The sequence below is a fragment of the Pygocentrus nattereri genome, chromosome 25, assembly GCF_015220715.1.
Source record: "Pygocentrus nattereri isolate fPygNat1 chromosome 25, fPygNat1.pri, whole genome shotgun sequence".
Lineage (NCBI taxonomy): Eukaryota > Metazoa > Chordata > Actinopteri > Characiformes > Serrasalmidae > Pygocentrus > Pygocentrus nattereri.
This window is the reverse complement of record NC_051235.1, coordinates 7,332,670-7,404,758: the sequence shown is the minus strand read 5'-3', so window position 1 is coordinate 7,404,758 and position 72,089 is coordinate 7,332,670. Positions and strand designations below refer to the sequence as shown.

The 72,089-nt window shown below is 40.7% G+C and overlaps 2 protein-coding genes across 12 annotated transcripts in view; both read left to right on the top strand.

Moving 5' to 3' along the window:
* Positions 1 to 7,228, top strand: part of senp7b (SUMO specific peptidase 7b) — a 67,702-nt gene extending 60,474 nt beyond the window's left edge. For 4 of the 8 annotated variants that reach the window (XR_005129645.1, XR_005129643.1, XR_005129639.1 and 1 more), the window contains exons 20-23: positions 330 to 398; positions 4,115 to 4,265; positions 5,341 to 7,093; positions 7,192 to 7,228. Coding sequence is in view for 1 of the 8 variants with exons in the window: in XM_037534525.1 (XP_037390422.1) it covers positions 330 to 398; positions 4,115 to 4,265; positions 5,341 to 5,487 (367 nt within the window). In the remaining 7 variants the exon portion in view is untranslated. The other 4 variants (XR_005129641.1, XR_005129642.1, XR_005129640.1 and 1 more) reach the window with 4 other exon arrangements.
* An 8,104-nt stretch (positions 7,229 to 15,332) lies between these two features.
* impg2b (interphotoreceptor matrix proteoglycan 2b) lies at positions 15,333 to 57,104 on the top strand. Of its 4 annotated transcripts, none has more exons than XR_001858540.2 (22): positions 15,333 to 15,588; positions 16,208 to 16,453; positions 19,345 to 19,511; positions 19,668 to 19,690; positions 20,003 to 20,035; positions 20,616 to 20,674; positions 22,035 to 25,597; positions 26,007 to 26,168; positions 27,416 to 27,474; positions 27,587 to 27,607; positions 31,596 to 31,864; positions 32,104 to 32,162; positions 34,132 to 34,402; positions 34,592 to 36,411; positions 37,065 to 37,284; positions 42,021 to 42,231; positions 42,367 to 42,555; positions 49,222 to 49,420; positions 52,164 to 52,243; positions 55,093 to 55,157; positions 55,344 to 55,376; positions 56,222 to 57,104. XR_001858540.2 is itself a non-coding variant. In XM_017713231.2 (22 exons), the coding sequence occupies exons 1-21, from the start codon at positions 15,510 to 15,512 to the stop codon at positions 55,136 to 55,138; spliced, it is 7,743 nt and encodes a 2,580-aa protein (XP_017568720.2). In that variant the 5' UTR covers positions 15,333 to 15,509; the 3' UTR covers positions 55,139 to 55,157; positions 56,222 to 57,104. The 4 variants fall into 4 exon arrangements, 3 of the variants coding, with proteins under 3 accessions (XP_017568720.2, XP_017568719.2, XP_017568721.2); XM_017713231.2 differs by lacking the exon at positions 55,344 to 55,376 and having other exon boundaries at positions 22,035 to 24,097; positions 24,131 to 25,597; XM_017713230.2 differs by lacking the exon at positions 55,344 to 55,376.
* The last annotated feature ends 14,985 nt before the right edge of the window (positions 57,105 to 72,089 follow it).

Here is a 72,089-nt window from a genome sequence, read left to right as displayed (position 1 = left end):
CTCTCTCTCTATTACTCTCTATATATTACTTTCTCTCGCTATTAATTTCTCTCTCTCTCTCTATTACTCTCTATTTCTCTCTCTCTCTCTCTCTATTACTCTCTATTTCTCTCTCTCTCTCTATTACTCTCTATTACTCTCTCTCTCTATTGCTCTCTCTATTACTCTCTCTCTTACTTTCTCTCTCTCTCTCTCTCTCTCTCCCTGTTAATTTCTCTCTCTCTATCTCTCTCTATTACTTTCTCCCTCTCTCTCTCTCTCTCTATCTCTCTCTCTCTCCCTCTCTCTCCCTCTCTCTCTCTCTCTTTTACACTCTCTCTTGTTTGTAGGCCCTGCATTCTGATCATGGATTCTCTGAAGCTGTCCTACCATTATCGCATCTACACACTGTTACGAGAGTGAGTGCATCAACATTTCAGTTCACATGTGTGCAAAAAATAAATAAATAAATCACCCTCTGTTTTAGTGGTCAGGACCCCCGCAGGAGCACCACAAAGCAGGGTGGTGGACCAATCCTCCAATCCTTCATCAGTGGTTACAGTGCAAATCCCACAAGTAGCTGTTGGCTGGATGTTTTTTGGTGCTCAGTACAGCAGCAACACCGAGGTGTTTAAAAACTCCAGTGGTCCTGCTGCGTCTGATCCACTGGTTACCAGCACAACACACACAAACCCTGCATTCACACCGTCAGCGACGCAATGGGACAGAGCAGCTGGAGGTCATTCATTTTCAGTGAGAGCTGCCAATGTCAGGCAACAGCAGGAGGCACGAACATTGACGACACAAAGTGGGCGGAGCTTTCGTCACAAATAGACGATAATCACAAAGACCAAATAGCGTTTTCCTCACAGACTGACTGCACAGAGGCAGGGATTATATAAAAATAAGCACACAAGTGATTTTCATTTCTATTGAGAATGCATCTGATTTGTGCTTGGCATCAGTGAAACCATGGCAACCAACGATCAGTTTGAGTTTAGAAACGCCCAAGTGATGAGCGATCAGCGATTTGGGCGACATGAGGCAAAAAGTCGCTGCTGGTGTGAACGTAGGGTAACACACCACTACGTCAGTGTCACTGCAGTGCTGAGAATGATCCACCACCCAAATAACACCGCTCTGTGGGGGTCCTGATCACTGAAGAACAGGGTAAAAGGGGGCTAATAAAGTATCAGAGAAACAGATGGACTACAGTCTGTAACTGTAGAACTACAAAGTTCTAAAAGGGGGACAGGAATGTAGAAAGAAGGATGTGTACTTAATAAGGTGTCTGTAAGAGTATGTATTCATAAGAATATACAGAGACAAAATAGATACAGATATTTAGAAACCATAATTTAATAACATTAGGTCTTTGTTTGCAAACCCGTTGTTGTCAGTTACAGTTTTGATCCGTCTGCGGCGAGAGGTTACCAGCCTTTTGCAGCATTGTTGGTCCAATTTTGGCCCATTCTTTGTGGAAACCATCCTCAATTTCACAAAGTTACAAGGGTCACACCACCACCACCATGTCAGTGTTACTGCAGTGCTGAGAATGACCCACCACCCAAACAGTACCTGCTCTGTGAGGGTTCATGGGGGTCCTGACCACTGAAGAACAGGGTAAAAGGGGGCTAACAAAGTATCAGAGAAACAGATGGACTACAGTCTGTAACTGTAGAACTACAAAGTGCAGTTATACAGGAAGTGGAGCTGATAAAATGAACAATGAGCGTAGAAACGAGGTGGTCATGTTATGCCTGATGGGTGTATATTGACCTGGGTGGGTCTGTCTGACACTGGTGTGCTCCTGATGTTCTGGTTCTTCATAGAGTGCCTCTTAGAGATTTAGTCCTGTCCCTCTTCTAGCACATCTGCCTCTCATATTCAGAGACTCTTTAGTATTATAATGAGCTGAGGCTGTTGGCCTGGCACAAAAAGCCTTAATAATACACCCTGTGGCACTCCAGAAGGAGGGCTGTCTGAATGTGGTCTAGGTGAAGACAAGCTCCAGCTCATTTAGAAATAGCTTTAACATGGAGCATGACATCATACATTGCTGGGCAGACCATATCATTCAAATATGAACAAAGAAAAAAAAAATCCAAAAGCGAACACCCACCTTTCAGCAGAGCTGGCCGAGATACACTCAGCTGTTTGGAATGATTAGCCGAAGGTTGCTGGAGTACAAGTGTGTTTGTGAATGCGTGCGAGATAATGAAGTCACTGAGCTACAAGTGCATCATCCCATAGAAATGGTACATTTTATTGGTTAAAAGGATAGTTTGGCAAAACATCACTTATATTTCTCCTCCTTAACCTCTTATGCACGTGGGTATATTTTGGTTTGTTCATCTGAATTTACATGCTAAAATCGTAAGGCAGATTATTCAGTAACTGCAAGAAATTTTTTTTTTTTTTTTGTAAAAGTTTCCCTCAAATTAACAGAAAATGTGTTTAATGACCATAAACATATTGCTACGTGCATACAATTTACTGCAGAAAGCCAAAAATCTTAGATGCTCTTTGTATTATTTTATAAAAGTAATTTTTACAGAGCAGATCACTGAAGAGACGGGTCAGCTTTCAGTAGAAAAAAAGTTCAGCTTCTTTTATTATAAAGCCTTAGAACTACATCACCCTCTATTTGAATGAAGACAGTTACCGCTCCCATATGACACCCACTTATTGAATGAAGCTTATAAAATCTGAAAGTAAAGAAGGGCTTTAAAAGGTTTTAACCCAGAAGTAGTCGATGAGCCAAGATATGTTTAGTGGCAGAAATTTCATTCTTTCGTTTTGCTAATATATAATGGAGGACCACTAATTAGCTTCATTCAAACTGCAAGCCTAAAACCACGTTAAGTTTTTGAGTAGCCACAAATGGACTTGGCTTAGGTTGTTTCTGTCACTGTACGAGCTACTTTTATGTACAGTGCTGTGAAAAAGTATTTACCTTCCTCTGATGCCTCGTTTTTTTGGATGTCGCACTAAATGGTTTCAATCTAAATGTAACATAAGACAAGGAGAACATGGGGAAACACAAAACACAGTTCTTAAACAAGCATTTCATTTATTAAAGGAAAAAAGGTTTGCAAACTTTATATCAACCATGTAAAATATATTCCTGAACTTTCTAAATGGCAGTGCCAGCTTTAGCAGTATCAACTGCAACTAAAAGCTTTGTGTGACTGCAGTTGTCTAGGTTTAAGTCAGGACTTTGTCTAAGCCAGTCTCCCAAAGTTGAATTTTGTTTCTATTGAATCATTGAGTGGACTTCCTGCATGTTAGAATCACATCATACACAGATGAACAGACATTCTCCTGCAGAATTTTCTGATAGCAGAATTCATAGTTAAAGGCCTGGAAGCAGCAAAGCAGCACTGCGTCATCATACTACCACCACCATGTCTCTCTGTCGGTGTGATGTTCTTACTGAAGATGTATTAGCTTTACACCAGATATGACGAGACAACCTGTCCTCCAAAAAGTTTCACACGGACACTTCCACAGAACATTTTTCATTAGTAGTCCACAGAATTTCTTTCTGAAGAACTTTGGAGAGTCATCAAGCTGCCTTTTTGGCAAATGTGAGACAAGCCTCTTGGTCATCAGTGGGTTTTACCTTGCTGCTACTCCACGGCCACTAAATATGCCTAGTCTCTGTCTAATGGTGGAATTGTGAACGCTGACCCTACCTGAGTTGGCCTGCAGTTCCATACATGTTAATGATGAAATTATGTTTAGATTCAACAGGTCCAGCAGGAATCAAGCCGGGTAGTGTCTCGTTTAACTGATCCCAGTTTTCAACTAAATAGCGGTTGATTAACTAAAGGCTACGGATCGTCTTTGTCTTAAATTAATTGTGACATTAACAATTAGAAGAAACTTTTTCACAGCACTGTAAAAACATGGACGTATGCATGCAGTTTGAACATGCTAACTGGCACAAGCAATTACTTGTTAGCTACATTAGCCTTGCATCTCTAGCTCAAAATTAGAGACACTTCAGACACCAAGCGCGTCTTGGCCGACGGACTTGATTTGGGCTAATGTGGTAAACTGTATACATTTGGATAAACTGTTCCATTATTCAAATTTTAGATGTAAAGTTTATCTGTGCTCCGCTTCTCAGGTATCTCCAGGTGGAGTGGGAAGTCCGGAGGGGGTCTCCTCGAGTGTTTAACGACGACAGCATAAAAGGAAGCCACTGTAAAGTGCCCCTGCAGGACAACAGCAGCGACTGCGGCCTCTACCTGTTGCAGTACGTGGAGAGCTTCCTACAGGTACTCATGTCAGTTACACAGAGCATTCGCAGTTCCACCAGGTACTAACTGACCATGTTTACATCAACCTTTTGCATGTCTTTTCACTTTTCTGTTGCTTTTGTAAGTTTGCTGCTTGTTGATTTATATGTAGTTTGTCTCCCACCAGTACTGTCCAGCCTAGCGTGCGAAAGGTGCTGAAGGTTTCTCTTTAACCGCTGTATTTGAAAGGGAGGGCTAAAGTAATAGCAGTATACAGTGCTGCGGCTGTTTCAGCCAGCACTAGTACCAGTGGAAGGATCAAAGTAGGAAAATGTGTTAAAAATGAGTGGCATTAGTAATTAATTAGTCAATATTTAATGGCATTAGTAATTAATTAGTTAATAATTAATTGCACCAATATGTTGAAGTTAAGCTTACAAGTTTATTTTTAGAAATATTTTACATAAACACGCACAAAGCTAGAGAGGAAATGTATAAATTGGCCTGGTTCTGGAGATCTACCACCACACAAAGTTTCGCTCCAACTCTAATCTAACCCATCTGATCCAGGTGATCCAGGCCTTCAGGGACATCTGAATATCATAGTCAGGTGTTGGATCTTTACTCTCCACAACCAAGATTAGGAAGAACCAGTTTTTAAAGGAAGGTTCTTTAGGGAACCAAAAGGAGATCTTCTATGTCGTCTCTCCGAAGAACCTGTTATGACATTTTTATCGTCAACAGAGAAAGACTGGCTTAAGAACATACACAGCACGCTTAGAAGAACAGCTCTTATTCCTCAGCTGCTTCTTGTTGAATTTCTGCCAGATCTTCCAGCTTGAACGCTATGGTCTTTGTCTCGGCTCCGTTTTCAGCGCTAAGAGCAGTTCTCTCCAGTCACACCGATGATCCAAGTAGCTCCTGAGCCAAACACAATGCTAAAGAACATGGGGGCCTAACGAAAGCAACCGCAAACGGCACATACTGTTTTAACACATGCTTTTATGTGGCTTCAGGACGCCGTGTGATCCGCAAAGTACAGACAGCTGAGAAACGCTGTCGCCTGTCTGAGATTTATTAGTCAAAGCCTAACTACCTTTTCTTTATTTCAAAGAATCCAGTGGTACACTTTGATCTTCCTCTTCGATTGGAGCGCTGGTTTCCACGGCAACAGGTCTGGCGGAAGAGGGAGGAGTTACGCGAGCTGGTGCTTCAGCTGTACCGGCGCCAACGAGGAGGAGCCGAGCAGGGCAGTGGCTGATGTGATGCAACCCGTGGGAACCGAGCAGCACTTGAGCAACTACCTTGGCCTTGTTTTATACTAATAGAGAAAGTATTTGTATTTATATTTCTTGTTAATTTATTTTAATTATATATATTTTTCAGTGTATGTGCAGTTTTCTAATGTATGAAGGGAAAAAAATGTTTATCTAAATAAAGGAAGAATTGTTTCTAAAGGGGATTGTATGCTGCTTTAAGAAGTGTTCTAATGACGTTGAGTGTTTTTTTCAACTGTTTTTGAGTGTAGCTCATTGATTAGCTTGCTGGCATCAACACAGAGAGGCTAAGGATGCTGACAAGTAACGAAACCGTATGTACACTAATTAGCACTGCGATAACTGCTCGTCTAAATCGTCGCATACTCAACTCAGAGTGCCAAGTCGGTAAGTCATCTCTTAAAGACTTGCTTATGTGGTTTCTGACATTGTATAACTACTATTATCTATAAAAATCAACAAAATTAATGACAAAATTTAAGCATTGAAGTGGCTGCTGCTACTGTTTGGTGCTGGGCTGTGAGTTTTCGCCCATTCTAAAGAAATCCGCCAATTTTTTTAAAAATTAAAAATTCCATGTAGTCCACTGTTGCGATGTCATCCCAAGTGGTTTTGATACGAAATGGTTCTTTACAGTGGTGCTGATAGGAACCAGGGGTCTTTATATCCATTCATCAATATAGCCAAACCAGCAATGAACCTACATAAGTTTTTATATGTAACGTTGATGGTTAAAATAAAGATGAATCTGAAAAATGACATCTTTCTTTGGGGACTATTTTGCCTTAGAACGTCCATATGTCTCCCCGCCAAAATGTTAAGCACGTTTTAGGCCAAAATCTGTTCTCTGAACAATTTTAGAACAATATCAGGCTACGTGTGACAATTTCACGTACTTGTTTTGTCATTAACCTCTTCAGACGTCTGGTTCCTATCACCACCACTGTATGCAATTCTGATATGGCAGGTTTCTACACAATGGAACCACTTTAAAGGCCTTTGTTTACGTTTTTAAGTGTGCGCATGTTCGTGTTTTAGTGTGTGACCCCTCACAGCAAGAAGGGTCTGGGTTTGATTGCTTGGCCGTGCAGCCCGGGTCCATTCCCAGAAGGAAAGGCAGCTTGGATAATGTGAGTGTGGCCCCCTTGTCCCAGACGAGATTGATGAGTTTTTCATGCATGTTTTGTTCTCCAGGCCAGGAATAAGAGGGGTTAGCCATATGTGTGTAATTGGCCTGACAGCAGGTCAGAATATTAAGCATTTCAGGGTTAATTAGATGCCGTTGGATGTCTGTTTTAAACTTGTTCTCAGCCACAGTGGGGGTCCTAGATGGATGTCCAGCCATAAGATGAAAGTCTGCACCAGTCTCCAAAAAGCCAGACAATGTAACGTACTGTAGCCCCATGTGAGAATGCGCTTCCATCTATACAGGCATCGGGGGTCTGTTTATTTATAATAATAATATAATATCTCTACATTTTCAGAATTTAATTTGTCCACCTTTCCGCTCTTTTCAGGAGACTCGCTTTGTTTTTCAAAGAAACCTGCAGGGATATTATTCCACACCTTTTTCTAAGTTCACTCTTAGAGGTTGGTTGTACTTTATGCTTGAAGTATTTGGCAACCCATTCAGTGGTCAGTCCATTGCTCAGCTTCTTTGTTTGACGTGTCCGTCTCCTTTTTCTCAGCGAGGATCTTCTTGAACAGCTACACATCCTTTCAGACCCATAGCGCTGAGCCGTCTTCTCACAGTGGAAGGATGGACAGAAACACCTGAGGATGTTTTCAGATCTGAAGCGGTTTGATTTTCTCCTCACTCTCAGAGAAGAAAGCTTTGAGTGCTGTTTATCTAGTGAGGGCAGTTGGTGTCTACCAGGTCTTCCAGGTAGTTGTTAGGAATCTCATTTTGTCTTTTGGTTATTTTTTTTATCTTTTGCCTATATATATATATATATATATATGAGGCATTCTATGGACATGTTCATTTTTGTGTCCCTAGTGTTCAGATGTATTACACTTGAAAAACATGTTTTAAAAAAAAAAAAATCTCCAATTTTAACTGCAATAATCTATACATGACTGTAAAATAAATTAATTAAATGACAAAGAAAAGGAATACCAAATAAATATTATAAAATATATAATGAAAGTTCCCCAGGAGTCCTGCCACTGGTGTTACCAAGTAAAAGTGAATCTCTTGTTTTGGAATAAAAATCGCTCTGATGACATCACTTGACTTGCTTTTACCCGTTTTCTGAGGATCTATGAAGAAAGCACATGGTGAGTCCTCTGTCTTTTCAGTTATCAGAAATGGATTAAATTACATATTTTAGTGGACATTCCATGATGGACAACATGTGGTTTGATGCTGTGTAGCAGCATTTTTCATTAATATGTCACCATGTATATGTATGTGTGTGTGTGTATATATACATGGTGACATTTTAATGAAAAATGCATTTTACAAACTAATATATATATATATATATATATATATATATATATATATATATATATATATATGTGTGTGTGTGTGTGTGTGTGTGTGTGTGTGTGTATATATGTATATGTTTGCAAAATACACTAATGACTTGAAAGGAATATACTTTAATACTACTTTATTTACTATATTTAAAATTGTTACTCAGGTTTGCGTCAGGTACTTTGTTTCTTTGCAAAAAAAAAAAATATATATATATCATTTGAAGACAAACATTGAATGGTGTCAAACTGAGCTGAACGAGTTCCATGACTTATTAGCTAGTAGCCTTGTAGCTCAAGCGCAAACACCAAATTGTCTTGGCTGATGAACTACAGTTGGGGTAACCAGGGAAAACTAAATCTGATATCTTGCTACACTGTTGTTGTTACTGGAAAAGGGTATCGCAGAGCTAATGTCCTTTTCCAGTAACCTGGCCTTGAGTTTGCTTGGAGAAACGGGCAGTCGGAGCAGATGGACGGCATTCCGACAGGAATGGGATTACTCCCTGAACTGAAGCCTGTGCTCACTCACTCATTAATTTAAATGTGTTGACTGGAAGATCAGTCCGATGCCTGGTGAGGACGTCCCGCTGTGGTTTGAGGGGATTAGCGCTAATTACCTGTATCGGAATGCCCCTTTCCTTACTACGCTAACGTGAGTGGAGCTAACCTTCCAGCTTTGTTTTCCTTTTTTTTCCTTCCTTTCTTGATGGATTTCTTTAGGCTGGACAAGGCTTCTGTTTTCTTATGTCTGTTTCACTGTACTTGTTTTGTTTTGCCCGAATGGTGGCCCACCGATGGTAAAGCTGGTGGCCCACGGGTTCTTAAGCATTGCTTCATTGCTTTCTTTGGTTATCTTTGTAAATTAGTTAAATAAATAAAAATAGCAATCCCCGTTCTCCCGATTGTTGTAATCGTTTATTTGCCAAAAATGACTGGTTATGTGCATTTAAAATCTGCTTGAGGAGATTAAAAACTAGTTAGACCTTGTGTGCCTGACAGTCTGGGTGGTCCGAGGGTGGTCACTCAGCAGGGCGCTAAACCTTATCCAGTGGGCCGATATATGCTAAAATGTTTCTTACCTGAAAAGCAGAGCGGTAGGGTTTGGTGGGAGAAGCGGGTGTAAACAAACGTTCATGACTTAATTCTTAAACCCCATCCAAAGGCTGAAGATCCGGAGTAGCTTAGCGTAGGATATCGAGGAGAGGTACATATAGGCAGGGAAACGAACAGGAACTGTACAAACAACGCTTGTGAGTCTGTTCAACGTATTAACCCCTTATAATCCTATTACATATGGAAGCTTATTACTCTGTAACTACATGTAAACAAACGGCAGGTTTTAGGGGTTTGTAGTACTTTGAGGTAGTCTCTGCAATGCAATGTCTAAGTTTTTGTAAGGATTAGAATGGAAATGAACATCTTGAATTTATTTTACTATAAGCTGTTATTATGAATAGTAAAAGACGCAAAAAAAAAGACTTTAGCCAAGCACACCTGCACATACAAGGAATTAGTCTTGCGCCTGTATGTGTATATATACACACACAATTAATTAGTCGTGGCAAAATTAACTGATTTAATGGGCAATACAAATAATACAATAAACACAAAATAAAATATCCCCCATATTTTAAGTAAATGTTCTGGGTATTTGCAACAATATAGATTAGGTATGATGTGATATGCATATTGTACAAAATATACAAGAGTACAAAACATTTAAACGTTTAAAATTATTCTAATATGATGCTAATATTTTGTACATTTCAATTTGTCGGACGTTGTAACAGTTAAAACATTTTTGTAGATAAACAAAGCTGTAGTTGTTTCCTTAATGACTGAGAGGCCTGTTTAACAGCAAGAATTACCTTAAAAATACAATGAATTTTCAGGATGTCTCATATTCAAAAAGTGGTGACCAGATCTTGCTGACCGACTAGCTCAGTAATTTTGTGGCAAAAAAGAATAAAATAATTACAGTTTATTATTTAATATCATTTGGTAGGTTTTTACCATACCAGAACCTCTAATTGTTTTCCAAATCCTTTTTGAATAAGCTATCAGTTTATAGTCTGCACTGTATAAGTTATTTTTAATTTGACAAACCTTTGCATGGTTGTTCTCTGAGGGGTCTGCACGGTACTGTAGTAGGATTGCAGTAGGATTGGGATGCTTTGCTTGGCCATCCTATAATTAGACCTGACAGGAGAAGAGTCCACAACCATAGCCCCTCGGCTCAAGGCCACCGAGGTAACTGAGTTCAGTGACCCTGTATTTGCTAATCTGGGCTAGACTCTGAGATTAGGACCGAATTACGCCCTCTGATAGAGATGGGATCTGGCCCCTCCTGCACCCTAATCCAGTCTTACTGGAAGCAGAGTGCTCTTTACCGTGAAGGTTCCGGGTCCTAGCCCAATACTATGACTGGGGTTGTTTTCGTTTAGGAAGGTCCCACTCATAATTAAAGGACTGTTTCAGTAGCCACCTATTAGCACTTTACCCCCATTCATTGTTAGCCACATTAGCAAGCTATCGCAGATCCTTTTTTTGGGTGGTTTTTAGGACTTCCTTAGCGACTTAAGATTTCCCGAGGGATAAATGAGTGCAGTATGTAGGAAATAGCTTGTTTTAAATAGCTTATTTCATAGACAAGAGAGATGAACCAAAAAGGAAAGAAAGGTAATATCAGTCCATCTCAATTTAGCTTAAAACCACCATCACCACCACAATGTACTCATCTGACAAGGAGCAGAATCTGGACAATAGATTAAGTGGCTTGCCATTAAATCACTTTAGCAGAGTAAACAGATACAGTGAGTTGACGGTAGGTGGCTGTGAAGGCTGTTTATATCTGAAGGACAGTTGAGTTGTAGCTTCACCCGGGTTTCTGGACAATGGCCCGGACCCTGGCTCCCACTACCTTCTGTACTTTATCCAATAAATGATGTCTAGCACTGTGATTGTGATGTCATCGGTCACCGTAAGACGCAAGTAGTGGCCTAAAAGCTGTCTGGTTGAACTCCAAGCCCAAAGGAAGCTCCAGGTTTTAGGTTATTAATAGTCAGAGCAAAGTGGTGTAGACATAATAGTCTAAAGTCCATTACTGTCCTGTCTGATTTGAATGAAGTGGCCTTATCATTGGAGCAGTACCCATGATAACCTGGTCAAACCCGTTCTTTGTATTTGTTCTTGTTAATGTAGTTGTGCTATTAATAGGCTCACTTGTTCTTGTAGGATTGGATGCTGAGACAAACAGCTTCTTGATCCTTGCTCAGTGACCCAAGTGACTGTATGGTTGTGATTCAAACTATTGCCTTGGAGCGGATGGACGATCCCAAGATTGGACTGTTAACCTTCTCTGGATTGGAGCGACACTGAGTCCTCTCTCTGACCTTTCCGGTAGTGATCCATTTCCATGGCTGCAAAGACTTTGGTAGAGGGTTGAAACTGGGAATTTGATGGTAATCATTCTCGAGACTGGAGTGAATGTCAAAAAGGGGAACTGAAACAACTATACCTAAGAGCTTAGCTTCTGGAAGTCTTTCAGAAGTCCAAGGGACCAAGAGTTTAAGAGAAAGCAAAGCCGAAGATATGGCAGATGTCACATCAGATTTGTCTCGTCACATATCCGATGTGCTAACTCTGCCCCTTGCCACTTAGTCAAACAGTTATCTGTCAGTGTGCACCTAGACCACCTGGACACACCAGATGAGACTGAAACACCACCCAGATCCCAATCTCAGGGGCACATAGCACACGTTCCACAAGAACACATCTTTCCACAAGCAGGTCTCTTGAAACAGTAAGGGTTTTTCCACTGCCAAAAGTACAGGAAGAAAAATGGAAGTGTCATTTTTTCACTGGCCATCTGTCTAGTAATAAAGGTTCCAGTTTCATTGTTTTTGGTACCTGCTCAAGATCAAGACCTAAGGGTGCTCAAGGGTGTTCTTCCCAGTCTTTAACTCTTGCAGTTGAAGCTAACAGCCATTTAGCACATTCTTCACTCTTGAAAATAAATCACAAAGTACGTTCACATCACCTTTATGTAAACCATAAAGTAAATTAGAATGGTAGGTTGATATTTCAATCATTATTTTGAGAATTATTACTTTCTAAAGAGTTTGCTATTCAAGTGTATCAGGTATATAGATAGAAATGTGCTGGTGAATTGCAGAAGTACTATTTGTAAAAAAAGATGTAAACAGTCATCTGTATATAAAGTGTACAGTGCAGGTACAGAGTAGCAGCTTAATGTTCAGGTAACTTAAATAAACAGTAACAGTATAAATATATAAATATACTAGAAATAAGGTTTAGCCAGAGATGAAGTGCACAGCAGCTCAGTGTGTAGTGTGCTGGGTGATCAGGCTGATCAGGCTGATCATTAACAGACTGTAGTGTTGTTGTTAAGCACAGGTTGATGCTGCCGGTGTGACCAATTTGACAGCTAACTAGTGGACAAGGAACTAATTAGCCATATTCGTTGGTTTAGAGTGGCAAAAAGACACTTACCGTTACCGAGGTGGTTTGTTTTCTCAGGCATGTGGACCACAGGTTTTGTTGGTTCCAGCTCTTGTTTCTGAACATGCAGTGTAAAAATGGTACCAATATCAATACAATGGGAAATTATTAGTTTCATTAAATTCAGAAACAAATTAGAAACACGGGCAGCAAAAAAGTTCCAACTTCAAGGGATGTCCATGGCAAAGTTAGGGACATGTACTCCGATCAGGCATAACATCATGATCACCTCCTTGTGTCCACACTCATTGTCCATATTATCAGCTCCACTTGCTATATAGGTGCACTTTGTAGTTCTACAGTTACAGATTGTAGTCCATCTCTGACACTTTGTTAGCCCCCCTTTACCCTGTTCTTCAGTGGTCAGGACCCCCATGGACCCTCACAGAGCAGGTACTATTTGGGTGGTGGGTCATTCTCAGCACTGCAGTGACACTGACGAGGTGGTGGTGTAACTGTAGAACTACAAAGTGCAGCTATACAGTAAGTGGAGCTGATAAAATGGGTAATGAGCATAGAATCCATCTATCCATCTATGTTTATTGATAGATTTACGAAGATTCAAAGACATTCTGTCCCACATTTTCATGTCACTACCAAAAAAATAGGCAGAGCCTTATTTTAGCCACACCCCTGCATTATAAAACAGGAAGTGAAGCTGCGTTCCTGTCCCTTATGTGCTTCATTCAGAAACCCTGAAAGTTACTGCTTTTTCGTGTTGAACCTCCTCCTCTCCTCTGTGGCCTGAAAGACGATTTTGTGATTCAAATGGATTAAAGCACAAGATACGTGAATGTATGCTATGAAGACTTTTACAAAATGCACACCCAGAGAGTACAGAGAAACATCAAGCAACCCAGCAATACTTCAACCTATGTTTTCTTTGGGTTTATATAATTACTTGTGTTGTATATTTTGTACCTGGTGTAAAAAACACGATAGGCTCATTTCATCAATACGCAATATCAAATTTAATGATGCTGAAAGGAATCAGTTGTCCTATTTTGACCTCATAGGAAAAAATCAAAAGAAGAGAAATGCAGAATCTGGGCCCCTTAATGTACCCCTTGAATGTATCCCTTGAAACGTGCCATATGAACAGAACATATTATTATTATTATTATTATAATTATAATCAGTACTGTATCTTGTGTTCTAAATTATATAGTAAGTGGAGTTGAAAAAAGGGCAATGAGCATAGAAACAAGGAGGTGATCATAATGTTACGCCTGATCGGTGTAGAAGTTCCACAGCAGAATGGCGCTTAAACTAGTCACCGGATGCTGTTCTGGCTTGCTGTGAAAGTTGTAGTGGCTAAAAGAAGCTTTGATGGAGTCCAGCCAAAACCTGCACTCCCAGTATACAGAAAGAATAAGGGCTAGTAAAGTCGTGCTAAGCCTGTGGACATGGCCTGTGGCATGCTGCCCTGGGCTCATTCACTAGCCCAGCAGATAACCACAGAGTAGCGAGTAACAGTCTGGAGTGCTTTGTTACATTAATAAAGAACTAGGATTGTGATGTGCAGTGATGTTTAGTTCTGATTCCTACTGTTGAAGTTTTGGTGGATGTTGTCTTGATACACCTCCTGTAGATGGAAATATTTCCTGGGCATCACCAAGCATTGTAACTGGTGCATGTGTTCACCAGACCTGTTCTTGAGGATCCTGTTCCAACCCAGGATGAAATACTGACCAGACAACTGAAGCAAGTGCCCAGAAGAATCTGACTGCCAGCAGTAACATCAGATGAACAAATAACCCTTTATTATGTACAATTACCAAATAAATAATAAAAAAAATGTTATCTGTTCCCAGGCCTGTTTTCAGTGATCATTGACTCATGGTATGTTATCATTTATCTTCAAAAGAAAGAAAAAGAAGAAATCTTGATTCGTATATTACACAAAAACTGTTACATGTAAACTCATTTGGACGTTGCACACTAGTAAGGCTAATTGTTTACATATTGCCCACAAATATGGATGTGAAATATTATTCAACATCACTTGGTTTTTCGTTTAGTATTTATCATTGCAATGCAGAGACCTCCAAAGACTAGTGCACCCAGGAACCTTGAAAGACCATGGCTACAGCTCATACTTCCCAAGTCCTTCATGAGCTAAACCAGAGGTGAAGCAAGGAACACTCTACATTTCAGCAGGACCCTGGACCTCCAGAGCTGCAAGTAATGGTCCAGTGTCAATGGTGTTCCCAACACACTGCAACCCTAAGATGCCTGACGTAGATCTAATCTTCAAATCATTTCTTCTCAAAAACACCATTAGGCATGTGAGGTACCATGCTTCACCTATGAAGCCAAGCTGGTGGTTTCTGCTCTGACCTTTGAGAAAGAAAACAAGATACCAGCAAGCCTTTTTCACACATGGAATACTTAAGGATTACCAGTCTGTCCACACCTGAGAAAGCAGGGAACATCTATAGGATTATTAGCATCAATACCATCTGGCCATGAGCATGCAGACATAGCCCAACATTTAAATCTTACATGATCATCGATATCATTCACCCGACTGTTACAGGTTTTGATGCTCTTTGGTAAAGCTGGGGGACTCTATCGACATCTATTTCTGAAGTCTTTTAAACCTCAGCTCAGCAAAGAGTCTTGATTACTCATTGAGTCTGGATCTCTTTGGCAATCCGGCGAGTCTCACAGGTGGACGGTGTCGCGGTATCTGTGACTCCTGGACATGCTTTCCTGAGAGGACTTAACAAATAGGATTAGTGTTCTGAAAAAACCCTCCCCAAGGAGCCATCTGCTAAGTGCTCGGCGGCTTGAGCTCGGGGCTACGTCAATGCATCCCCAGGAGCTGAAACAATGCAGCTCAATTAAAACACTATAGAAAGTCTTGCTGCTTGTTGAGCCATGCTAGCCAGTATGCAGGGGATGCAAATATTTGAGCTATTACTGAATTGATATTCACTGATATAAAGTTTGCATCAAAAGTTTTGTAAAGCAGTCGGGCCAGGCTTTGGAATCTACAATGCTGGACTTACCATGGAAATGGATTTGGTGGGTGCTGGGAATCTTACTTTTAATGGGACATTCCCTCTTAGGCACAGGTATGTATATCCACATTTAAGTGGAACTTTCATATTGTCCTTTTTTTATGTTACAAGATTTTATTCCAAATCTGATCCATTTCTCAAGAAATGTTTACAGTGTGGAAAGGACATCAGGCATTTTCAATAGGGATGAGCCCAATGCCGCAATTACAATATATTTCATGTACCTACTTGTTGATGCAGCTACATAACCATGTCTAAAATGTAGACACTGGAACTAGATCTACTTAGCATAGCATAATGTAGATGTATATCTTTTCTTTCTATAGATTTCCAAATGCAATAAGATGAATTCACATGTTTAAGCAAAGTGCAACATTGCATAAACATTAAACTTAAAATCAAATTTATTGGTCAAATCTAGTTACCTGTCAAATGTTGATCATTTTAAAAGCATTTATCTGCCAATGTGATTCCGATAACACTGTGCATCCCTAGTTATTGAATGGTGTTAAAAATAGAGGTAAAACGTTTTGATGACAGTGATAATGATACTGTACAATATATTCTCATTTAGATTGGTTTTGGAATTGATTATGAATATGAAGAGGGTGTAATGACAAATTCTGCAAGGTCTTGTCAAATGAGTCTTCGTGTCGTCCTTGCCTTTTCACAGATGCTCACAATGATATTTCGGGGCTGGAACGTCGCAACTCGAGGAATATGATAAGTTCTGGGACTCTGGCAAGTCAGATGGTGGTCCCAAGGATCAGACAGGCTTTGGGTTCCGCATCTGGAGAGGGCAGAGGTGCCCTGTCCAGAAGGAAACGGGACATACTCTTCCCTAATGGTGTAAAGCTATGCTCCCAAGAGACCGTAAATCAAGCCCTACAGAATCATCTGGAGTACTTTCATCTTCGAGGTGAGGCTGTAAACTGGCAACCAACAAAAGCTTATGTAGCTAAAGTAATGGCTATGGTGGGATGTTTCGAGTGACCATTCTTTGAAGAATATCTAGTTTCGTGTGCATAGGGATGGTTTCTTTCTGCTGTGAAATTATCGAGATGAATAAATAAAGTGAAAAAGTGTAGTGAACACAATGTAAACCACTACAGACAGGTATTTCTTAGAATTTGTCAGCAGGATTAATAGTCTATATGGCTAGTATTGTTGTAAAAACTAAACATTACAAAGTGAATGCTACAAGTGAGTTTTTCTATAAGTCCAAAGGAGCTGAATCTATAATCTACTTCAGTTATATCAGCATGGGGTCAGCTATACTAGAGCTCAATATGTTATTCACCATGTAATATAGCATTCTGTAGTGCATTATGTCCCTCAGCCTCATCAGTTCAGCAGAATTAATGATTTTAAACTATTTTCATGTTTTTGTTTGTCAGGATTCTTACTGCAATGTCCAGCATGCATGACACAAATTCATTACACAACAATTGGGAATCCCTGTGGTGCCATTCAATCTTGACTGTTACCCACTGATCTATAGGCTAATTTATACAACCAAGCTAGTGTTGGTGTAATTCTCACCTTATTCATCAGGAATTGTAAAGGAAAGAGAAACTGTTATTCAGAATAAACAGGCTGACAAAGAAGGTTTGATCCTTTCAGACAAAGAAAAGAAACCAAATATGTATACAGACTTTTAACTGATTACCTTCTTTCTTTCCATTGCAATGATTTGATTTGAACAAAAAAGTGTTTGAAAAAATATTCAGCTTTCTCTGATTCCTCCAGCTAACAGAAAACATGGCTGGTATAGTGTAGTGGGTAACACTCTTGCCTTCTACACCATAGACTGGGGTTCAATCCCTCCTGGGGCAGCACCCTGCACTATACCAATAAGAGTCCTTGCTGGAGCCTATCCCAGTTTTCATGGGGCCGAAGGCAGGATACACCCTGTACAGGTCGTCAGTCCATCGCAGGGCAGACCAATCGGCCTGACTGCATGTCTTTGCACCCCCATGCAGACACCTATTCTTGGTGACGCTTATGGATTCTCTATGGCGTACTATCTGATAGCTTTGGAAGTATCATGCAGTTCCTTTACTTCAGTGGCTGTTGATAGGTCGCACATAAGTGAAAGTGCATGAGTTAGCATTCCTGTTTTTGTCCTAGCACAATGTGCCCTTTCCTTACTTTCTCTCCTTCTGCTCATTCTTGTTCTCCATCATTTTCCTATGGGTAATCTCACTGCCGCTGCTCTACTGAAACCCTCTGCACACACTATAGACACTTGCAGACTGCCAGGAAAATGTGAGCCCCAGTGCCCCCTCCCAGCAGTCCTGCTACTCCCACTTCAGCAGGCAGATGTTGAAGGGAATGTCCTAGCAAAGTCACCCCAGGTTGATTTTCCTGTTTGTTTTTCCATATACTCAAAAAAGTATGTGGGGGTCACACATGTCCAAACAGGGACTTTTCACTTTCAAAACTGGTGAACGAAAAAAGAGCCTGTCTGGAATAACTGACACATGTAGGCGAGCAGATCAGCTGAAATCTTTCCATTATGTCGGCGGTTGCTTTCATTATTTTTCCTTCTGAAACAGCAATCCATCATGAGGGATGTTGTAGGGTTTTTGCTCGTGATGCTTGGCTTGAGTAATGACTCCCTTCTGTCCATCACAGAGACCGTTTACAGAAAGTACCACCTCAGCGGACAAACCAATGTGCTTCATTCCGACAATTGATGCACAGGAAATCAACTGGAAAATGATATTTGACGCTAAACTGCAACGTTTATTTAAATTTCAAGTCAGCTGTCAGGATTCTTTAGATTTGTCTGTATGTCTATGTAATCTACCATTCAAAAGTTTGGAACACTGATTTGAAGATAATTCATGAAATCTTTATAACATGGTAGTCTTCTGCAATGTCACTGGGCCTTACAGGAAACCAAACCAGAAAGCACTATAAACAGACATGAATCATCCTCCAAACAGACATCTATACACATTATCTGCACTTTTTGAAAGGTCTTTGGTAATACTAAGACGTTTTCTAGTTATGAGTGTACAACAGTCATTGCTGACTTACAGCTGGTCTGTTTTCCTTTCACCACTTTGTCCAGTCTAGTCTAGTCTATACTGTCCTATGTTTAACGTTTGCATAACTTTTATAGAGTATTGTTTATTGTTTAGTCTTTGGGTAGTTTACTGTCTATATACATATATAGTATATAAATATGTCACTCTTAGAAGTTGGTTGATCAATTTGAAGTAATCCAAACACTTCAGTGATGCTGAGGTCTGGACTCTGGGGTGGTCAGTCCATTGTTCAGCTTCTTTGTTTGATGTGTCCATCTCCTTTTCTCAGTGAGGTTCTTCTTGAACAGCTGCACATCCTTTCAGACCCAATGCGCTAAGTTGTCTTCTCACAATGGAAGGATGGACAGAAACACCTGTGGATGTTTTCAGAGCTGAAGCAGCTTGATTTTCTCCTCTCTCTCAAAGATGAAAGCTTTAAGTGCTCTTTATCTGATGGGGGCAGTTTTGGTGTCTACCAAGTCTTCCAGGTGGTTGTTAGGAATCCCATTTGAAAACTCTTGTTTTTTCATGTAGTTTCCTCCGACTTTTTTCTTCTTTATGCAAGTGGATCATCTTATATATGACTCCCCTCAGAAATGTCTCCTGAAAAAATGAATAACTTGTGCTTAATGGCCATTTTTACTGGAAATTCAGTGAAGGGAGGCTGGCCTCTAAATTTCACACATTACTGTATGTAATAACAAACAAAATATTCACATGGTAGATAATTCCAAACTTTTCAACATTACTGTATTTGTGCGCCTATTTTCTCCAGTTTGTCAGGATACTGTGTGGGAGGCATTTAAGATCTTCTGGGACAGGCTGCCTGAGAAAGACGAGTACCAGCTGTGGATCAACAGATGCCAGAACGGCAGCATTAGTGTTTTTGACATCGGCATGAGCTTCAGCCAATCACCTGAGCATCTTGAGCTCGTCACCAGTGTGAGTGAACAGGAGCTTCACTTTAACCTCACGCAGCAAAATGCTGCAAGTTAAAAAAAATTGTTAAAACTAATGTTAATACGAGTTTGTATTCTGAATACGTGACTACAGTGTTAGACTTGGTTAAACTTCATTTGTTTTTCCTTCTGATTTCAGAGAGTAGCAATGGCATCAACAAGGTGAGTTACCAGGTTTTTAGTGGTATACATACATTTTTTTTCTGTCACTCACATTTATACTAGTAGTTCTTAAACTAGTCCTCAGGGACCCCCAGACAGTCCACATTTTTGTTCTCAATTCCCTTCACAAGGATCAACCAAAATGTGCTGTTTGTGGGGCCCTGAGGGCATATTTAAGAACCGTTGCTTCGGGGTCAGTCTCTCACTTCCTAACACACCTCGAACACACACACATACACACCTCCCCATGTTCCACATTGTCCCAGTGATGTAGCACTGTATTCACACGATTCCATGTTTGTGTTGCACCAGCGAGCCCACCGCCTCATGGCAGCCAGAGTGCAGGTAGGGCCCACTGACCCCCCCATGGGCACCACAATCTCCACTCCATAGGCCAGTTAGCATTGCATAAACAACATCATGCTAAGTGGTCCTCAATAACTTAAATGCATTGTTAACCATGTTAGCATGTTTGGTGAATTGTTCCTTGAAAGTCTTATTATTTGTAGCTGCTCAATCTTGTAATAGGTCATTATGGTACACAGTGCTATAATCCTTCTCAATGGACTTCCAAACTTGTATTCCTACTGTGAAAAATCTCCTCAGTAAAGGACCAGGCTTTTGCTGCAAAGAACAAGAAACGCAGCCAGATTTTTGTCAACACTAGTACTGATCCTTTGCTGATGAAATTACCCATCACTAGTTTATGCCTGTAAACCTCCCTGCTTTCTGAGAAACTAGAAGTAGTTTTGTGCATGATCTTACACATATACAAAGGAAATAATGCCTCTGGTTTCAGTTTTTGAGAAAAACTGAACAAACTTTGTGTTGCTGACAGGAGTTTGGGAGGAATGGTCGACTTTGTGTTTTCTCTTTTCCCTTGGATAAGCACTTAATATTTTGGTGATGATCTTTTCTTTCACAGCCAGCAGACTACATCATCTCCTACAAAAGCTAATATCATCGTCACCACAACTGAAAAAGGTCTGTTTTTTTTTTTTACCAGTCAGTATGTATTAGTAGGATTGAACCTATGTGGAAAACTGCAGAGGACCATGCTGTTAAGGCCTTTTAACCTGGTACATTATTTCCATAACATTCAGGCTTTGCATCACTCACACTTGCCACCCTTAAATGGTAACTTGATCTCAATGCACATGTTCACATTTGCCAAAAAGCCCTGTTAAACAGGATGTGATGTCCATACCATGAGCCAACAGCTCTTTCATTTCTGTTTCTTGTACAAAATACACTCCTGGGACATTTTGCTCATGCAAAAATTGAGAATGTGACTGTAAAACAGGTCCCACAATAAAATTCTGTTTTGCAGTTTTTGAAAGAGCAGTTTTCCCACTTCTCTCAAATGGGCTGGTACTGCGATCATAGAAAGTATACTCCTGTTATTTTGTGCATTCATGAAAACCGAAAGCTCGGCAATAAAAACAGCAGAATATATTAACATTAACTACATCAATAATACATTACTTATGTTTCCCAGTAATTCTGTTCCGTGTAATTCAGTTTCTGGTCATACACGAGCCCTTCGGGAAATTTTGCCGGAATTATACATGGTCTCAATTTTCCTGATTTACACTTGATCGGTTCCTTTTGAATTACCATTACATCCCTGTGAAAATAGTAGACATACTTCCAGATATGCTCAAATTGGTAACAATGCATTAAGTACACTTGGAGTAAATCAGTAGGGCCCAGTTAACATTAAGTGAATTAATCTTGTCCTGAAGAGCCTTCATTCATTGTTAGCAAGTATTCCTACATTCAATATTTGGCTAGATAACACAGTAGGTTTATACCCATCCTGTTCATTAGGTTCACTAAAGCCATTAGTCTGCATGAGACATGGTGGCTCAGGACCTATGTTGCTCTAAGAATAGCCGATAATCCATTTTAGTCAGTGGTGTCTGACAAGTGGACAGTATCAGTACCTGCAGACGATTGTTAGCCTTTTAAACTGCTGTAACTAACTGTCTGAATGTGATGTAAGCTCTGGAAAGATAAGACAGAACACAAATAGACGGTTGCATCATGCTATCCTGCCCTCTTCTTTAGTTGCCATTTGGGTGATGCAAATTTGTCATTCAAAAGTACTTTGTATCATTCAGGAAACGATGACAAAGGATTACGGCTGCCTCCTGACTTGTGTGTCATGTGCGATTTTAATAAATAAGTAGAATATTTTGTGAATGCTAAAACTTGAGTAAATTCCACAAAAATCATCTAATCTTCAAAAAGATTTTAATATCTTACACATCTCCTTAATAAACCAAAACAGTAATCGATTGTCCCTTCTTTTTCCCTCATTCTCTCACATTCTCTCTTCCAGTTAAAACTGTAACGTCTCCACTAACCAAAGCCCCAGCAACAGATCTAAGGGGGGACTCCTCACTACGCGCTTCAGAAGAGACTACAGTTACTTCAGTAGATACTACATCTACTCCAAAAGATACAACAGTTGCTCCAAAAGAGACTATAGTTACAACAGCACAGACTATAGCACAAGTAATCCCAGCCACCAGCATGGCCACAATACTCGAGGTCACACTAGAGGTCACCCCTGAGCCTGATCTTACCCTGACCTTTGAGGACTCACAAGAGATAAGCCCCAATTCCCCGACACAAGTCACCGGTCAGGCAACTGATCAGATAAGCCCCAGCACTGAACTGGAAGTGAACCAGGAAGCCCCTGAGGAAAGTATTAGTGAAACTTCAATAGTTGCTTTTGGAGATAAAGAAGCTGGAGTTATTTCAGAAGCTACCTTCAAGCCCACCTCTGAAGCTCCTGCTTCTGGTTTAGAGGAAACCCCAGCAAGCACAGAAGAAGTTTCACCTGAAGAACCTGTGCAGATACCTGATGTTGAGCCTCCAACAGAAGCAGCAGTACAGTCTTCATCTATACCTACTTTGCATAACACACCTAAACCCACTGAAGATGAGCAACAGGTGGTGGACAAACCTGAACAACCTCCATCAGTGGGTTCAATTGACAAAGCTGGTAGTGAAGTGTTCATAGCTGAGGACACAGCTGAAGGTGATGAAATAGCACCTGAGTCTGTTGTTGATGAAGAATTACCAATGATGGAGGATGATTCACCTGAAGGTACCAGAGATAAGGAGTCATCAGAGAGGGCTGTAGAAGACACAAATGTGGCTGTGGTACAAGACCCTGAAGAGGAAGATGAGAGTGAAGTTGAAGATATCACATCTGAGCCTGACAGTGAGGGAGAGATTCAGATGACTGATACAACTGAAGTTACAGAGGAGACTACTATTGTTAAAGAGGAAGAACAGACTGTCAGTGTTTCCAAAGAGGAAGAAGCACCCGGTTGGGTTGATGTTCAGTTTGAAGCGCCTACTAATGAGGTCTCATTAGAAGAGACTACAACTGTAGTTGAAGACATACCCATTGCTGCCATTGAAGATCGAACAGCTGATGATTTAGAGAATACACCTGAAGAAATTACAGGTACATCACGTATTACTTCAGAAGACCTACCTGAATCTGCTACAGAGCAATATTTACCTAAGGAGACTAGCACAATTTATGTTACAAGCAATTTAGACGCACTTACAGATGTAACAAAAGGCATAACTATAGCTCCTGAAGTAGTAGCACCTAATGATCCTACAGTTGAAGACAGAACTGAAGCTGCTGTGAAAGTCACACATGAAAAGACCGCAGAGGATACATCTGTAGATATTACAGACCAGACAGAACCATCCACCAATGCTCCAGAGATGACACCTGAAGTTGCACCTGATGCTGTTTTTGAAGATTACAAAAGTGATGTCACATCTAGCACTCATGCTGAAGAGGACACGGTTACAGTTATACCTGATGCTAGTGTTGCAGATGCCACTCCTGCAGTCATTCCTGATGCTTCTATTAAAGCTGATATTACACCTAATGCTGAAGATGACACACTTGAAGTCATACCAGATATGGAAGATGACACATCTGAGGTTATACCTGACTCTAATGTTCAACCTGACAGTACATCTAATGTAGAGCTTGGCACATCTGAGGTCATACCTGATAGTAAAGATGATGTACCTGAGAATATACCTGACACTGATGATGGCACACCGAAGGTTATTTCTGCCACTGAGAATGACACACCTGAGGTCATACCTGATACTAAAGATGATGTGCCAGTGGTTATACCTGACATTAAAAATGACACACCTGAGGTTATATCTGGCACTGAAGATGACACCCCTGAGGTTATATCTGGCACTGAAGATGACACCCCTGAGGTGATATCTGGCACTGAAGATGACACCCCTGACGTGATATCTGGCACTGAAGATGACACACCTGATGTTATATCTGGCACTGAAGATGACACCCCTGATGTTATATCTGGCACTGAAAATGACACCCCCGAGGTGAAATCTGGCACTGAAGAAGACAGCCCTGAGGTGATATCTGGCACTGAAGATGACACAGCTGAGGTTATATCTGGCACTGAAGATGACACACCTGAGGTGATATCTGGCACTGAAGATGACACACCTGAGGTGATATCTGGCACTGAAGAAGACACCCCTGAGGTGATATCTGGCACTGAAGATGACACACCTGAGGTGATATCTGGCACTGAAGATGATACCCCTGAGGTTATATCTGGCAGTGAAGATGATTCCCCTGAGGTGATATCTGGCACTGAAGATGATATCCCTGAGGTGATATCTGGCACTGAAGATAACATCCCTGAGGTGATATCTGGCACTGAAGAAGACACCCCTGAGGTGATATCTGGCAGTGAAGATGACACACCTGAGGTGATATCTGGAACTGAAGATGATACCCCTGAGGTTATATCTGGCAGTGAAGATGATTCCCCTGAGGTGATATCTGGCACTGAAGATGATATCCCTGAGGTGATATCTGGCACTGAAGATGACACACCTGAGGTTATATCTGGCACTGAAGATGACACCCCTGAGGTAATATCTGGCACTGAAGATGACACCCCTGAGATGATTTCTGGCACTGAAGATGACACACCTGATGTTATATCTGGCACTGCGGATGACACCCCTGAGGTGATATCTGGCACTGAAGATGACATCCCTGAGCTTATATCTGGCACCATAGATGACACACTTGAATCTAGTAGTGTGGAATCAGCTTCTGACACTGAAGCAGAAACAGCTCAAGACAAGACACCCGAGATTCTTGAAGACACAACCTTACCTGAAACTGTGACGGCAAAAGACACACCTCTTCTACCTGTAGTTATAGAAATGCCTAAGTTTACAGAGGCACTTGAACCTACAAAAGGACCTGAGGCATTTGAGTACACAACTTCACACTTACCTGAAACTGAGGTGGTGGGAGACACAAAAGTAATTAATGCACATGAGGACAGACCTGAGGTTGCTATCGATGAGGACATACCTAAATTTACTGAGGCACCTAAGGACATTCCTGAAGTTACTGAGATAGCTCAGGACTTACTTGAAGTCACGGAGACACGCGAGTCCCCAACTTCATCCTTAACTGAAACAGTCGTAGTGGAGGGCTTGCCTGAAGTGGCTAAAAATGAGTATACACCTGAACCAACAGATGTGCCCAAACTTACTGAAATGGTGCCTGACTCTGCTCCTAAAGTCACAACAAAAGATGACTCCACTAGGACTGCTGTAGTCAAGCATGTCTCAGAAGCACCTGAAGTGCCTCTGGAAATAGACACATCAACAGGTGCTGCTGGACAGACACCTACGGTAGATAAGGATGACACACCTACACCATCAATCAAAGTGGAGCAAAGTACTGTGGACCTAAACAAACTAACAACTTACACACAAAGAAACACCTTTTCAACACCTTTACGAACAACTACAGAGGACATCTCGAATGACATTCTAGATGAAAACAACATGGTGAGTGTCCATGCTGTGTAGTATATCATATACAGAGAAAACATGCCTCCTGAGTGGCACAACAAGTGTTGGCCCTGTAGTTGTGGGATTGGCAATGTCACCCAGTTGGTGCTTTAGAATTGAAAGGTGGCATTTCTCTAATGTTGCATTAGGGGCAGTTTGTAAAGATAGAGTGGCTGGCATTACATGTGTTGGATGAAGCATGTGTGATGGGGAGACCTAGCAAATGGTATAATTGGACATGACTAAACTGGAGAAAAAACTGTGTAACTTCCCCCAAAAAAGGACAAACCAACTTCTACCTGATTTACCAGCTCAGTGGATTTAAAGACTTACTTTTTTAAAACTGTATAATGATTCATGTGACAAATTATTTGTTCACCTTAAAATGTACTTTTTTTTTGGCCAGATTGGCAATGAAATTGATGACATTATGCCACGACCCGTGCGACCGATGGTGGATCATGTAATGGAACTGAGCATCAAACTAAAAGGAGAAATTTATGATGATGCTCTCAGAGATCCATCAAGTTTTTACTACCAGCACCTGTCTGAACAGTTCATTCAAAAGGTGGGTAGTAGGCTCCACCCCACCCCGCAACACATCCCCACATTTAACCACTTTAAACGAAAAACCTAAACTGCTCTCAGATCTGCACCATACAGTAACTTACAGCAACATCTGGAAATATTCATTTTTTTTGCAGACCTAGATTTTAGCAAGATCTGAACAACAAATTGACCTATAAGTCTCTCTGGAAACACTGATTAAGCTCAAACCATGATGAATTTTCAGAGATGAGGTCTCTTAAATGTAGTCCCAAAGCAGTGCTCCAAATCTACTTCCAATCCTAGAGGGAAACTAAAGGGAAAAACTGGATTGTGCAGGTCTGTTGCCATCCACTACTGTAATTTGGTACTTTTAAATACTATATGCTTGATGTGGGTCCAGAAACCAACATTAGAATATTCATCAGTAGATCTCAGGCCCAACCTGTGACCATAAACACATCTTTCCTTTCTTCTCTCCACACCTTTTGCCTCTCCAAGTTGTATTGCTCTCCTTCCCCATCTCTCTTTCAACCACTGCTCATTTCTTATTGCAGTATTGTAAAAATACTTTTACATAGACTTTGGCCAGAGTTAAAGCTGTGGTTTGCTCTACTTTAAATTGTTTTCTTGGCCAGGTAAGTGACACATCCAGGAAAGCTCAACCTACATATGGCATATACACTGTGGTAAACATAGGACTGTCCTTATAGGAAAACCTGTTGTGCACAATGTTACCATAAATTACCTTTCTGGGTTCAGGAAACTGACAGCACTGGAAAATTGTCAGGTTATGCTAGGAAAGACAATGTTCATTCCCAGATGTATTCCCATTTCTCAGGATTTCATCATGTAGAGACATCCTGGCCTCTGGAATTTCCCTAATATTCATTTCACATCATGCTCTCTCTCTCTCTTTCTCTCTCTCTCTGTCTCTCTCTCTCTCTCTGTCTCTCTCTCTCCTCTCTCTTTGTCTCTCTCTCTCTCTCTCCCTCTCTCTCTCTCTCTCTCTCGCTCTTTGTCTCTCTCTCTCCTCTCTCTTTGTCTCTCTCTCTTCGCCTCTCTATCTCTCTCTCTCTCTTCGTCTCTCTCTCTCTCTCTCTCTCTGTCTCTCTCTCTCTCCTCTCTCTTTGTCTCTCTCTCTCTCTCTCTCTCTCTCTATCTCTCTCTCTCTCTCCTCTCTCTTTGTCTCTCTCTCTTTGTCTCTCTCTCTCTCTCTCTCTCTCTCTCTCTCTCTCTCTCTCTCTCTCTCTCTCTCTCTCACATCAGATTGAAGATGCCTTTGAGAAACTTCCAGGGTTCAAGAGCGTTTTTATACTTGAATTCAGGTAAGGACTGACACGAGTGACTTACATAATTCAAATCCAAAAATGAGTAGAAGGATATCAGTTGCAGTGCTAAGTCCTTTGTTCTTCTCCCTTCCTTTCAAAATAAAACCAGGCCACAAAAAGACATCCAAGGGTGAGTAGCCCATTTTCCGTTTGAACACACATTCTGACCTACATAAAGATCTAACATTTATACATCTCTATTCAGATATTATCTCATGGTTCACATACTGCAAATGCAAAGCAGACTCTCCAGTGCTAATCAGGAGAATGCTGAAGCAGCACTTTTACTACCTGTGCAAAATTACATGAGAGGGTGATAAATCTATAACCTGGCAGCAACATGGTTCCCTTCGCTGTCATATTGCACAGCAGCTGCAGGAACCTAGAGGCTATTGCTCCTCCCATCCAGCTAATGAGAAATTCATGTGCCTAGGCCTACAGAGGGACACTGAAAGCTAAGCCCCTTTGTTTTACCTTCTATATTGTTTTCTGAGCTCTGGACTCATATGGCTTATGGGTTTAGCTTTTACAGGCTAGCAATTCTCCTTAGTGTCTTATCTCACCTGTGGCAGTTTTGGTGTTAATCTCTATGAAAGGGCAAAATGGAAAAAGATTTTTTATTAAACATTTTTTATTAAACTTTATCATTGCACATATTTTTTAATCGCGAATTTCAGCAGTGTACAGTTCCTTTTAAGCTGAAGTTAGTTCATCAAGCTAACTGGTAACAGCAATAAGAAATGAGAAAACTGAGTACACCCCTCACATTTCTGCAAATATTTTATTATATGTTTTCATGGGACAATGCTATAGAAATGTAACTTGGATATAACTTGAAGTAGTCAGTGTGCAGCTTGTATAGCAGTGCAGATTTACTGTCCTCTGAAGGACTCAACACACAGCTCAAAGAACTCAACACACAGCCATTAATGGCTAAATAGCTGGCAGCACAAGTCAGTCCACCTCACAGTGAACAGTCCTAATTGTGCCCAATTGTGTCGTTGTCCCTCCCTGGTGTCATGTGACTCCTTAGACTTACAAGGTTCCAGGTGTGAATGGGGAGCAGGGCTGTTAAATTTGGTGTTTTGGGTACAATTCGCTCATACTGGCCACATACTGGATATTCAACATGGCACCTCATGGCAAAGAACTCTCTAAGGATGTGAGAAATAGAACTGTTCTCCACAAAGCTATGAGGCTATAAGAAGATTGCTAAAACCCTGAGACTGAGCTATAGCACGGTGGCCAAGGTCATACAGTTTTTCATACGGTTTTCCAGGACAGGTTCCACTCAGAACAGACCTCGCCAGGGTCAACCAACAAAGTTGAGTCCACGTGTTCAGCGTCATATCCAGAGGTTGACTTCAAAAAATAGATGCATGACTACTATCAGCATTGCTGCAGAGGTTGAAGAAGTGGGATGTCCGTCTGTCAGTGCTCAGACCATACGCTGCATAATGCATCAACTCAGCCTGCATGACTGTCGTCCCAGAAGGTGATGCACAAGAAAGCCTGGAAACAGTTTGCTTATTTGGCTCAGATGGTGTCCAGTATGTGTGGTGGCACCCTGGTGAGGAGTGCCAAGACAACTGTCTTTTGCCTACAGTTAATCATGGTGGTGGAAGCATCACGGTCTGGAGCTGCATGAGTTCTGCTGGCACTGGGGAGCTGGGGAGCATGATCCCCTGCCCCACATGATCCACATGGCAGTTTTCCAACTCAATAACGACCCCAAACACATCTCCAAGATGACAACTGCCTTGCTGAAGGTAAAAGTGATGGACTGGCCAAGTATGTCTCCAGACCTAAACCCAACTGAGCACCTGTGGGGCATCCTCAAGTGAAAGGAGGAGGAGGGCAAGGTGTCCAACATCCACCAGCTACGTGATGAATCCAAGTCTACAGTGTACAAGGCAGAGGTGTTAACCACTACACTATACCAACCAATGAATCACAGAGATGGGAGCAGCTATAATGGGGTCTGCGATGTTAGCTGCCCAGTAAGAATCTTTGAATGTACTACATAGAACTAACCAGATCCATTCCCTCCATGTAAGATAACAATGGTGTGCCTAATGAAATTAGTAAGGTGAGCTGTTTCAAGTAAACTTACATTATTTATAGATATATAATTTAGATAATGAAAAATATATTATGAATGAGTTCTGAAATAAATTTATATTTTTTTATTTTTATTAAGCAGTGGTTAAGTTAAATGGACAACCCTCCACTGCAGAACAGACATGCAGACTCCTACTTGACATGTTTGAATTTCTTTTAATCTCTCTCTAATCATTTACAATGGTTTCCAGTTGCAGCCCTAAATGGGATAAGACGGCCTGCCGAGTGCCCACTTATATGCCAGGCGTGACAGGAGTGAATTATTCGAGGGAATTTAACGACTCCCTCAATTTTCTCTGCTGTCAACTATCATTGACACTGGATTCCTTGCAGTTCTGGCAAAAACTGCCCATGGATAATGGCACATTGCAAGCTCCCTGGGACCCCCTAAAGCACCTGAATGATGTGCTGTTCGCACAGGAGGACACTGGGACGTATTAGCATTCCAGTTCTGCCCATAGCGCCAAAGATACAGGACCTGAAGGAGATTACGCCTGTCAAGGAAGGGAAAATTGATCTGACCATAAACTCACCAGGTTTTCTCGCACTCGTAGAAAAATATGAGGCTAAACAGATATAAAAGGAAAATATCTAGGTCAGGGCTTGCTCCTTCAGCAAAAACGCCTTTTTTATTCTTTCAAGCTGCTGGCTCTGGTGTGGTAGGCCTAAATGGATGTGGTATCCGAATGCTTATTGACCCACAGGCTGGTATTTTGTTTTGGTAATTAACATTTACTATGTGCCATATGTGGAGACATTTGGACGAGTTGACCAACACTAAATGTGTTACAGCCTCCAATTTCAACAACAGCCCCCGTTCTTTTCCGTTTAATAGAACTCTCACCGAACATGATATATGCAATTAAGACAATCATTCATAAATTAGTTTTGACAGATGTGACAAAACATTACACATCAACAGATGGCCTAAAGTTCCATCTAGGCATAATAATATTAGACATTTATTGACTACCACTTTTTAATACAAGCTGTCTTTTGTATTGTGACATTTCATTTTATGATGAATGTACAGAATTTTTTAAAAAGATACAGCAGATGTGAACAACATTTCCAAAATGGGTTTTCTTACTACCATGTCATTATCATATGAAACCTTCAACTTTTTTTATTCAATTCAGTTCAGTTTCATTCAGTTCATTTCAGTTCAGTTTTATTCTGAGATCTAGATCTAGCAGTACTAGATAAGGGCACACTTAGGCCTAAATGCAAAAATTTATAAACTCGTTTGCCAAGCAACCATCCCCTGGGCCCCGATGACAGGAAGGCAGCGCCTGAATCGCAAACACTAATGAGGGACACAAGTGATGCCAGGAGGAGGAGCGCAGCCACAAGAGATGGGATGATGAAAACAACCACAAAAGGCATGAAGGAGTCCCAAACTTCGCCACCCAGGTCAAGCATAGGATGTAGTCTAAGGCTTCGCTGTGGAACAGGAGGCAGGGCCTGGGTGGCGGAGTTCAAGACTCCCGCTCTTTCTCCTGCCATCACTTCCGTCCCTCGTCTGGCCCCACTTCCTGCCGGCTTTCACAGTTATCATAAGGGCTCGGGGATGGGTGAACGGCATACATGCCTACTAAAGAGAACTATAGTTAACTACTACAGTAGTGAAATGAGAGGGATTTTCTGGTTTAAAGTCAAAAAAACCCTTCAAATTACATGTCTTGAAGGCGGGAGAAACTCCTGAAAAAATACAAAATCTTCAGGGTAGGCATGAGGGTGGGCTGTTTGAAACATTTTACCCCCACTAGCAGGTCTATGTATCTGTTTGTTTCTTCATTAACATGGGGGGTGTTTTTGTGATTGGCATAAATGTGAATTCTGTTGGTTAAACCTCATACAGTGCTACAATGTACAATGGCATACGATGCTATAGTACAGGATATTACATAAAATGACAAATAGCATAAATGTTGGTCAGATTTCCCATGTAAGTTCTCTCTAGCACTGTTCTTTATTGACCGTCTTCTATTCTACAGAGGTCTTGCAGTGGTGGTACACTATGCCATTGTCCTGGAAGGAGATGGTGCAGGCATTAACAATGAAACCATGGACTACATCACCCTCCAGTCCAACACTGTGGAAAAGTCCTACACTGAGAAAGAGGAGCTGCCCACGGTGGTCTACACCATTACGGACTTCCGTAACTACATCACAGAGGCACTGCACAAGGAAACCTTTGGTAATAATGGGAATAATGGGAATTCCACTCTGGATGTTGATCCTGACTCCCTAAAATTGGAAAATGGTGAGACACGCTTCTGAGTATTTACAATATGCATTGGGATGTAATCATTTATGAGTTGCGCATTTGAGGAAGCTTCTGCCTATAACTGGAATCCTGGAAAGCTGTAAATGCTGAAGCATTTGTGACGTTTTCTTATTGCCCAGTCCAGTTGTCTCGCTGTCCCACGGTTTAAAGAGGATGCCACCTCAGTGCTGAGCGAATATTGTGTGATTTGATTTGTCTCTCTTTTGGCTTCACAGTGGAGACGCTGCTGCCTTCCAAACCGACAAGCAGACCGCTTGACTCCAACGACAAGATGGTGAGTCCGTGGTCACTGGCAGGACCACCTAGGTATGGGGAAATCATGTCTGTCTCCCGACACCCAATTCCATTGGTCCAGAGCCGCGGCACTTTAGATACTCTGCCTTTTTCTCTGCAGTGCAGTGCAGCCTTTTCAAGTGCAAATAGGAGAGCTCCTGAGAGAGGTTTTGGCAGCCCTGTGGCCGTCGTTAAATGAAAAACGATACCCGCTAATGGTAATCATATGTAGGTTTTAGTGCTGCACGATAAGAAAGATTGCCCCACTCTAAAAATGGGTTTTTGGGGCACATCATTAAAACAGATTACAGCACGGCTATGGGACAGCGCCACAAGTCTGTAAAAATATTCACGTCTATTTTCCACAAGAGGTATTCTCGACAGCTAAGCATGCCATATTATGAAAATTGTTTTGCTGAATTGCTGTGAAGAACCCGAAAGAGTCTGTTTTCAATCTCATTGTGACATATATTTATTGCTGTGGGCTATCCGCTTTCCTCTGTGAGCATCCTTTAATTAGAAAGACACATTTGTGAACGAAATGCAATAATAATCTTAGAATTTACTTGATGTTTTTTCCCTCGCATTTGACAAAACTGGCACTTCTTTCACTACCCTTATTAAACTGATTTACAATCTTGTTTTGGCCGGCGTACATCGCTGAAGTCCGGTGCTAGGAATATGTGTTTCTTTCTCTCTCTCCACACCGAGGTAATGGCACTGACATATGGCCATTTACTGGTAGAACATCTGAAGCCGATTCATTATTGAATCTTTTTTATTGCTATCCTTTGGGCAAGCTGCAACACTTTGTTTATAATCTGTTGATGTACAGGATGAAAGACAGCAAAAACCTGCTGTAGTGGACCAGAGTAGAAGTTTTGGATAGCAGCTACGGCCTGAATCGAGGGGCTTTGGCTCACAGGCAGTAAAGACATTTTTCTTGTAGTTAATGACTGCACCATGTCACCCTTAGCCAGCTTGCTTCAGTCACACTCCACTTATTACTTGCTTATTGTTACGGATCATAAATAAGGCCAAGCATGGTAACACCATAGGTCCACAGTCATGTGTGCTACGGTACAGCTTTACATCTGTGGTCATTATTTTTCATGACTTGCCATGTTCTGGATTTAAGTCACAAAACTATGTTGAGTTATGGACAACATAATGTATTATAGTAGGATTTATCACAAGGATCTAGAGGTTCTGTTTGCCAGGAGAAAACACTGCTGATATAGTTAATGGCAATTTCGATTTTTTTGTGTTGGCTGCAGGTATGTAATCCTTTGTGGTTAGATGTGTATTTTTTCATAGCAATGACATATTTGGGACCAGGCGTACAGTATTCGGGGCATGTGTGCATCTGTACTTGGTGCAAGTTTTCCATCACCATCACAGCGGAAAAGATATCTTTCCATTGCAGTTCGCTGAGCAGTTTCAGGAAAATTTGTTCCACTTAGACCATAGGAGCACTGTTTTTACTCTAGCCATGTGTGCAGGGTCTCTGCTTAGTTTTCTTCTGATCGGTGCATACGTGCAAAGATATTCAAAGCCACAGTTTAATGTTTGACACATGCCTCAGTGCCTCAGTATGGATCGTGCCATGAGTGTGCACTCGCCAGAGACATGTGATAGCTCCAATGTGGTGAGGTTGCCACTTACCGTAACAGTCTGGGTATAGCCTGTTCCTATTTTGGCACACATTACTTTCACTGGCTGCCAGCCTCCCACTTAATCTAAAGATAGTTAGTACCAACACGTGGGCCATGCCTTAAGGGTGCCTTCTTCTGCCCTGTAAGATATTTCCTGTCATTTTTTTTTCCTTGTGTAAACCTATGTCAGAGTGAGTAATTGCATTCCATACATCACTGGGTAAAGGTGTAGAAGCCTCAAAGATCATTTCTTCAAGGATTAAATATACAAAAAAATGACTGCAAGAGACATAACATCTCTGTCCTGCTTTTCAGGACAACATTCTTGCTGCAGAAAAACCACCAGATGTTCCTGGACAGGAACTAGACAGCAACGATTTTTTTATCAAAAAAGAGGATTTCCCATTTGGTCCCTTGCACCCATATGACCCCTGGATGGGCCCTCAGGTTGAGCTGGCTAGTGAAAATGATGTCATTATCCTTGAGGAAACTACACCTCCTGCAAAAACACCACTGAAGAATGTGGACATTGAGTCCATCTCTAAATCTGAGACCACTAGCAGGGCACCCAAGCCTGCCACAGAGAGTAAGCTTGCATAATTTTCTGTTCTTTCTTATTTAGTTTAAATCAAAAGTAAAATGTATCAAACCAGATTCCTGCAAAATTATTTATTTCCAAGTTGTAGCCTAAATTAGGTTTTACCTGGTTATAAGTAGTTCTCACCTATGACTTGCCTCTGTTATTTATTATTCTTATTATTTTGATAAATTTTAGATGATGGTACCATCCAAGAAGAGGGCTTCCTAGAAACCACAACCACTGCTAAACCTACTTTAAATACTATGGTACAGGAAGCCCATCCTACTGAGAGTACCAAGACAGAAACCCCTCCTGTGGGACCTCCACATATGGAGGAGACAGTGGAGGCTGACCTGGGCTCTGGATCAGGCTTCTCCGGTGATGGCCAAGGGCTTGACATCTGGCCATGGATGCCAGAAAACCCTTCAGAAATCTCAGGAGAGGATTTTCAGCAAGCTGAAAGAACGACACACATACCTTGGGAAGACCATGAGAAGAAAAAGGATGAAGAAGAGATGGAGCCTGAGATTCCAGCCCCAGATGTGACATCTGAAAATCCTTTCTTAGATAGGATCATTGTGACTCAAGACATTCTTACTCACCCTCAGTACACAACCACAGACCAGGCTCCGGTGTTCTGGACCATGGAGACGCTGACTGTGGAGCTCTCAATGCAGACCCAAGAGGCTCCTGGCATTTACAATGACTACTACCCAAGTGAATTGTCCACTTTGGTGCCTACTGTAACTACTGCAGAGAGTCTGGTTATAGATGGGATAACATTTCAAAATCCTGGTACTTCTGAGAATAAGCTTGAATATGAGGATGTCCAGGATACCACTGATGTGACAATGGCATCAACTTTGGAGGTAACATCAGAAGCCACATCTTTCTCAGACACTCATTTGGAGAACACAGCAACAGAGGGAAATTCTATTTTGGCTGCTACAGAGCTTCCGGCTGTTTTAAATGTTGAAGTTGTTACAGTAGAAGGCCCTACAGCTGACCCTACTCTTAATGAGCAACCAGTTATTGAAGATGTGACAGAGTTACCAGTTATCTTCGAATCAGAGCAAGACAAATCAGATACTGAAATAGAGGTTATTGAAGAGGAAGGGGGGGGTGTTGTGCTTGAAGTCACGGAAACCCCAGATTTGGAAATCTCAAATGAGGAAATGGGCCAAGATGAAATCATAGTGGTGACCACAGCACTTCCACAAGTGGTCACCGAAGAACCAAGCATAGATCCATCAACTCCTATCTCGCCTGAAAAGGAATCTCCATTCACCAGAATATCTGACTCGGACCCAATTGAGGATGCTTCTCTGCTATACTCAACGACAGAGCCAATACCCACACATCCGTCAACCCCATTTGTTCCTGCAAAGACAACTTCACAAACTTCACAACCTGTTGACACAGACACTGAAACTAGGTTTGCACATATTGATGATCCTGTTGAACCAGAGGAAATAGGCAAGGATGGAGGTGACTTATCCACAGTAATTCCCCTATCCACAACTTCAGTCATTTTCAATGGCACTGACAGCTCCAAGAAGAATCGGCCATCTACTATTGTACCTCCATTTTTCCAGCCAACTTTCCGACCTACAGACAGAATAATTGATACAGAAGTGTCCTCAGATGGTGATCTAGATGAAGACAGTGTACTGTCAACTACCAGCATTTCTGATCTCATTCTTTCCAGAGAAAATGAAGACTATGTCAGCGGCACAACACAAGCTCGCATTCCAGAAAACCCTGGCATAACTGACCTCGATGTCTCCTTTGAAATTCTCCAGTATGACAGTTCAAACCACTATGACGAAAATGGTAGCGGGCTCACTCATGGCACTGACATGGGTGGTGTTGCCATGCCTGCCATGCCTGCAGGTCCTGGACGATCACTGATGGTGTTTTTCAGCCTTCGCGTGACCAACATGATCTTCTCTGAGGATCTGTTCAATAAGAGTTCTGCTGAATACAAAGCTTTAGAGCAGCGCTTTCTGGAGCTGGTAAGATATTACTAAAGCTCTCTGGAATTGGTGATCCCATGCCTCTCTCAATCAATGTTCACTCCAATGTCTATAGGTGTTTGTTTCAAAAGAAACTTTTGATTTAATTAATTTGAAAACATAAGTATAGCTGTAGTGGTTAATTTATTGAAACAAAGATCTTTAGACACTGTGGAGGTTGATAGATTTAGCAGAGAACCCACACATACTTTGCTCAGGCATACCTATAGCCTACCGACCAGGAGAAAGATGTTAAAAAGCCACTTGCGATATATATGCTGTAGAGAGGGGTCTGTATATTGTCTGTCTACACATTTTGCCAAGCAACATTAAGAAATTTGTTGTGAAGCCAGATTAACAATTACTATAAGGCACTATTTAAATTTGTTTGTACTTATTACTTAGTGCTAGTGTTGTTAATTTTGAGGGGCTTAGCTTCATCCGCTAACCCCATTTAACCTTTGCTAATCAGTCCTAACCAGTGAGGTTGTAGATAATATAACTATAAATAAGATAATTAGATTCTTCTGTTGACACCTCTAGTTCTAATTACATAGCAATTTAAATTTGTGTTCCTGGCATAACCCAATGACTAATGTCTTCTTAAACTGCTACTAAGCTATCTCTATTGCATTCATTTCTTTCTGGTCTAGTTGGTGCCATACCTACAATCCAATCTTAGCAACTTCCAGCACTTGGAGATCCTCAATTTCAGGAATGGCAGCATTGTGGTCAACAGCAGGATGAAATTTGGGAAGCCGGTTCCTCGAGAAGTGACCTCTGCCGTCTACCTAATCCTGGAGGATTTCTGCAACACGGCCTACCAGACAATGAACCTCGCCATTGACAAGTATTCTCTGGATGTTGAATCGGGTGAGTCCAGTGATGTAACTACCAGGGGGCACAGGGGAACCCATGGTGCAGGAGGGCCTGCACTAACCGAGTCACTTATAATCTTTATTTTGCCCCTTACATAGATACTGACACAACTTTACACTTACACAGGAAGATACAATTCCTTAACAACATGCCCCATATGATATAATACGTATATTAAAAACAAATTAAAGATGGATGAACACTGATGAACCTTTCATGTTGAGCTTATTTTGTTGTCTTCGAAACCTTTATGGGTAGCTTAATTAGAAGCGAATTGTTTCACAGTGGCAGAGCTCAGCTCACTATTTGACAAGCAATACTTTCAAGGTCTTTATTCCCTAATTAACAATCATTAATAAACTAGGTTTAAACCATTCAAAAACCCTTTGTAAGGGAAGTCTTATAGTGGTACCATGAAGGGGTGCTATATGGGGTGCTCATATGTGGGCCCATTCATTTCTTTTGAATTGGAAATATTTTCATTGACTTGATACACCTTCACAAAGCACATCGACTTAGAAAGTCTTAACTTTGCCACCCTACCGACACCATTTGTTAACTCCATAAGAACAGAGGCTCTGTGCCTGACTGGGATATGGTCCCACTGGGGTGTAAATTACCAGCTCCTATGAATATCATGTCTCATTTGTCACGGTTTGTGCCTAACCTACAGTAACGGCGGTAGGAAGATTCATATTCCTCTGTGTAGTCTAATTGCTTGACGTGAGTCATGGCAAGGCTGAGTGTCATATTTTACACTCCAGCAGCCAGAACATGATTGGTAGCAGACGTCTTTGTTAGAATAATACTGATACTGTCAGACACCTGCTTCACAGCCAGACGGATTGAGCTAGTGTTAGATTGATCTCAGTTTTGTGCCCTAGATTATTCAAACAAAAGCCTTCTAGTTCACTGTTGTAGTTCAATAGTGTTTCGGTTTTGTGTTCTGAATTAGATTCCTGTTCCAGAGTTGTAAATGTAAATTAGGCTACAGTTTGAGCAAAACTGGCTCGGGGCCTTTGGACTGTCTGATTCCATGATGCAGACTCTTCGGTTTATTCTCAGGTGAGACGTGCAGCACAGCTCGTGCCGTCCGAGTGAGTCATATCCATTGTTTGTGTGTGTGTGTGTGTGTGTGTGTGTGTGTGTATGTTTGTTCCTGCTAAGCTGGGCCTGTGTAATCTGTCTGAGCCTTGGTCTTATCATGCTCCTGATCAGTCTCTAAACGCTGAGTCATTTCAGCTGCTTAATTAAGAACATAACAAAGCCTTGTTTATTTTTGACCCCATGTATTGAGCACGGTTTATAACACTTATGTTACTGAAATGAGTTCCAACAATATAGGTCACACAGATTTTTTGGTTGTGATATGCCAAAAAAGTTACCATGTAGAGTAAGTGTTTACATATGGACTTACACTGTATTTCCAAAAGGATTCACTCACCCATCCAAATCATTGAATGCTGGTGATCCAATCACTTCCATAGCCATAGGTGTATAAAACCAAGCCCCTAGGCCTGCAGACTGCTTCTGCAAACTTTTGTGAATGAATGGGCAGCTCTTACGAGCTCAGTGAATTCCAGCGTGGTACCGTGATCGGACGCCACCTGTGCAACAAGTCATGAAATTTCCTCACTACTAAATATTCCACAGTCAACTGTCAGTGGTATTATAACAAAGTGGAAGCGATTGGGAACGACAGCAACTCAGCCACGAAGTGGTAGGCCACATAAAATTACAGCGCGGAGTCAGTGGATGCTGAGGCGCATAGTGCGCAGAGGTCTGCAATTTTTTTGCATTGTCAATCATTACAGACCTCCAAACTTCTTGTGGCCTTCAGATCAGCTCAAGAACAGCGTAGAGAGCTTCATGGAATGGGTTTCCATGGCCGAGCAGCTGCACCCAAGCCTTACATCACCAAGCGCAATGCAAAGCGTGGAATGCAGTGATATAAAACGCCGCCACTGGACTCTAGAGCAGTGGAGACGTGTTCTCTGGAATGACAAATCGCACTTCTCCATCTGGCAATCTGATGGACGAGTCTGGGTTTGGCGGTTGCCAGGAGACGGTACTTGTCTGACTGCATTGTGCCAAGTGTAAAGTCTGGTGGAGGGGGGATTATGGTGTGAGGTTGTTTTTCAGGATTTGGGCTCGGCCCCTTAGCTCCAGTGAAATGAACTCTTAATGCTTCAGCAGACCAAGAGATTTTGAACAATTTCATGCTCCCAAATTTGTGGGAACAGTTTGGAGACAGCTCCTTCCTGTTCCAACATGACTGCGCAACAGTTCACAAAGCAGGTCCATAAAGACATGGATGAACAAGTTTGAAGAAGAAGTTCTTGAAGAAGAGTTGAAGATGTTATAGCTGCAAAGGGTGGGCCGACATCATATTAAACCCTATGGATTAGGAATGGGATGTCACTCAATTTCATATGTGTGTGAAGGCAGACAAGCGAATACTTTTGGAAAGATAGTATATGTATACACTCACCTAATGTTTATTTATATGCACAACTTTGAACCCAACCAGTCACATTACATGCTATGTTGGTTTTCTAAGTAAAACGTAAACACATCATCAAATAAACAGTAGCTGTGCATTCAAATGTGTAGCGTGTTCTAGAGGATGTGCTAACTTAACAAAACGTCATTGAACAAAGGTGCCAAAACCTTTGCATACAAGTGTAAATAAGATGGTATAGGCATCTTAAGTCCCGAGTCAAGTCTCGAGTTTTCGAGGTGAGTGTCTGAGTCTAGTCTCAAGTCTATAGTCATGAACTTTAGCTAAGTCTTTATCATTAGCTGATAAGATCATTTTTGTACACTGTACATTGTGTTTCTGGTTTTGCCTTTTGTCTAGAAAGACCCTGGCAATGCTTGTACACTTTGGACAAAAAAAGATTCAGTGAATTAGTAGCTTTTATGCTTTTATGTATGAGTAACAGAGGCTGCCTCTTCAGATGAGCTAAAACAGGTAACTGGTAAAACACTGGGCATTGCTGAGGACTCGCTGTCTTACACAAGGTTTATTTTTACTTGGTGGAGAATGTCCCAACATGTTAGTTTGTCAAAGAAATATATATTTTCACTGCTTTTGAACCTAGCTAACACCAGCTAAACACCATTTTAGGTCTCAAAACTCTTTTAAATATTAACTTTTAACTTGGTGTTTTTTGACACACCAAAGAGTAACAAATCAAAGAAGGTGCTGAACCTTCAGCAAATGTTAATTTCCCAGCTCAGACTGTCAAATCATAGACTGTGTGAGCTGTTTTTTTTTTCCTGAAACGTTCAACATTTATCGCAACCATATTGCCAATTGTAGGGAGATGTCTAAATGGTATTTTAAAATCTACTTTAAAAATGTAATTGTTATTTTCTAGAATGAAATACAGATATTTATGAAATGCTCCATCTTCCTGTGCTGAAATGGAGCAAGTACCTTTCAGTGTTTGAACACTGGAACCACAAAAGTTTAATTGAATACTTAAGTATCCGCGCACCTCCTTTGTTTTTAAATATGCAATAAACCCATATATTATATCAAGTTACTTTGCTAGAAAAAACAGCAGCATTAGCTACTGAGCTAGCTAGCATTCTATCCATCTAGCCCAGGGGTTCACTGCCCTGTTGTGGCTCCACAGCCGAAATAGATTTATAGGTAAAACATCCTCCTTTGCAGTGAAATAAAGCTTTGCTGATCGTTTTAACTGTTTTAAAAATAAATGCTGGAGTGAATGTAGCCTAAATCTGCTAATTCACCCTTTAACCTGAGGATTGGCGTGAAGACTCCTGGTCACCACTGCAACACAGACAGCAATCTTTCCTAGCTAGTAGCTAATGAAAAGGCAAAGAGATGAACCTTGATGATTTTTGAGATGAACAGACTTATTTTCTTTTATAAACGCTCCAGCTGGTTTTCTAATACGTTTAATCCGCAATGAGATACTGACAAACACCAACAGCTGTAGTCAGCCTCTTGTTCGCCAGCTTCCTATTTAAATTTTCCTGTTCTGCCTTAAATGGTGCAGCAGTTATAGTCTGATGCCTCAGGCACCATTTAAGGTCTAACAGGAGTAAGTCTTTTTTTTTGTTTATATTTTTTATTGTGTACTAACACATTAGAACATACTGAGCCAAGATGGTAAAATGGGCATAAAATGCTACTCTTAACATTTGGGTTGCTGTCCCCTGATCTAGCCAAACTTTTGTAGGGTAACTAGGCCCAATTACAGCACCTCTGCTGGTTTTATGCCTGTGGTCATCAACAACCTATGTGAACGTTCATCATATCAGAGGGCAGTGCTTATTATCTGCATATTAATCAGCCTCAAACTCATCAATTTAGAAGAGATAAACAGCCCCAAACCAACTGACCTCCATTGCAACCATCCTGTTTAAAAGACAATTGGCGCAGCACTGGAACAAATAACACTCCAAAAATAAGATAGCAGAAGTCAAGTGGCTGAAGTTTCTGATAGGCAAAAATTATTTCAAAGAAATATGTTTATTTTGCCCAGCAGCAGCAACTTGATCGCTCTAGTGCATTGACTCCAATGCCCTAAGTCAGTATTTTTTGCACAGTGGAAGAGTTGCACACATGCAAACTTTTCAAACATTAGGAAAGCTTAAAGCCCTCCGTGCTCCGGCTTTTGGACCTTTTTTTGGTCACCATTGGATGCCAATTAGTAGAGCTGTGGTACTGACGCTCCTCTCTCCTGTTCGTGCAGGTGAGAAAGCAGACCCATGTAAGTTCCAGGCCTGTAACGAGTTCTCGAAGTGTTCGGTGAACCGGTGGACAGGTGAAGCGGAGTGTGTGTGCGACGCTGGCTACTTCAGCGTGGACAGCCTGCCATGTCAGAGCATCTGCGACATACAGGAAGATTTTTGCCTCAATGATGGCAAGTGTGACATCATACCTGGCAGGGGTGCCATATGCAGGTGAGATGGTAAAGGCAGAAAGTCACTTCTTCCTTTCGACCAAATATAAAATACATTGAGTTGGTTCAGCCAAATTTCACATTAAACGTCAGCATTTGTTCCTTTAATCATTGCTGGCGGTCTGTATCCCTTTAGGTGTCGTGTTGGAGAGAATTGGTGGTACCGGGGGGAACACTGTGAGGAGTATGTTTCCGAACCTCTTGTGGTTGGCATTGCCATCGCCTCCGTTGCTGGCTTCCTACTTGTCGCTTCTGGAATCATCTTCTTCCTGGCCAGGACATTACGAGACCAGTACGACCAAGACGACTCTGAGGACCCACTCCGGTAAGAATCCATCTGCGGTACAGTATTGTTTGGTATTATGAGGAACACATTGGGCTACTCCAGTCTAAACTGGTTTATACAGGTCCTGTGCTGGTTTAGCTGATCACCACACCAGCATCCAAGTGAAACATGGTTTTGGTGGTGACTAGCTATGCTAGTCTTTGCTTTTTTCAGACAGCAACAAAATACAACAGTATAATTTTCATCGGGGTGTAATAAAGAAACAGTTAGCATTGGAAAACCAGTCCAACAGTCTATGACAGATTTGAATTGATTTACAAGCCTACAAACCTACAGAAGATTCACTTGGAAGTGAATTGTTTAATAACTCTCACTAGGACGAAGCAATTAGAACAAAACAATGTGCAGTCTGCTCCTCTGTATATGGAATTTCAAACAACCTGGGATGCCCCTGCGATGGAGCAATGAGGTAACTTTTAGCCTCTGTTTGCAACTTCTGGGTGCATACCCTCCGTACCCCTTCATGTGTCAGGCAGAAATTGGAGATCACTTCCAGCATCACATGTAATGCAATTGATTGCACATATGTTAAGGTGTGTGGCATATTTTTTTTTGGTTCAGATTCATCCTAATGGGAATTACAAGACAGTATTCAGGGCCTCTTTCAAGTGAATCTCCCTGTAAAAGGAAACTAGATAAAATTCTTACTGTAAATGAACATAGCTAACAAGGTAACAGACTCCTGCGATTAAATCTAATGGTGCAGTGTGTAAGACTTAGCAGTAAGTTAGCAGATTGCACCAAACTGAATACCCCTCCCTCACCTTTCCCTTTCCAAGCATGTAGTACTAGAACCTGTGCTGAATGTCATGTTTTTGCTTCTTTGACAACAAGGATTAAAAAGTATGTCAAAATTTGGGTTCTCAACTTCTCACAACACAAAATGGTTAGACAGGACCAGCAGCAACCACTGATTCTACTTCTTTCTACATCTTTCAACCAGTCTACAGCGCCAAAAAATGTTTAAAATTTTGACCTGATTTTCTCCCCAATTTAGTTGTCTCCAATTTCACTCGCTAGTTAGGACTCCCCCAATCACACGTTGCTACCACCGCTAGGAGGGTGAAGGCTAGCACAGGCTTCCTCCAAGTCTTGTGAAACCAGCCCCCACATCTTCGCTCATGCGACATCACAGGACAGTTGAACGCGCTCGGAGGAAAGCGCCAACCGCCAGATCTGTTGTGTCAGCTAACAGACACCTGCACTGACTAGTATTGCGTTGAGTGATGGGGGGAGAAAGGGGGCCATCCTACCCACCCAGGGAGAGCGAGGCCAATTGTGATCTCTTGGAGTCCCGGCTACAGACGGCTGTAGCATCACAAGGGATCGAACAAGGGATCATCTCCTGATGATACGGCCAACGCTTAGATCCCACCAAATCTTACACACTGCAAAAAGATTTGAAAAGATTCAAAATTTTACCAAAAGAGTCTTTTTATGCTCTAGATGCCATAAAATATTAATGTCCACAACTGTTAGCTTGCCAATGCCAAATCCCAAAGAAGTGTAGCGTTAGAATCACTGTACTGGTTAGAGTTTCTACATTAAATAAAGCTATGTTATATATTTCAGCAGCAAGAACATGCTCAAAATGTATGACTGTGGCTAGCCCTCTAGGCAAAATTTAAAAAAAAATTCATGAAACAACCAGAATAACCTATGATCTTATACATTCACCGGCCACTTTATTAGGTACACTTGTTCAATTGCTTGTTAACACAAATAGCTAATCAGCCAATCACACGGCCACAACTCATTGCATTTAGGCATGTAGAGGTGGTCAAGACAACTGGCTGAAGTGCAGACTGAGCATCAGAACAGGGGAGAAAGGGGATTTAAGGGACTTTGAATGTGGCGTGGTTGTTGGTGCCAGACGGGCTGGTCTGAGTATTTCAGAAACTGCTGATCTACTGGGATTTTCACACACAACCATCTCTAGGGTTTACAGAGAACGGTCCGAAAAAGAGGAAATATCCAGTGAGCGGTCAGTTGTGTGGACAAAAATGCCTTGTTGATGTGAGAGGTCAGAGGAGAATGGGCAGACTGGTTCCAGATGATAGAAAGGCAACAGGAACTCAAATAACCAACCAAAATCTCTGAGGAACGTTTCCAACACCTTGTTGAAAGTGTGGCACGAAGAATTAAGGCAGTTCTGTAGGCAAAAGGGGTCCAACCTTTTACTAGCAAGGCCGGTGAGTATAGCTCAGCTATATAGTGGCATTCAAAATGCATTGAGCCCCCTAGTGGCCTGGCATGCACACAGCACAAACACATAACCAAAAGAGAAATCTATGGAATACAAAGGAATAAAAGTACAACATGAATGTCAAAATGTGATATTCCATGTTGTGATTTTCAGTGAAGGCCATTTCACTGAAGTTGGAACTTTAACAAGGCATTTATATTTTGAAAGAAGTGGATATACTCTAATATTTATTAAAACATTCTCACCGTTTTTAGATTTTTATATTTCATTTTGTATATTTTATATTATTAAATGTACACTTCACAAGAACAAAGGATGAAGCAGTCGACTAAAGTGCCAATGAGGCACGTGTAAGATTTTGCATTATGGAAGGTCGAAAGTTCATTGCAGCACTTATGCTATGACTTAAGCCTATTAGACTAGAGAAAGTCATTCTAATCGGCAAGGAAAGAAAGCTTGGCCTAAATACGCCATTTTGTACACTGCATATCGGCTTATGGGCTTCAGACGAGTAAATGCTCAGGCGCTGATCGCATGAACATGATGTAAATAAGCATTCTGAAATGTTTAGCCTTCAGCTGAGGCTCAAAGGGCTAGCCGCTTTCTCCCACAGTCTCAGAGCAGGAGCGCCTCGGGCATGCTTGGCTGCCATTTTGCGGTTGATTAACAAATGGAGACATGTTTATTGGAAAATATCAACACAGACCTGATTGTGTTTAAAATCGCTGCAATTCTTTACAAGAACAGAGGGTTCTGTAAGGCGTGAGGGGTTTGCTTAAGAGTGAGTCTAGCTTAGGGCAGTGTTTTTGCTCGAGTTATTCTGGAGGTGTAGGAGGTAAGCATCGCGCTAAGTCGAACACAGACACCACAGAAGTGCACCAGGCCGAACCATTTGCAGTTGTTTCTCCACAGAGCTTGATTTCAGTGTCCTCTTTAACTCTTTTAGGTGACTTACCTTACTGTTTGAGAGAACTGTAATGGTTTCCCACACAACTGGTTTTCATAAATTGAAAATAAAGGCTATCCAAGTATAACAGCTTCTGTTCTGGGCATATGTCCGCTGTTGTAGCTGATCACATCAACATACACCAAGCCTATCCCTTCCTAAAAGTGTTTAATCTGACAGTTCAGGTTTTCACTTAAGCTACTGAAGTCCTAACCTATGGGAGAGGCCCCTCGGCTTTATCTACCGAGACACCACAAGAAAAAAATATCCTCATTGGACAGTTTTCTCTTGGCTGTTTCAAGAATGTAGCTCTTTTGTTTCCAATCAAAATGAAAGTAAGAATATGTATTTTTTTTATTATTATTATTTCACACTGGAATGAACAAATTCAGTTTTCAGCTATGCTAGCTGCAGTTTTAGATTTTGTTGATTGTTATCATCAGTGTACAGTGACTGTTTGAGCTACGCCCTTGGGCCATGAATGTCAAAAACAAGGGGACGAAACATCTATACCACAAGGCTAACTTGTGCTAATGCCCCTATGGATTCCTCGTAGTGTAGTAAGCTAAGGCCGATATATGTGAGCATTTCAAAGGCGTTCCATTCCGTCCATGCATCATAAAGTTGTGTGAAAGTTTCACTGTATGAAATCAGGCTAAAGAAAAAACCCAACTATGTCTTGACTTACTGAATACGTGAGATAAGGGAGGATTCTTTTTGACCGCCAGTGTTTTTTTAAGGCCTATAGATAGTGATACTGTAATTAGTACATCTATCAGTATCTATTAGTATCATCTGCTTCGTTCTTATCATCCATTATCTGTCTGGTATGGAAACACTGGCTCACATGGTGAAGAGAATTTGGAACAAATTGTGGGCAAGGCATCAAATACAATCAGAAGCAAAATCCCAACAGTGAAGACCCTGCACATCAAGTGACCCCGACCCCTCTCAACCAGGACACCTCATTTTTCAAGCCCTTCTCTCTTGATTGCCAAAACAAACAACTTCAGGAATACTTTCTTCCCTTCTGCCATCAGAGAACTTAATTCATTACAGCTCACTGGCTCATCTCCTAATTGCTCACTGCTGTTTTTTTTAGTTTGCACTGTATTTAATGCTTATACATACACCTATCAGGCCTAACATCGTGGCCACCTCCTTGTTTCTACACTCATTGTCCATTTTATCAGCTCCACTTACTGTACAGCTGCACTTTGTAGTTCTACAGTTACAGACTGTAGTCCATCTGTTTCTCTGATACTTTGTTAGCCCCTTTTACCCTGTTCTTCAGTGGTCAGGACCCCCATGGACCCTCACAGAGCAGGTACTATTTGGGTGGTGGATCATTCTGAGCACTGCAGTAACACTGACATGGTGCTGCTGTGTTAGTGTGTGTTGCTCTGGTCTGAGTGGATCAGACTCGGAGCAATCAAGTTGTAATGCCTTGTCCTCGTTAGTATAGTGGACAGGATCTCTGCCTGTCATGCGGAAGACCGGGGGTTCGATTCCCCGACAGGGAGAGTACTTTGGGGCAGTCGTGGGCTGGAGGTTAGGGAGCTGGACCTGTGACCGGAAGGTTGCCGGTTCGATCCCCAGGGCCGATAGTCCATGACGGAGGTGTCCTTGAGCAAGACACCTAGCCCCCAACTGCTCCCCGGGCGCCGTGGATAGGGCTGCCAACCGCTCTGGGCAAGTGTGCTCTCTGCCCCCTAGTGTGTGTGTGTTCACTAGTGTGTATGTGGTGTTAACTTACCTTAATACATGCAGAATGTGGTTTGACATCGTCTCGCTGAAATAATCAAGGCCTGTTGCCCATCAACTACTATGTGTTTTTTTTTTAGCATTATACAACTTTACCAGCTTTCAGTTTCCCCACATTTTGGAATGTGTTTTTGGCATCAAATTTAAAATGGGCATATATTTTTCAGAAAACAATAAAAATTTCTTACTTTCTATATATTCAAAATGTAATATTTTCTTGAACTTAATTTTTTTACCCCCTTCCACCCAAAACTTGAATCAAATCCTATTGTGTGGCCTCAAACATTGAATCTTGAATTCACTGAAATGATGGAAACGTGATGACAAGGTGCTCATGTGAGTGTGCATGTGTTTTGTAGCGAGGGAGCTCCTAGCAGACAGTAGTTGATGTAACGTCTTAGTGGGGGATCTGTAAGAGCCGCTCAGCAGGTCATCATGGCCCAACTGCGTCACAGTGGCCCGAGTGGGGCGAGTTGGCCAGAGAGGCGGGACACTCCCAAATCAGCTTGCAGGCAACAGGACTGGATAAACATCTCACTCTTTCCACCGCTCATCTCTCTCTCTCTCCCTCTGTCTTCCTCTGCTTCTCTCTTTAGTTCTTTCTGTGCTTGCTTGAGGCTAATGTAGCTAATAAGTAATGCAAGCATATGCCCCACCAATTAGCACTGTGCAAATTGAATGCAAAAATCGTCACAAAACTATAAATCACATAGTGGTAGAAACCATATAAGGGCCTGTCTTTGTCTACCTAACTTCATCATATTTTCTCACTACTTTTCGCTTTTGAGATGTAGAGGCTTTGAAAAGTGGGTGTGGCCTTAACTTTTGCCTTAAAATTAGTGCAGTGGATTGGCTGCTGGGAGCTGATGCTACAGTGTTTCAGCTGCCAAACATTAGTCAGCTGTAATCATTCGTATGTGTGTTTGATGATTTAGGGTGTAATAATGTGGTATTGTGTAAGTGTTCTGTTGCGTATGAGACATGAATGAATGAGACATGATTTTGATATAATCAGTCAAAAATGTTTGCGATAACATGCCATTATTTTGACACAACAGTCAAAATCTCAAGAAAGCGAGCAGTGATTTTGATAGAATCAGGCATAATCTTGAGAACATAAACCATAATGTGTCAAAGAAATGAAGAGGAATGAATATATTGTTTTGACATAATCAGTCAAAATATCCAGAGAAAAAGATGTTATTTTGACATAATCAGTCAAATTCTCTGAAAATTGACATGATTTTGACATAGTCAACATCTCCAGAGAATAAGATGTTATTTTGACATAATCAGTCAAAACTCCAGAGAGTAAGATATTTTACACAGTCAAAATCTCCAGAGAATAAGATGTTATTTTGACATAATCAAATTCTCCAAACATTAAGACATGATTTTGACAAAATCAGCCAAAATCTCCAGAGAATAAGACATTTTGACTTAATCCATCAACATCTCCAGAGAATAAATCATTATTTTGACAATCAGTCATAATCTTGAAAACAAAAAACATTATTTAGAAATAATCTGTCAAAATTTTCTAAAGAAAAAAAGGAGTAAACTTCATACTCAACATGTCTTGGCTAATCCACTTCATTTGGACGCTTGTGAATTATGTAAAGACTGATTGAGGTGTTTAGTGCCTTCACAGCAGTGTTCTTGGAGTTCGGCTAGTAAATGATGTTTGGAGATAAGCTGACCGGTCTTTCTCTCTCTCTCTCTCCTGCAGACATGCTGACAGCGTGCCGTCCCTGGAGAGAGCCACTAAGTACAACCCCATGTTCGAGAGTGATGTGAACTCAGGCTACAGCCGCTACAACCAGCGCTACTCTGGCGCACCGGTCAGCACGGCCAGCTGTGACGTGTCCAGTGACTTCAGCAGTGAAGAATTACGACACATCTATGAAAACAGCGAGCTCACCAAAGAGGTGAGGCCAGGCGTGTGGGTGACGTGCATGGCACATGTACGAGAACAGCGAGCTCCCTGAAAAGGCTGGAGTGGACACAGTGTGTGTGTGTGTGTGTGTGTGTGTGTGTGTGTGTGTGTGTGTGTGTGTGTGTGTGTGTGTGTGTGTGTGAAGGACAGAGGGAAAACAGGGGATATCTAGACTTGCTTTCAGTTTTTCAAAAGGTTCAGTCTTAGAAGTTGGTTGATCATTTTCTGAGGTAATCCAAACCCATTCGGTGATATTGAGGTCTGGACTCTGGGGTGGTCAGTCCGTTGTTCAGCTTCTTTGTTTGATGTGTCCATCTCCTTTTTCTCAGTGAGGTTCTTCTTGAACAGCTACACATCCTTTCAGACCCATGGCGCTGAGTTGTCTTCTTACAGTGATCATGGACAGAAACGTTTTAGAAACCAGTAATACACAATATGGCCAAAAGTATGTCGACGCCCCTGCTAATTATTGAGTTCAAGTGTTTCAGTAACACACATTGCTAACAGGTGTAGTCAGTCAAGCACATAGCCATATGCCACCCATAGACAAACACTGGCAGTAGAATGGGTCACATTGAAGAGCTCAGTGAGTTTAAATTTGATAAAGGTGGCTGTCATAGGATGTCACCTTTGCCCCAAGTCAGTTTGTAAAAATTTCTGCCCTGCTAGATCTGCCCTGCTAGATCTGCCCTAGACAACTGTAAGTGCTGTAACGTCAGCTAGCTAAGAGACTCTCCTTGATATCATGTTTCAAATACGTCACAGTATGGAGGAAAAATGTAATATGATTTCACGTTCATTGTGACAGTCCTATCTGCATTATATCAGTGCTGAAAGTCAATTACAATGCTTTGCAATTACTTCTCAAATAGGAAGCCGGGCTATTCTCTGGTCAGTTTATTAGACACCTACATTGTCCTTCCACTCACTGGCCACTTTATTAGAAACATCAGAACCGCTTTAAAATAAGACTACCCTTATAAAGTGTTTATGAATAGTTTAATAATAGTTGGTTAATGGTTACTAGTTAGGTCATAAACACTACATTAATCATTAATATGCAGTTATAACACATTAATAAAAGGCGAAAGTGAGCTGTTATATCTTACACATTTGTGTGTGTGTGTGTGTGTGTGTGTGTGTGCGTGTGCGTGTGCGTGTATGAAGTTGTTGAAGGCTACAGGGTAGTGTATATATGTGTGTTGTGTCAAGGTCATTGGCGACCTGAGATGTTCCCTCAAAAAACATTGCGCTAACTATTCTTGTCCGTCATTCATTAAAAACACTGGATCATCACATCCCTCCCTCCCTCTCTCTCTCTCTCTCTCTCTCTCTGTCTCTCTCTCTCTCTCTCTCTCTGTCTCTCTGTCTCTCTCTCTCTCTCTCTCTCTGTCTCTCTGTCTCTCCCCCTCTCTCTTTCTCTCTCTCTCACTATAAATTCAGTGCAATTGACTGGTCTCACAAGTAAAAGCCAAAGTTTGGGCTAAACTTTGTCATATATCATATCATATGTAGCAATTCTCCATGCAAAGAACCATTTAATCATGCAATGGGTTCTTTGAGCATTCATGGTTCCATATAGAACCATTTTCCTTACTAAAGAACCCCTGAAGAACCTTTTTAAATTGTGTAAGATGACACTCAGCACATAACGACTTTATGGGGTTCTTCAGATTGATGGAGAATGTGCTTTATATGGTTCTATATAGAACGTTTTTGAAAAGGGTTCTATATAGCACCGACAAGGGTGCTTCTATTGTTATGACATCAGGCTTGTTACATTATAAGAACCCTTTTTGTTGCTGTATAGAACCCTCTTCAAAAAAGGTTCTATATAGAACCCTCTACAGCACGTTCTCCATGCACAGAACCTAAAGGGGTCTGTTAGTGTTCATGGTTCTATATAGAACCATTTTCTTTTCTTAAGAACCCTCGAAGAACTTTTTTTAATTGTGTAAGACGACACTCAGCACATAACAACTTTATGGGGTTCTTCAGATTGATGGAGAATGTGCTGAATATGGTTCTATATAGAACGCTTTTGAAAAGGGATCTTCAAAAAAAGGTTCTAACAAACCAAAAGGGTTTTTGAGTGTTCATGGTTCCATATAGAACCATTTTCTTCACTTCAGCGGAGATCAAACTTAACAAGCTTTGGATAGGCAGCATACAGTCTAGTGCAGAAGTTTGAGCACTCTGTTCAAAAGATATGTTTTGGTGATGTTCTGCAAAAAAAACGTTATGGCACAACATGTTCAAGTCAGAAACGTGTGAGAACGTCTACTAATATCATGGTGCCAAAACTTCTCCACACGACTGTACGTCCTCATCATTCTTGCCTTCATAAATGAAACAGAAAACAAACTCCTACGTCCGCTGGGTCCCCTTTATCCTCACTTGACTGGCGTGAACGAGACTGTGAGGATAAGTCACAGGGTCTTTATGTAATAGCCGGGGTTGCTGTTGACCGCTAACTTGCTAAGAAAGGCCCCACCGCCTGCTCTGAGTTTTATGTGCTGTTTGTTCGTCTTGCCCTGATGTGACACGGTCCCTCACCTTCGCCGTGCTGCAAGCGCTAAGTCTAGACATCCCATGTGGGTGGGAGCCGGATTTAGCGGGAGATTGACTCGGGGCTAACAAATGACCTTAATGGTTATGTAATGGTCTCGTCTTTTCACGCCCTCTCTTTCTTACTTTCTCTCTCTCTCTCTCTCTCTCTCTGTCTCTCGCTGCAGGAAATCCAGGATCGGATTCGGATTCTTGAGCTCTACGCCAAAGACCGCCAGTTTGCGGACTTTGTCCGGCAGCACCAAGTGTAAGTGTGTCTAACCGCCATTCAATTCAATTACTCTTCTGTAGGAAACTATTCAGAGAGAGAGAGACAGAGTGTGTGTGTGTGTGTGTGTGTGTGTGTGTGTGTGTGTGTGTGTGTGTGTGTGTGTATGTGTGTGTGTGAGTGCATTTAGTGTATGTACGTGTGTGTATCTATGTGTGTGTATCTATATGTGTGTGTGTGTGTTTAATGTATGTATGTGTGTGTATACTCTTACTGTCCATTTTATCAGCTCCACTTACTCTATAGGTGCTTTGTAGTTCTACAGTTACAGACTATAGTCCATCTGTTTCTCTGATACTTTGTTACCCCCTTTTACCCTGTTCTTCAGTGGTCAGGACCCCCATGGACCCTCACAGAATAGGTACTGTTTGGGTGGTGGGTCATTCTGAGCACTGCAGTAACACTGACATGGTGGTGGTGTGTTAGTGTGTGTTGCACTGGTCTAAGTGGCTCAGACACAGCAGTGCTGCTGGAGTTTTTAAACACCTCAGTGTCTCCTGCTGGACTGAGAACCAAGAACATCCAGCAAACAGTGGACAACAGAAGGACTAGAGGATGACCAACACAAACTGATGACCTATTGTCTCTGACTTTACAGCTACAAGGTGGACTGACAAGGTAGGAGTGTCTAACAGAGTGGACAGTGAGTGGACACAGTGTTTAAAAACTCCAGCTGCACTGCTGTGTCTGATCCACTCGTACCAGTGCAACACACTAACACACCACTATCACGTTAGTGTTACTGCAGCACTGAGAATGATCCACCACCCAAATATTACCTGCTCTGTGAGGGTCCATGGGGGTCCTGGCCACTGAAGAACAGGCTAACAAAGTATCAGAGAAACAGATGGACTACAGTCTGTAACTGTAGAGCTACAAAGTGCACCTGTATAGTAAGAGGAGCTGATAAAATGGACAATGAGTGTAGAAACAAGGAGGTGGTTTTAATGTTATGGCCATAATTTTGCAATAAAATGTGCTGAGGTTTGTTCTCTGTAGAAGATGTAACTTATTTTCACATAGAAAAGTCCAGACCTCAACATCCCTGAATAGTGATAAATTAGATTTTATATTTAGTTGTTTAGGCTTTTCTGTAATTTCCTTTTAAATATGTTTTCCTCTTTTTGCTGATGCTGAAAAATGAATATCTTGTACCTAATTTTCTTATAACTGTAAATGAAGTAAATGAAGAATGGTCTCTTGCAGTATAATATTTATCATTTAATAACTTCTCATTCACAGAATTCTTAAAACATACAATAAAACCTGTAAAAATTCAGCAACACTTTATGATTACAGCCTCTAATAAACACCAACCCAATAGTAAACACATTGTTAATGACTGTTAATAATTATATAATAGTTACATTTGGTGTTTGAATTGTTAATCATTAAATAAGTGACATATGAATAATCAAAACTGGAAGAAATCGAAATCATTAATTCTAGTTTATTAATCGTGATTGAGTTATTTGATACTCTGCGGTCAACTCTGTTGCACAAACATTTTGTTATTAACTATCTTGCCAGTTTTTGGTGCCTAAAGTTTTTCTTAACACTTGGCCATTATTAAGTGGTTAATATATGTATTAATTTAGTAATCATTAATGTGATCCTTACTATAAGGTTAAAACTTTATAATAAGTATGTGTGTATCAGTGAGGGCCACTGATTAGTTCCCCTCAGAGAGGCTTGGTACAATGCAATGGTCTGGTGGACGCATCCAGACGCTTGTTTTGTCTGCGGCTCTGCTGCCTAAGAAAGGTGTATAAGGTTCCAGACGGGGGACAGATTCAGGCTGGAGTATTATGACTGGCACAGAGGGAATGTTTAACTACACTACCAGTCAAGAACACACACTCGCTCTGATTGTGATGACTGAATCCCAGGAGGCCACAGTAAACTGTAGCTGACCTGAGATTTGAGTTGAGGAGAAGGATTCGATGCACAGAGCTACAGGAAGAAGGAGAAATCTGCTAGACAGGTTTTAGTTGTTTATACACTACTGAGTCAGGAAGTCATTGCTGTGCAGACTCTCTGAAGCTCGGCTTTCAGTGAAAAAATAAAGGCCTTGTGACCAATGAAGCTGCATAAGTATGTAGTGCATGTGATGAAACCTTTATCATTAAGCTTCTTAGGTATACAGTGTGCATTATGAAGGTTCTTTAAGAGGCAGTGTGTTTTATAAAGCTTCTTTAGCATTCGTTGTCAATTACTAAGCTTCTTCTAAGTATACAGAGGGTATTATAAAGCCATTAAGTATATGTTGTGTATTATGAAACTCCTTAAGTACATTGTGTATTATGATGCTTCTTAAGTATATACTATTTCATTTATACTATTTATAGAGTGTTCATTACAAATCATCTTAAGATATAGTACCTTGATATAGTATGTTTCTTATGAAGCTTAATAAGCATACAGTCTTATTCATTTTTCAGTACATATTATGACACTATGACACAGTATTTGGTGTGTATTATGAACCTTATTTAAGTATACACTGTGTTGTGAAGCTCTTAAATATACAGTGTGTATTATAAAGCTTCTTATGTACGTGTCTTACAAAGCTTCTTAAGTATACAGTGTGCATTATGAAACTTATTATTGAGTGTGTATTATGATGCTTCCTAAGTATTCAGTGTGTATTATCAAGCTTCTTAAGTATTTAGTGTGTGTTATGAAGTTTCTTAAATATTCGGTGTGTATTATAACACTTCCTAAGTATTCAGTGTGCATTATGAAGCTTCTTAAGTGTACAGTAGGTATTATAGAGCAGTATAATTATACAGTACTTAAGAAGATGCTGTTGTGTGTTATGTGGTCAGGGTGCTGGACCTCAGACGAGAGAGTTCTTCCACACAGAGTTGCTGACCACGCTGCCCACAATAAGGTACACATTGCTATCATTTCTCATCTATTTTGTATGTACATTTGTGTATATACAGGTATTGTATATAGAGACTGCCATTACAAATTTTGGAATCACTTTTTTTAATAATTTATCCAAAAGTAACTAAAGCTACGTCCATTGCTCAAATCCGATTTCTCTGACATGATAACTCACACTCGTTTTCAGCGTCATTATTAGAGCGAGACGACGGAGGAAAAGGTGAGATGTGTTGCTTTAACTTCTGATCGGCGCTGCTGCCAGAGTAACACTGAATGATGGCGCACATGCAGTGGAAAAAAAAGCACATGAATTCCGATCTGAGCATCATGTTAATGTCGCATGGCCACGAATCGGAGACATATCCGATCTAGGACCACATATGAAAGTGGCTCAGGTCGGATTTGTTGAAGTTTGTGATCTTTTCAAATTTTCTTGAAAATTTCTTAATTGACCATTTACCATAATTTGCTGACCACTGAAATATGAGACATTCTGGATATTCTCTATGTTTCTACGGAATTTTTTCACCATTCTGGACACATCTAAAATGTTTTAGTTTTTACAGCTTTATACAAATGATTTAAAACCTATGATGAAGTGCTATCATGATATTAAAATGTTTTTATATTTGCATCTGTGACCAACATCAACTTTCTATTTTTGTCTTAATTAAATCTTTTGACAAAAATGACGGTTAAAGTGTAGCCTATTTGTAGTCATACCATGACATGATAGTCATATAGTCTATATCATGTTGATTAACTTAAATAAGAGCATTATTAGGCTATGAAATTGTGCACATTTGTCTAGGAATGATAGTAGAAACTTAACCCCAGCAGTTATATAGTTATTTTCGTTTATTTGGGGGCACTCTGCTTTGCTTTGCATAGAGCTTTGATGAAGCTCTTCTGGTTCTTATTATTTAGTCTACATGTTAGCACAAAAATGTCAAATGTCGAAGTATTCCTAGGTGTTCAGTGTTTATTGTGTTTTACACAAAAAGTCAATAATAATAGCATTTAGCACTGTTCGTTGTTTACGTTTGTTGCCTCCGCCTTTTTCAGAAAACTTGCCTTGGGTCTTGAACACATGCAAGAGGGAGGAACATCTTCTGTTGCTAAGGTTTTAAATGATGGACTTTTCCGAAGTTGAAAATGGACTTTTTCTTTGATTTTGATGTGTTTTATCTCTATTTTGTTTTGGAAAATGGTGAAGATGCTTCCACTGACAGGTGGTTTTCCAATTTTGTGGGCCAGGGTGGGGTGTTTGAACAGTCTTCCCTGACCAGATCATGGGTCAAGTCCAAGCAACTCTTAATCACTGGGATTCCTGGTCCATTTCTGTGGATTTGTTTATTTATTTAATTTTGTGTTTATTTTGGAGGAGGGGCCAGTCACAATCTTTTCATTTGTCAGTGCCTTCTTTCGGATCAGTCAGTTGCTGTTTTCACTGCGTTCGGGGGACGCTGTCGTGTTGAGGTATGAAAGTGGAAGCAATCGACTGATAAGACACTGAACTGTGATGTGTATTTGAAGCATGTAGAACGATTCTAGTTGATGATGCTAGTTGTAAGTTGTATAAATGAAGTGCTTGTTTAACATTTGATGCATTTTTTTCTGCACAGAATATAGAACACATGCATAATCTATGGACAATTACATTATAGCAGACGTTTATTTTAGAGGCTTAAATGTTGTTTTTTTTTTTATTTGAATATTTTGCTGTAGTTTATGCTTTTCTACTTTTCTAAAACACACAAAACTGGTGCAAAGTCCATACAGGTGTTTCTTTTCTTTTTTCGGATTCACAATTCTCCAGTAAATTGTATAAACGTCAACATGACTGTATGAGGCTAAACACCGTTATATGTACGTATTCTGGCTTTATTTGAGTTTATAGTCCAGTTATATTGTAGTGTCCATTTTCTAATAAAGCCAAATTGTAATATTTTCTGTATTTGCTTAATTACTTTGCAGCTCTTACTGCTTACTTACAGTCATATACAAAGGTTTCAACTCCCACACATACACTTAAAAATGGCCTTTTCTGCCAATTTTAGCGGACCATTGCTATTTTTGCTGGTTCATGTTTTTTGGGGGGAAACCTACAGTATAAAATGTGCCAAAACTTTTGCAGAGGCCATATTTTTTGTTTTCATTTTTCCCCAAATATGTTAGATTCAGCTAATAAACAGTAATTGTGTATTAAAATATTAAAATATGTCTATAGAGGATGTTATTTACGCTTATAACACCAACAGCACACATCATTTGCCGTTTGACTGGGGGCTGCAAATTTTTGACAGCAATTGAAACTTATTATGAAGTTTGCACCTGATACTATCAAATGAGCATCAGATACTATCATGTGAGCACCTAATAATATCAAGTGAGCACCAGATACTATGTAGTAAGCACCTGATACTCTGTGGTGAGTACCTAACACTATTAAGTGAGTGCCTGATGATATCATGTGAGCACTGTCAAGATACCATGGGGTGAACATCTGAAATTATCAAGTACTATCCAGATACTTTGTGGTGAGCAGCCTATACTATCAAGAGAGTGCTGTCAAGATACCATGTGGTGACCACCTGATACTATGAGTACCCGAGTACTTATCACATAGTATTGGGTGCTCACTTGATAGTATCTGGTGTGCACCAGATTTTTACCTAAAAAAATACACCATGTCCCTTCAGGGGCTCCTTACGTTTGGAATAAATTTTAAAATACATTTTGAAAATATATTTAGCAAATACATTTTTCATTTTCATACATTGCAAAATATATTTGACAAATACATTTGGAAAATGCAGGTAAAATATATTTTTAAAATATATGTTTTGTCATTTTCATGTATTGTAGAAATATGTTTGAGAAACACTATTTGAATATATATTTTTTCACATGGGAGAGTAACTTCCACTCAAAACAGCAGGAAACCGTTTTTGGACAGAATTATCCGTGACCTGGTTAAAACGTGTTAAATTCTACTAGCAGTGGTTGCAATTTGGCTAACTCTGTATTGTAAAACAGCATCTAGTACCACAAAAGTTTTGACTTATTTCATCACCAGCTCTAGAGACCTGCCCCTGCTGCTGTCCCACTGTCACGATTGGCCCCTCCCAGTCCTGTCCATATGTTCGTTTTGTGTTTTGATCTTCCACGTGCATTTGTTTTGGTTTCCTAGTCCGGCCCCTTGTTTTGGTGACTCCTCCCCTGATTATTCTCACCTGTGTTTCCACCTGTGTGTTGTCAACCCTTGTTAGCCCTCTAGTATTTAAGCCCTGTGTTTTCATTAGTCTAGTGCTGGTCTTTGTTTGATTTGTACTGTTTGATGTATGTTGGTTGTTTGTTATCTGCTGTGTTGGATGTTCTGTTTGTTCTGCTCTGCTCATTCGGTTTGATTCTGGTATCTGTCATGTCTGTCCCCCGATCTCTCCGTATTGGCTACTTGAACCTGGACTGTTACGACGATGACCCTGGATTTGCCCTTAATAAATCTCGCTTGTCTCAGCACGTGTGTCCACCTCCTCGCTCCACGTTACACCCACCCACAACGTTTGATTAACAGGAGTGATTCATTGACAATACAAATGCAACAGCAAACAGGGCAACAAATACATTTTAATTTCAGTAGAGCTGAATGGGTTCTGTGAGGAATCTGATCAATATGCTTGTGTACTCTTGAGAAATCAGATAATGGGGAAACTCCGTATCTACATGAGTCAGGAAGTAATAGGATTTCTGCTTTACAACCAACCAACAAATTCACAGAGGAAGACATGACGTAAACGTAATGTACAACTTGAACATTATGCCGTTTCTTTTTTAAAACATCACAGCTTTGTGTGAAAACATGAACATACGTCATCTAGAAGATGAAAAATATTTAAATCCTTCATTTGATGTTCGGTTTCAGTGCCTCTCCAAAAAGATCTTGCAGCGTCTCGCAACACTGTTGCTCACTCATATTGGGTAATGCTGTCTGATCTCCCGCACGAACAGACTAAGAAATAGGAAAGAAATCAGAGTAAGGGTTCATATGCACTGAGAAATCTGATTACTGAGCTAAAATCTAGCTCTCGTTATCTGATTTCATAATCATATTTCTAGATCAGAGTGTGCTGTTTACATGACCATTTGAATAATCTGATAACTGCAGAAATCTGATTATGATCAGATTATTGAGTGCATGTATACATGCTCATTTAAAATGAAATTTCAAAATCACTTTGCTTATCCATGTTAACTTTTTCCAGCCTGTAACGTGGAGCAATGAGGCGGATGCACATGCTGAGAAAAGCGAGATTTATTCAGTAAGCCATCACAGAGAGATTGCGGGACACACATGACGAACAGAAACACAGAACCTCAAACAAGAATCAAACACTTTGAACAATACATACAGCACAATCAAACATACAAAGACCAGCACATCCAGCACAATCAAACACAACCAACAAAGACCAACAAAAACAAGGGGCAAAATAGCACAAGGATGATGAGGGACAGGTGGAAAACAGATGGAAACAATCAGGGGTGGAGTAATGAAACAAGGGGGCTGGACTGGGAATATAAACAACAAACATATGGACAGTACTGGGAGGGGCCAATCGTGACAAAAGCCATTAGACACAAAAATGCAAATGCAGATTTTGCATTTAAACTCTCTTAAACTTGCCGTTTTTAAAGCTGCATTTTAATTTGAAAAATGTCCGGAATGCACTGCCACACAATCTGCTTTATGTCGCTCCACATAGAGTATATTGCCAAAAGTATTCAGTCACCCATCCAAATAATTGAATTCAGGTGTTCCAATCACTTCCATAGCCACAGGTGTATAAAGGCCTGCAGACTATTTCTACAGACATTAGTGAAAGAATGGGTCGCTCTCAGGAGCTCAGTGAATTCCAGCATGGTACCGTGATCAGACACCACCTGTTCAACAAGTCCAGTTGTGAAATTTCCTCACTACTAAATATTCCACAGTCAACTGTCAGTGGTATTATAACAAAGTGGAGGTGACTGGGAACGACAGCAACTCAGTCATGAAGTGGTCAGCCACGTAAAATGACAGAGCAGGGTCAGCGGAATGCTGAGGCACATAGTGTGTAGAGGTCGGCAAAAGAGTCAATCACTACAGACCTCCAAACTTCTTGTGGCCTTCAGATTAGCTCAAGAACAGTGTAGAGAGCTTCATGGAATTGGTTTCCATGGTTGAGCAGATGCATCCAAGTCTTACATCACCAAGCGCAATACAAAGCATCAAATGCAGTGGTGTAAAACGCCGCCACTGGACTCTAGAGCAGTGGAGACGTGTTCTCTGGTGTGATGAATCACGCTTCTCCATCTGGAAATCCGATGGACGAGTCTGGGTTTGGTGGTTGCCAGGAGAACGGTAATTGTCTGACTGCATTGTGCCAAGTGTAAAGTTTGGTGGAGGGGGGATTATGGTGTGGGGTTGTTTTTCAGGAGTTGTGCTCGGCCCCTTAGTTCCAGTGAAAGGAACTCTTAATGCTTCAGCAGACCAAGAGATTTTGAACAATTTCATGGTCCCAACTTTGTGGGAACAGTTTGGAGATGACCCCTTCTTGTTCCAACATAACTGCGTACCAGTGCACAAAGCAGGTCCATAAAGACATGGATGAGCTGGTTTGGTATTGAAGAACTTGAACTAGAACACCTTTGGGATGAATTAGAGCGGAGACTGTGAGCCAGGCCTTCTCGTCTAACATCAGTGTCTGATGTCACAAATGTGCTTCTGGAAGAACGGTCAAAATTTCCCATAAACACTCCTAAACCTTGTGGAAAGCCTTCCCAGAAGAGTTTAAGCTATTATAGATGCAAAAGGAGGGCCAACATCATATTAAACCCTGTGGATTAAGAATGGGATGTCACTCAAGTTCATATGCGTGTGAAGCCAAACGAGCGAATGCTTTTGGTAATATAGTGTACCTTTCTGGATGGGTACACACTTAAAAAGAGTGTTCTTCAAGGGTCCTTTAATAAAGAAAATTGTTCTGCATAAAAACATGAACACTCAAAGAGCTCTTTGCATGATTAATATTTAGATTGAGGGAGAATGTGCTGTAGATGGTTCTAAATAAAAGCTTTCTGAAATGGGTGCTATATATCACCCAAAAGAGTTCTTCTATTGCTCCAACACTCTTAAATAAAAGGTTCTTCAAGGCTTCTTTAATAAAAATTATATATTATACATAGAAACATACATATAGGTTATACATAGAAACAAGAACACTCAAAGAAACCTTTGCATGATTAAAGGATTCTTTTCACCATCAAAGCCTTGTTCAGAGAATGTGCTATAGATAGTTCTATATACAGCCTTTTTGAAATGGGCTCTATATAGCACCCAAATGTGTTTTTCTGTTGTTACAACACTCATGGTTCTTCAAGGGTTCTTTAGTAAAGAAAATGTTCTGTGTAGATCCTTGAACACTCAAAGAACCCTTTGCATGATTAAAGTGTTCTTTGGATTGTGAAAGCATTCTTCAGATTGACAGAGAATTTGTTGTAGATGGTTCTACATAGCACCAAAAAGGGTTTCACTATTGTTGCAGGCCAAAGAACTGTTTTCGGTACAATATAGAACCATTTTTGGTAAGAATAAGCTTGAGATTGTAATAATAGAAGAATATAGAACCACATACAGCACATTCCCTTTTATGAGGCCAAGAACCCTTTAATCATGCCATGGGTTCTTTAAGTGTTCACGGTTCTATACAGAACCATTTTCTTTTCTAAAGGACCCTAAAGCACGACCTTTTTTAAGCGTGTTGTAACAACAGAAGAACCATTTTGGGTGCTATATAGAACCCTTGTACATTCTCCATTAATCTCCAAAAAGTTCTTTACTAAAGAACCCTTGAAGCTTATTCAACTAGCGCCAGCATCTGTCAGCTGACATAACAGAGTTAGCAGTTAGTGTTCTCCTCCAAGCGTGTTGAGCCGTCCAATGACGATGTAGATGCAGCAGTTTAAGAAGACGTAGAGAAGCTTTACGTGGCTGTTGAAGGCCTTTCAGGAGGCAGTTAGCTCACGCAGCATTTGCGTAAGCTCTGCGCTGCCCTGCACATGTGCGCCGCTGATTCCAGGAACATACCTGCGAGCGAAACGAAGCGAATGACAAAAGCAGACTGTGAATCACTCCCTCCTCTTCTTCAGCTGTCGGGAAACAAATGCAAGCAGGATGATGAAATCCTGAACTTTTCGTGGTTTCAGAGACGTTTGGCTCCTCTTCATGATGAAAAATGCTTTTCCCTAAAAAACAAAAGGACAACACTGATCTTTTGGCTGCTGAGGTTGAGTTTCAGCTCAGGTTGGATTAGGTGGAGCACAGCAGGATCTCTTTTTTTCCCTCTGTCTTTCTTTGTGTACATGCTTCTATGACGTTCTACAACCAGTCATGTCCAGTAACGTGACAGTGTCATGTTACTATTACTGGTCACTGGCAGGACAAATGCTGTAATGTTTAGATTTCAACAGTTTAGGTCATATGTTAATTCTTACTAAGTCTATTCAAGTTAGTCATCGTGACATCAAACACACAGACATCTTCACTAAAGTGTGCCAACACAGAACATTTAATAACAACCACCACATGCAAAATCATGCACTTATATCAGAGAATAAAATGTTTTAAATGTATTGAATAAAATGTACTTTTATGCATTTTTCAAAAAGTATATTCATGAAGTAACACATTTTAGCATGTTGTAAAGGAATACGCTTACACAATAAATACATAAATAAAAGTATATTTTTAAGCAATGACTTTAATGTATGCTTTAGTACATTTTAGTTGCGTTATAGTTATATAACTCTAACTAACTAGCTATTGGTTATGTTTGGTTAGTGTACTGGTTAACACCTTTGCCTTCTACGCTGTAGCCAGGGGTTCAATCCCCGACCAGGGCAAGCACCCTACACTATACCAATAAGGGTCCTTGGGCAAGACTCCCAACACCACCTTGGCCTACCTGTGTAAAATGATCAAATTGTAAGTCGCTCTGGATAAGAGCGTCAGCAAAATGCCATAAATGTAAATGTAGTAGACACATTTATCCTAACCCTCTACTGCACGCATTATGTAACGAGTCAACAGAATGCAGAAGTGTGCGGATAAAACCAAGAGTATTGGATGTATTAGGATTCAAGGTGAACGTAGTCGAATAACAAGCATGGGTCAAAACCAGAAGGCGAAGCAGGATCAAGGCTGAAAACGTAGTCAAAAGACAGGCAAAAGGTCAAAACACACAGAGCAAAAGTCCAAGGCAAAATGGGATGAGACAGGGTGGGAGTAAACAGGCAACAGGTCAAACACATCAAATACCATCAGGAATATCCGCTCAGTACGTTCACAGAGAAGGAATAACTCGTACTGACCGATTCTAAAGCCCGAGCTTATAAGCTATCTACAACCAACATGTGACAAACAAACACAGCTGCAAGTACTTAGTAGTAGAGCGGTGATAGGCTGGCGCATGATCGTCATCAGTCATGTGATCCCCATTAGTGTTCTGGGCATTGTAGTCTTTGTCAGAGTCTGTTCGTACAATTCACATTATGAGAGCAAATGAAAAATAATATTCAGTTCACTTTTCCTGCATAAAATGGTCCTTGATTTATTTGTTCGGACCTGTTTATTAAATTCCAAAACATAAAAAAAACTCATCATAATAATAATAATATGTGCTGGGGTCATTTTGGGGTGTGTTGCCTTGAGGTAACATTGTGCGACAATGGAAAGAAGTAATATAGAGTCGAGTTCCCTGAGGTGGTGAGACCTCACTTGTGACTGGCTCAATTCCACTGTCACAATGTGGCTTCTAGGCAACAAACATATTTTTGCAAATTCGCAAAAAAACATTTATACTGAATGTTCAAAAAAAGAGGTTTAAAAGTTCCCACTAAGAGACAGACAAAGCGCATGCTTTTTACTGACTGACTCAAACTCGTACCTTAATTGTTAACCGTGTCATTGTCTTGAAATACGTATAATGTCATTGCAAAGTGAGGAAAATTAATTTGTTGCCCTGAGGCAACATCGTGCAATAGAGGGTTAACAATGGCTTAAGTCAACTTCATTGCAACCTAAGATGTTCTACTGTAGAACAGAAAGGAATATGTAGGCATAGATGTATGTCAATTATACTTATTATATGATTAAATAAACAGTTAATTACAATTGAAGTATATGCAAGTTGTGTTACATACACTGCATATACTACACCTTTAACAAGAAATCATTAAATAGATAAAGAAACTTAGTATGGAACGGCTTTTTACTTCAATTCCTTTAAATGTTAACGTGTTGTGGGTAAATTTGGAGCCTTTTACAGGAGGAAAAGTCAGCATTGATGGCTTCAAACAGCTGAAAAACACTGTCAAGCTAATTTGTGTTTAATATTAGACCAGATTTTCTCTATAGAATTTAAATCTGGACTCTGGTCAGGCCAAAGCCATCACTATCCACTATTTTGAGCTCAGTTCATACTTTAATAAAGTGTCCAGTGAGTTTATGTTTAAATAAATTGATATTTAAAATAGAAATTGCAGAAATTAAATCAGATTTACTGTGTTAAAGCCTTTACTTAATGCATCACTTGTAAAAAGCCCTTTTCATTTGGTTTGTTGATCACAGTGCCTTGCGTTTAACCCTCTATTACACGGTGTTGCCATATGGCAACAATTACTTTATCTCAATTTTACCAATAAGCAGTAAATCTAAAATCTGTGTTTTCCTATTTACTTGTGTGAAAAAGGGTCTTTTACTTTATAAGTACAAATAATTTATGACATCACACGAGCAGGAATTCTTAGTATGGTATTGTTATTACCATATATTCCAAATACCAATTGAAAATGTATTAATTTACAATGTTTATGAATATTACATTTTTACTAAGTATAAATTGGATTTGTTTGGTCTTGGTTTTTAATAAAAAAGATTTAATAATAAAATAATAAGTTTTTACAGAAACATTTGATTTGATGGTGCTTTGGTATGATTGAACATTTTTGCCATATGGCAACAATTAGTGTAACCAGTATCCCATCAGTGCGCTAGCCGAAATCAGCATTTTCATTACTTTCTAAAGGCCAACCAGTAATATTCATGGTCTGCCCCAGTTCCCCAAATCTCACACACACACACACACACACACACACACACACACACACACACACACACACACACACACACACACACACAAGCTCACACCTCACAGGTGTGTACAGTTATATAGTGTGTGTGTGTGTGTGTGTGTGTGTGTGTGTGTGTGTGTGTGTGTGTGTGTGTGTGTGTGTGTGTGTGTATGTGTGTGTGTGTGTGTGTGGTTTCATGGATATTTGGGGACTTTTATAAGACTCTCCATGAAAGGGGAGCTCAAGGTTATTTTTGTAGTCATCCACACAGCCAGCCAGCCAGCCAGTCAGTCAGTCAGTCAGTCAGTCAGTCAGTCAGTCAGTCAGTCTCTTAGTCATTAAGTCAGTCACTTGTTCACTCAGTCAGTCAGTCAGTCAGTCAGTCAGTCACTCGTTCACTCAGTCAAGTCATTCACTCACTCACTCAGTCATTCAGTCCTTCACTTAGTCACTCACTTTGTCATTCAGTCTGTCAGTCGTTTAATCATTCAATCAGTCAGTCACTCACTAAATCTTTCACTCACTCATTCACTCAGTCAGTCATTCACTCAGTCATTCATTCACTTAGTCAGTCACTTCATCATTCAGTCAGTCACTCAATTAATCACTCATTCAGTCAGTCAGTCAGTCAGTCACTTAGTCTTTCAGTCAGTCAATCATTCTTTTAGTCAGTCAGTCATTCACCCAGTCATTCACTCACTCACTCAATCACTAAGTCAATTACTTAATCAGTCACTCAGTCATTCAAGCAGTCACTTAGTCATTCAATCACTTATTTGCTCAGTCAGTCAGTCATTCATTCACCCAGTCATTCACTCACTCAATGATTTAATCAGTCACTCATTCAATCACTCAATTAGTCACTCAGTCATTCATGCAGTCACTTAGTCATTCAATCACTCATTTACTCAGTCACTCATTCACTCTATCAATCACTCAGTCACTCACCCATTCACTTAGTCAATCTCTCTATTGCTCAGTCAGTCAGTCAAACACTCAGTCAGACAGTCTCTCATTCACTTAGTCAGTCACTCTATCAATCTCTCACTCTGTTACTTCTTCCCTCAACTATTTACTCATCCTCTCACTTACTCAGTCATCCACTTCTTCCTTTTGTGTGACATTGTCACTAGCTGTTAAAGGTGAAACTGTTCTGTAATGAACACATGCAGCGTCTTCACCTGCCTGCATTTTAACCCAGACAGGTGCAAGTCTTGGAAGTAAAAAATGTACTCTTGAAATGATGCGCTGCGTGCGTTTGTATGCATTTCATTGCTGAAGCCTGCGGTGACTCGTTCCTGCCTCTAGAGGGCTCTGCATCTGCATTGACTGCACTAATGATAATGAACAGCTTGGAGTATCTCTCTCTCACTCTCTCTCTCTTCCACCAGCATTCTTTCTGGAAGGCCTCAGTCCCTATTTTTCAATTGAGCATTTGTTTCAGGATCAATTTGTATTGCAACAGGTCAACCTATACATGTATCCTACAGAAAAATAACAGTGAAGAAGACATTAACCAGCAAGTGATGTGAGCATGTGCCTAGTTCAGTTCTGCACCCTCAAAACGTTGATACTTTTCAAAATTTCTGCATAATTAAATTGTAAACAGCCATTCAGAGTGGTTTAATGTGCCATTATAGAGAAACATACCAGAATAATTCACAGCGGTGGTGATAGGAACCAGACGTCTGAAAAGTTGAATGCCTCTAAAAGCTTCCTCATAGAAAGCTGTGTCATGCAATGGAAATGATGCCTGAGACATTTAGACAAGGATAGATTTTTGTGATTTTGGCCTAAATTACAATTCTAAAAAATCCACTCATGGGGGAGGGATACATGCAGGTTGATACAAGACAAAATAGTCCCCAAAGAGAGCAAATTTTTCAGATTTACCTCTATTTTACCATCATAAACTTGACGTATAAAACACAGAAGACACATGCAGGTTCGCTGGCGGCTTTGGATAGGAAATAAAATGGCTAAATTTGCATTGTAGAGGTCACAACCTCTGGTTTCTATCACCACCAATGTAAAGACATCTGAGTTAGTATGTTTCTCAACAATGCAATTCACATCAAACCACTCAGCACGACTTGAGTTGTGGAAATTTTTAAAAGAGTTGGTGAAATTCACCTTTAAACACCCTAGGTAACATTAGCATACATAGAAATGGTAACATACGAAGTGTACCAGGAAGACTACATAGCATGTCAGCAACTGATGATACGTCAAATTGTTTGTGTGATCACTAGCACAGTGCATTGTGCTACAGATGGCATTATCTATGCTTAGCATGCTGTCACCAGCAATTAGGGTTACTGGGGTATGATGCATATGCATAAGGAGAGGTGTGTGCACTCTGCGATTTTCAGTGGTGGATGAAGTACACAAATCATATACTCCAATAAAAGCAGAAGTTCCTCCCTTTGAGTAAAAGTACAAAAGTATTTGCCTTCAAATGTACTCTTAGGTCAGCCAAGTGTCAAGACAGACATGCTAGCCACTATATCACCTGCATTAACATGTGGTCATCACTAATACATAATATGGGTCATTATTACAGTCGAACAGAGGTGGACGAAGTACACAAACCATACACTTGAGTTAAAGTAGAGACACCCAAGGTAAAATATTACTCCAGTAAAAGTAGAAGTTCCTCCCTTTAGACCTCCACTTGAGTAAAAGTACTAAAGTATTTCCCTTCAAATGTACTTAAGTATAAAGTAAAAGTACTAAAAGAGTAATTCTGGCTCTGATCTGGTCCTGTTATCATTTTTATAACAAGACTGGCTTCATGAACTCATTTCAGGTGAAAGTCCTCCAGCGTCTCTCTTGGTAAACCAGTCTTTTAATAGAACGTCATTAATGAGTGATGCTGACGTCTATTAAAATGATCATAATCACAAAACACTGAAGGTAAACAGTTTCCATCAGGGAGAACGAGTGGCTCTGAAATCACTTTTTACACACAAGCAAAGTTTCAGTTTTATTTACAACTTAGTTAGAAGTTTAAAATTAATAAAAGCGTTAATCACAGGTTCACTGTAACGCCGGGGAGCGAGAACGCAGACGCATATGCGGAGATAAGTGATGTTTATTGTGGGCAAATCCAAAGTCAGATGGCCAACACAGAGAGATCTAAAATCAGACATGACAGACAAACCAGAATCAAACAAGCACGATCAAACATCCAAACAGAGCAACCAGAACAGTACAAACAAAGACCAGTAACCAGACAGGGGAAAACACAGGCTTTAAATACATAAGGGTAAACGAGGGACAGGTGGAAACACAGGTGGAGTCATTAAACAAGGGGGCTGGGCTAGAAAACCAAAACAAACGCACATGGACTGGACTGGGTGGGGCCAAATCGTGACATTCACAAATGAGTTTTCCTTTATCGTATTGCACTCACACCAAGTCGGATTTTTATGGATATAAAGAAATGCACTTTGGAGTTCTTTTTATTTATTTATTTATTTATTTGAGGAACCAAATAGATACATCAAATAAGTGGAGAAAAAACAGGATGATAAACAATAAATAGCCTCCAATATCTCAATACACTGGCAGCACACACACTCATACACATACCAAAACACCAAGATTTTCCAAACAATACAATGATAAAAACAACCTTATCTTAGAAAGAGGAAAAAGGGAATGAAAGAAAAAGGAAAAAAATAAAATTCAGTCTGCCAGCACAACCTGCAGTACATCAAAATACAAAAGAAAAGAAGTCCTTTGAGCCTAAAAAGCAGCAGTATTACCTTTAATTGTGAATCTAATTCCGATTTAAGGAAATGTATAACGTCACGGAGCCATGGTGCAATTGAAGGTGGTTTTAAGGACTTCCACAATAATAAAATACAACGTCTCACTAATAAGGATGTGAATGCACGGATATCCGACTGAACACTAGTGGGTGGGGGCAGATCAGTGGGAAAAGCAAATGTTGCAACAGAGAGATTCATACTAACGTTAAAACCTAAAACCTTGGTCATGATCTGAAAATGCTCAAACCATTTTTTTTGTAGAGAAGGGCAAAAAAAATACATATGACTTTGATTACATGGGGTAGCATCACATCTATCTCTGACATTTGGATCAAATTTTGATAAGTGGGATCTGTGAACTCCATAATACATTTTTTTGGCCCACCACTGCTCCATAAAGATAAAGCCCAGCTCATGTTCCCAAGCACTTTTGATCCTATTAAGGGAGAAAACATCTATAGCCATGAGTTGTGAATAAATCCTAGATCTAAGAGACTTCTGAGAGGCATCAAGAGTTAGAATGTTGCCCAGTGGTTGTTCGATAGGAAGGCGGTTATAGTCTAGAAAAGGGGAAGAAGCACAATGTCTAATTTGAACAAATGTGAAGAGGGCAAGTTAAACTCTTCTGCTAGTTGAGAGAAGCTACAAAAGTCTCCAGCTCTATAAAGACTGTGAAAAGATTTGATCCCTTGCTCAAGACCATATCATTCAAAGCTGGGGAAAATAAGTGGTTATCCAATATAGGTATCAAGGACGAAGGTGACATTAACTTAAAATGACATCTGAACTGAAACCAAATGCGAAGGGTGGAGAGCGTTATTATCCGTGAAATCAGAAGGCTTAAGTGGAAAAGCCCACACAGAGACTGGAGGACAGGAGTGGGTCTCCAGCCTCTGTACCACAGCGTCAATCCCCCACAGACTTAAAATCTCTATAATATTGATTTCCTCACCCTGGGAACTTTCCCATCCCATATTAAAGAGTCTATAACCTGGTCCAAGATTTTAAAGATTTTTTGGGGCAAAAATAAAGGAATAGTCTGAAACAGAAAAAGAAATCTCGGCATAACGTCCATTTTTATAATATTAATTCTACCATTTAACGATGAAGGAAGAGACCTCCACCTCTGCAAATAACTTTACAGATTACAGACTGTAGTCCATCTGTTTCTCTGCATACTTCGTTACCCTGTTCTTCAGTGGCCAGGACCCCCACAGGGCCTCCACAGGGTTGGCTAGATATTTTGATTGGTGGACTAATCTCAGTCCAGCAGTGATACTGCTCCTTTTATTGAGAGGAGCAGCAAGCAGAAGCAGAGCCTTAATGGAATGGTCAGAACCCAGTGTGTGCATAGTCCAGCACAGTGCATAAGAGTAAAAGCTAAAGAGTTCATAACTGCTGTTTCTCAAAGAATCCGTTTCTTTTTCCTCTTTCATCTTCTACGCACTGGATTTAGTGTGAAGGTGACACTGCTGTAACATTGGTTTTTCTTTTTGTCCAAATGAATCATACTTGGTGGGAACAGGCCTTTCGTGTTTGTGTTGTGGTTTGATGTTGTACTCTTTACCCTGTTAGCACTCGGCTAACTACCAAAAGCTACATGCTAGGAGAGAAACATCTTTAGAAATGTAACTTTGTGCCAGTGTTCTTTATTTTTACTCCAAATATAGCATCAAACATTATGGTGGAGTAGAGGAAAAGAGAGGAAAAGTTGGAGAGGGAAAGAGAGAGAGAGAGAGAAGCAAAAGCACAAGCACGTGTCTGGACTACTGCTCTCTTTCCCCTCACGTGCCTCTGCTACAAGCCCCCGTTTATGGGCCAGTGCTTCCAAGAGACACACAAACTCCCACTGCAGCACCTGGACCAGGCTAAATGTGTGTGTGTGTGTGTGTGTGTGTGATAGAGGTGGGCAGCTAGGTTTCATGTACTGGAATAACGTGTTTCCAAATGCTAATACTTTCACTCAAACTCAAATCAATGTGAGGAAAACCTATGGTAGTACTTTTTCCTCAGTTCCATTTCAGCTGTTCACAATAAGCTCCTAATTCCTGTTTTTAGGTTTAATTTCATCATGAACTTGGGGCAGTCGTGGGCTGGAGGTTTGGGAACTGGCCCTGTGACCGGAAGGTTGCCGGTTCAATCCCCAGGGCCGACAGCACGTGACTGAGGTGTCCTTGAGCAAGACTCTCCAACCCCTGATTGCACCGTGGATAGGGCTGCCCACCGCTCTGGGCAAGTGTGCTCACTGCCCCCTAGTGTGTGTGTCTATTCTCTAGTGTGTGTGTCTATTCTCTAGTGTGCAGAGGTGGAATTTAATAAAGTATCACTTAACTGTTAGTTCAGCTCCTGGCCTGCTTTGCTGTTCCTCACAGCTCTCACGTCTTAGCTTTAGCAGCTTTGTTTTCGACCAAAAAAAAAGAAGAATAGAGCTCAACGTCAGTTCCTATGCCTATATATGCAGCGTCATGTCACGTAGCAGAACGCTGCTTCAGACTTCCGACAGGAGAGCTGATAAAGGGCAGGTTCATTTTTACACCCTGCTCATATAAATGGAATGAAATAAAGCTTTTAAGCATCACTTACCACACTCAGCTCTTCACAAATGTGTTCCTCTCACTCACGGTTTCAGAGCTGAAGGATAAGCTGAAAAAAGCTAGGCTGGTAAATGTAGCTGAGAGATTCATTATTTAGCGCTGTTGGCACATTCGCTCATCTGAAGAGGAAGTCTCTGTTAATCATCCAACATGTAAACCGATTTCCTTTGGCTGTTTTTGAAAAATAAGATGTTTTTAAGTGTATTTCTCTCACTATGTTTTGAAGCTGAAAGATAAGAGCTGAGAAAGGCTAGGCTAGTAACATTAGCTGAGGTAACTGAGCTAGCTAGCTTTGTTTATGTAAGAGACTGGCTGCCTCTCTCTGTGTAAATCTCAGTGCACAGTGACTGAGAAACTGAACGGTGTTCAGGGTAACGGACCGCTGGCGTG

Bases quoted from the DNA above. Each gene is read 5' to 3' on its own strand.
- impg2b (XM_017713230.2), top strand. From the start codon at position 15,510: ATGCTGGACTTACCATGGAAATGGATTTGGTGGGTGCTGGGAATCTTA. The intron at 19,512-19,667 runs GTGAGTGAACAG...TTCTGATTTCAG, and splicing joins ATCTTGAGCTCGTCACCAGT to AGAGTAGCAATGGCATCAAC. The intron at 37,285-42,020 runs GTGAGTCCAGTG...CTGTTCGTGCAG, and splicing joins TTCTCTGGATGTTGAATCGG to GTGAGAAAGCAGACCCATGT.